The 72,089-nt window shown below is 35.7% G+C and overlaps 3 protein-coding genes and 1 pseudogene across 3 annotated transcripts; 3 read left to right on the forward strand and 1 right to left on the reverse strand.

Annotated features, from left to right (window-relative positions):
• Positions 1–2,061: 2,061 nt before the first annotated feature.
• Positions 2,062–2,790, forward strand: LOC140451053 (uncharacterized). The gene has a single exon (XM_072544772.1). It carries the CDS (start codon positions 2,062–2,064, stop codon positions 2,788–2,790), a length of 729 nt encoding a protein of 242 aa, XP_072400873.1.
• A 201-nt stretch (positions 2,791–2,991) lies between these two features.
• Positions 2,992–16,332, forward strand: LOC140451055 (uncharacterized). Its single transcript, XM_072544773.1, has 5 exons — positions 2,992–3,636; positions 4,414–4,681; positions 5,139–5,879; positions 15,422–15,574; positions 15,899–16,332. The coding sequence occupies exons 1-5, from the start codon at positions 2,992–2,994 to the stop codon at positions 16,330–16,332; spliced, it is 2,241 nt and encodes a 746-aa protein (XP_072400874.1).
• Positions 16,333–17,738: 1,406 nt separating this feature from the next.
• Positions 17,739–34,362, forward strand: LOC140451056 (uncharacterized; annotated as a pseudogene).
• Positions 34,363–58,351: 23,989 nt separating this feature from the next.
• On the reverse strand, positions 58,352–58,792 carry LOC140451057 (matrix metalloproteinase-25-like). The gene has a single exon (XM_072544775.1). The coding sequence runs from the start codon at positions 58,790–58,792 to the stop codon at positions 58,352–58,354; it is 441 nt and encodes a 146-aa protein (XP_072400876.1).
• Positions 58,793–72,089: the final 13,297 nt, after the last annotated feature.

Raw genomic sequence — 72,089 nt, forward strand, 5'->3', positions numbered from 1 at the left:
TGTGTATGTTTTATTTCCATTTTTATTATTCTTTCAGTTTAATATTTCTATATTAAATACACATAGCTATTATAAGGGTATCTCACTATTATGTTCATGTATGATATCGAGAATTAACCATTAAACACAGTTAAACGCAATTATAGTCATCTCAAATTCCTAAGGCAAAACAACAATAAAAAGTGATTATAAACAATTACAATTTCAATATTACATTAACAGCTACTTCTTATTTGCTGTAATAAATATATTGGTTATAATTATAAAAGTTATCGATTTATTCATTGAGCTCTAATAAAGTTGGATCTATTACTATTATATACTAAATAATTATTCTACATAAAAGAATACAGGATGGCCGCTAATTTAAATGAAAAGATACGGAAGCGTGGAGGTATTAAACATAAGCTAACTAAATTTCAAAACTATTTTGAACCATTATATAATCGATTTCTAACAAATCAAGAATTTGATAATAAAGAGATAATAGAATTAAAAATCAGATTAGGTAAAGTAGAATCATTAGAAACGGAATTTGAAGAGATTCAAGCCGTGATTGAGGACATTTGTCCAGACGATGAACTTGAGGCACAACGTGAAGAGGCAGACATATTTTTAAACACTCTAATAGATTGTGTAGCTAGGACACAAGAGGTTGTTAAAAAGATTGAAAGTAATTCAATTCCCCAAACCCTAGGGTCAGTAAATAATAATAGTCAATCTTTTAACGAAAATGCAATTAAATTACCACCCATTAAATGCCCTTCTTTTAATTGTGAATTTAGTAAATGGCTAGAATTCAAAGATACATTTGAAGCACTTTTTCATAACAACCTTACGCTTTCAAAAATTCAAAAATATCACTATTTAAGGTCATGCTTAGGTGAAGAAGCCTTGAAAATTATCCAAAGTTTAGAATTTGCAGCACATAATTACCAGGATGCCTGGGAGTTATTGTGTGACCGATTTGACAATAAAAGATTGTTAGTTAATAATCATTTAAAACATTTATTTGAAATTGAGTCCTTACCCAAAGAATCAGCAGTAGGGTTAAGAGGGCTTATTGATTATGTAAACAAGCATATTAGAGCGTTAAAAACATTGCAACTTCCTACTGAGCATTGGGATGCTATGATTGTTCATATGATTTCTTTAAAGCTAGATAAAAATACAAATCGGGAATGGGAGCAATCACGTACAGATAAGATGTTGCCGAGTTTAGCTAGTTTTTTTGAGTTTTTGAAAAATAGAGCAGATTTTTTGGAAACAATAGAAACAAATAGCACTAGAGAAACTAAAGACACGCGACTAAGCGGTCATAAAAGTAAAACACGTCATCATTCATTTTTAGCTAGCAGTTCAGAAAATACTTGGGAACTAAAATGTAATTATTGCAAACAAAAACATTCTATTTATACTTGTGACCAATTTTTAAAATTGTCAGTAGCTGAAAGATGGCACAAAATAAAACAATTGAAACTGTGTACTAATTGTTTATGTCATGGCCATTTTAATACACACTGCCAGAAAGGAAACTGTAAGTTTTGTAAGGGTAAGCACAATTCATTATTACATCATAAGAAATCTAACTCCTTTAATAACAATTCTGCTGATAATCAAACCAATTCTGAGGATTTTGTTAACTCAGAATCTAAACAAAGTGATCAGTTCAATGGGTCATCCATTATTTGTGGTAATACTGTATTTAATGACAATTATGTTATTTTACCTACTGCAATTGTTGATGTTCAAGATAAGACAGGTAAATTTCATAAAATCCAAGCCATCTTGGATGTGGGTAGTCAGTGTTCATTTATATCTGACAATTTGTGTAAAAAATTAAATTTGAAAACCAATCGCATTGATGTATCAGTATCTGGTATCGCTGGTATTAATTCTAATTTACGGTACAAATGTGAGGTACTAATAAAATCTAATATTCATAACTTTCAAACTGTCCTAAACTGTATCATTGTTGAAAGAATCTCAAGTAATTTACCATCTTGTAACTTCGATATTTCTAATTGGCACATTCCTGAAGGCATTGCACTTGCTAATCCTATGTTTAATTGTCCTAGAAATGTTGATCTATTAATTGGAGCGGATTTGTTTTGGGAGATTGTACTAAATGAAAGAATAAACCTCGGTCGAAATCTACCTCATCTAGTTAATACTGTCTTTGACTATGTAGTATCAGGTCCGATAAATATTCCTATGAAAAAAGAGGTTAATTGCAATTTTTTAATAAATGACGATCTTCAAAAGTTCTGGTTTGTCGAGGAGATTCATCATGAACAGAAACAGATGTCACAGGAAGATTTGTTTTGTGAGGACTATTTCAATAAAACAGTTTCTCGAGATCCTTCTGGAAAATTTATTGTTCGTTTTCCACTAAAATTAGAAGCCACTCAATTAGGGGAATCAAAAAACTTAGCTGTTAAAAGACTGCTGTTTCAAGAGAAAAAATTGGAAAAAAATGATGTTTTAAAAAGCAAATACTCTAAATTTATGGATGAGTATTTAAACTTGCAACATATGAGGCAATTAACACAAAAGGAATCCAGTCAATTTCGATGTTTTTTACCCCATTTTGCTGTTTTCCGTGAAGACAGTCTTACTACTGACGTTAGGATTGTATTTGATGGTTCGGCTAAAACCGATTCTGGGATATCATTAAATGATATCCAATATACTGGGCCAGCCATTCAGAATGATATATTTAAAATTATGTTGAGGTTTAGACAGCACAAGTTTGTTGTAATTGCTGATGTGGAAAAAATGTACCGTTAAATTTTGATACACCCTGAAGAAAGATATTTACAAAACATTCTTTGGCGACAAAATCCTAATGAGGACCTCGCACCATTTGAGTTGCAAACAGTTACTTATGGTACGACTAGTGCTCCCTATTTGGCCATAAAATGCATAAAACAATTAGCTTCTGACTATAAACATGATTACCCAATTGCTAGTGAATTGATTGACCGTGACATGTATGTAGATGATTTAATAACTGGCTTCACCAGTGAAGAACATGGAATAGAAATTTGTAATCAAATTTCGATGATATTAAAATCAGCTTCATTTAAATTAAGAAAATGGGCTTCTAATAGCCAAGATATTTTAAAGGGTTTACAAGATACATCTGATGAGTTTAGTATATTGGAACTAGGAGAGAGTGATAGGCTTAAAACTTTAGGAATTCAATGGATTAGTAATACTGATGTCTTAACATACAATGTTTCAACATCCAGTAATAAACAACCTATTACTAAAAGAAGTTTACTTAGTAATATTGCTAAGATATATGACCTTTTAGGTTTAATAAGTCCATGTATTATTCTAGTTAAGATATTAATTCAACAATTATGGTTGCTTGATTTAGATTGGGATGATGAACTACCACGAGACCTGCTCAATAAATGGGTAACATTTAAATCAAAATTGTCTGTTCTTAATAAAATAAATATTCCCAGGTATATTATGTGTGATAAAATAGTTCACATGGAGCTGCATGCCTTCAGTGATGCTAACAAAGATGCTTATAGTGCAGTTTTATATGTTCGAACGGTTGATGAAAATGGAACAGTGTATGTCAGATTGCTATGTTCCAAAACCAGAGTGTCACCTATAAAAGTATTAACGGTTCCTAGATTAGAGATATTAAGCAACAGCCTAGAAAACATCACGATAGATAACATCAATGTAGAAAAGGTAGAACAATATATATATCTAGGACATGCAATTAAAAACGAAAAGGAAAATCAAACCCTAAAAATTAAAAGAAGGACACAATTATCATGGGCTGCTTTTGGGAAGTTGAGCTTCATTTTAAAAGACAGAAAAATCCCAATACACTTAAAACGAAAAACCTATGACACTTGTATACTACCAGTTACAACTTATGGATTGGAAACTATGGCAATAACAAGAAAAATGGCAGAACAATTAAGAGTAACTCAACGGGCCATGGAGAGGGCCATGTTAAATATAAGCCTCAGAGACAAAATTCCTAACACCGAAATACGTCGAAGAACTAAAGTAACCGACATCATGGAAAAAATAGCGACATTGAGATGGCAATGGGTAGCACATGTAGCAAGACAAGACACCAACAGATGGTCTCATAAAGTGACATTCTGGAGACCTCGAGAAACAAAAAGAAGCGTGGGAAGACCCAAAAAGAGATGGATAGACGATATAACAGCTGTAGCTGGAAAACAGTGGATGGGAATTGCAAAAGATAGGGAAGCGTGGAAACAATTGGAGGAGGCCTATGTCCAACAATGGATGAATGAAGGCTGAAGAAGAAGATTAGAGTTATGTGGTGCTTTAGCACTAGCTCGCTTAGTCAATCAAGTGTCAAACGCACTTACATGTCAATGTAATGTTTTTTATTGGTGCGATTCTCAGATAGTATTGTGGTGGTTGAATACAGAGGCCAATAAACTACAAGTTTTTGTAAGCAATAGAGTCTCAGAAATTCAAACGCTGAGCAATATATCGAATTGGAGCTATGTCAATACTAAAGAAAATCCTGCTGATGTAGCATCTCGTGGCATGTATCCAGATGAACTATCCAATTGCAAGGTATGGTGGAATGGACCCTCATTTTTATATGAAAAACCATTCTGGCCACGATTATTTCAAGCTGGAGATAACAAGGAGTTTCCAGAAATCCGTAAAATTTGTTACACGCTTGTTGTTACCGAACAATTATTATTGTTTCAACGGTTCTCCTCTCTTAATAGATTAAAACGGGTTTTTGCATATTGCTTACGCTTCATTACAAACCTCAAGGAACGTACAAGGACAAAAGGTCCTCTTAGCGTTCTAGAGATGGAAAACAGTATGTTATGTTTAACTAAATTAGAACAAAAGGAAAGTTTTAAAAATGAAATTTCTATTATTAGTCAACAAAAAAATTTGCCTCATAAACATAGGTTATTTTCTCTAAGTCCATTCTTAGATTCAGTAGAGTTTTCTGAGAGTAGGGGGTAGACTTAAAAATTCTTCTTTGTCATTTGATGAAAAGCATCCATATCTCCTAGATGGTAAACATTTATTCACTAAATTAATATTTCACGCCGAACATTTACGATTACAACATGCAGGTCCACAACTTTTATTGTTTTCAGTACGTGAGAAGTTCTGGGCGACTGCTGGCATGTGTCTTGCCAAGAAGGTGGTACGAAATTGCATACAATGTTTTAAAAATAAACCTAGACAAACCGCCTCAATCATGGCTGACCTCCCTAAACATAGGGTTCAAATTTCAAAACCTTTTGCAAATACTGGAATTGATTACGCTGGTCCAGTACTGTTGCGTGATAGAAAGGGCCGACCTTATAAAACTTATAAGGCATATATTTGTTTATTTATATGTTTTGCCACTAAGGGTGTTCACATTGAGCTGGTCACTGAGTTAACGAGTGAAGCATTTCTTGCTACATTTAGAAGGTTTGCCGCTCGACGTGGTACTCCTAATCATTTATATTCCGATAATGGATCTAATTTTGTTGGAGCTTATAAAGAGCTGCAAAAGTTATATAAGTTTTTAGAAAATTCTCAATCTGAGTTTGTTACAATCTGTTCACAGCAAAAAATTTCGTGGCATTTTATTCCACCAAATACTCCACATTTTGGAGGTCTTTGGGAGTCAAATATCAAAAACATTAAACATCATCTCCACAGAGTAATAGGAGAATCTATTTTAACATTTGAGGAGTATTCAACACTATTAACGCAAATTGAGGCAACATTAAACTCTAGACCTTTGTATCCTATGTCCTCAGATCCCAACGATTTAAACCCAATTACCCCTTCTCACTTATTGATTGGACATGCTCTCACATCACCTCCTGACCCACTATATGAAAGTATTACAATTAACCGGCTGTCCAGATTTCAATTATTGCAGCAAATGAATCAAAGCTTTTGGAAAAGATGGTCCTGTTTTTATCTATCTAAACTGCAGAAACGACACAAATGGAAAACTGGGAAACTGGATGTCAATATTGGTGACCTGGTCGTCGTAAAGCATGATAACCTGCCTTCTATTAAATGGATTTTGGGAAGAATTGTTGATGTCCATCCAGGCGATGATGGTGTAGTGCGGGTAGTGACTATAAAAACTTCGCAAAATACTTTTAAACGGGGTGTTTCGAAAATTTGTCCACTCCCTTCTCCTAATGACGATGTGTTTTGATAAGAATTTTTTGAACATGCTGTTCAAAAGGGCGGAGTATGTTAAGATTGTGATTCATTCACTTAAAAACTAAGCCGGTCCTGTGTGTGGCTGAACTCCACTGACGGCAGTGGCGCATTGAAAGAAGTGTGAAAACAACCGCATGCGCAAGAAAAAAGACAGAGGACTTTAGAACATTACATTTTTTGGTTACATTTAAGAAAGACATACATATTTCGTTAGAATTATATTAGTTTTATTAGTACATTCAGTAGTGTTAATAAAATCTCAAATATAGTGCAATCACCAGTTTTTTATTACTACAGTCCATCTATATTGAAGTCAGAATTAACAGCATGTTCCATTGTCAGGTGATTATTTCGGTTTAATTTCTGAAAATTCAATATGTCTTCCTCAAATTTCTGAGAAACTTCACCGTATGGAAGATCTCCAAAACTTACCTCCAATATTCGCTGACATTAGGAAGAAGTTGAAAGCTTCTTACCGTAGAAATCAGCATCAGTATAATTTGAGGAAACGAGATTTGCGATTTTTTGTGGGCGATCGAGTTTTGAAACGGTATAATTTTTTATATATAAGTTTATTTTATTTTTTTTCTCGATTCTTGATTGCACCACAAATCGTTGAAGTATTGGTTAACCTACAGCTAAACAATCAGTCAAGTAAAAGTGATTTTACTGTAAATATAGCTATAGTTAACTGTACATAAGAGGTGGTGTTTTAGTATATAAGCTTTTAAAATAGTTTGTACCTAAGTTTGGTAATTATTAAAGTTGTGGTTAAAATTTAATATTTCAATTAGTACCTATCTTTCATATTTCAGCAATACAAGATATCTCGGAAGAAAACATTTAACTTCCTGGCGCCCAAGCATTCATTAGAGCAACTTTTATTTTTCATCTGTTTATTTCTTGGTGGTTTTCTTGTCATTAGTTCTTATATCTTACGGTCTCTGTAGGGCATGCAAATTGGCCGAATCCTTCTTTGAGTGTCAAGTGGTCATTCTCCTGCATAGTCGCTAGCCAACACTTAATTCTGCTATATTTTAAAATTCATATTTACTCTTTATTTATTTCTTTGACATAATTTATTTCTATCTAATCCCTTCCATCTTCTGTTATTCCACATATTAGTTCGTTGGTGTATCAAGGTACATTTTAGAGTTTACCCTTTTGCTACACTGGATAGAGTCACACAGACTCCCTTAGCAGATTTTTGTTACAAACTAGCGCATAGAAAATAATAAAATTTTGTACCCTGTACTTTATGTTTGTTATCCTTTGTTGTATTGGAACATCTAAAAGTATAGCAATACATTTTAATTGTTGAAAAAAAGAAAAGATAAAAACACTTTTTAGGGTTTTCCACTCAACCTTACACAAAATCGTACACAAATAGTCAAATGCAGACTATATATATTGGGTATGTATTGTGGTCAAATGGTAGTAAAAGTTTCCGATAAATGTTAATTTATGTTAATAAAGATTGACTTATAAATTATTGTAGCTTAAATTCAACTACTCTATGAAACAAATATTGTATGTCACAAACTACAGTAATCGAAAAATTACAAAGATCTCCCTGTTGCACAGAGTTTTCTTTAAGTTTTTGTGGTAACAAAGTTTTATAATCTTACCGAAGGGGCTACTAATTTCAGAAACTGTTACACGATTACTCTATTCGATATACGTACATTTATGTACTAAATGTTTTAGTGCCAATGCATTTTAATAACAAATACTAATTAATAAAAACGGAAATTTCCCGAAAGTTTATAATACACACTGTTTTATGTTTGAAAATATATAAAGCAAGTAATATAAATTACCGCCTTGCTTATTAAAACTAAAAAGTAAAATAAAGGTATATGTCGGTTAACAATTTATCTTTAACTACATAAATTAGCCAAATAGTCCTCAAATTCCTCCATGATTAAATTGATGGATATTTAAATAAATTTCAAGTTCCAGAATGTACCTGCTGTAAAATTTGAAAATCTACTACTAATACAATTATTGGCAACATCGCAGGAGTTTAGAAGTATATGCAAAATCGTAAATACGGATCCCAAAAATGGTTTATACTTTTGTAGAGTCCACTTAATCCTACGTGTTGGTCGGAGTCTACATAAAGCGCTACTCAGATAATAAAATACACGGTGTATATTCTACTGGAGTTAATATAATACCGTTTTAGAACGGAGCTTACATTAACCGCTAAATGTATATATATATATATATATATATATATATATATATATATATATATATATATATAGTTATACTATAAATTCAATAGGATTGTCAGGGCAGACATTTTGTAGTTTGTTAACACTCGGTGGTAAGCGGCTATATATTTATTTCTTTATTAGCACACAAATCCACTTCTCAATTATCATTTTTGACGGTTACATCTGTTGGAAGTCCGAACTAGAAAAGGTACACTCGCCTTGTTGCGAAATTTATTATTTAGTGCCGCTTACAGCTTATCCGTGCCATTGAGGTATACCCAGAATGCCAATAGAGAGGCAGGCGGACACCGTTATTTCTTGTCGAAAGTAATATTCTTAATGCAATACGGCAACATTGTGAAAACTCACCCACAAATAAACATTAAAATCAGGTGGGTAATACGGCAACATTGTGAAAACTCACCCACAAATAAACATTAAAATCAGGTGGGTGGTAGTATTTCATGAGCGTACCGTCGGGTAACATCATGGCATCAAAACCAACGTGCAGTACATCTGTTAATAAACAAAATAAAAAAAAGGTGGTTGTCTGTAAGAGAAAAGCAAATGATAAAATCGGTTTTTGAGGGATTGCGTAGAAGATATCCAGATATGCTTATAGAGGACGTCGCGGCATTTTCTGGAGATTTAACGAAAGTATTGGCTCGTACGGTTTTCCGAATAATTCAAGGTAACAAACCTATCCAAAAACCAATCCATAAAGGACGTGCAAAAATTGTATTGGACGATAATACGAAAAGTATAATCCGAAAAAAGTTCATGGATTTTATTTTAGGAACGAACTGCCCACGTTACTATTCAACGAGAAGTTAATGCAGACGCAGATGATACTTTAAATAAAATATCCATGAGAGTATTACAAAGAACTTTACATGAAATGGACTTTCATGTATGAGGTATGTGAAGAGAAATCGGAAAAGTTTGTTGATCGAGAGAGACGAATTAGTGACATGGCGGAGAAAATATTTGCAAAAAATTCGTGATCTTAGACGACTTGGTAAAAAAATTTATTATACGGACGAAACTTGGTTGAATGAGGGTCATACGAAATCCAAAGTATGGCAAGACTTGAATATTAAAAGTGCGCGACAGGCTTTCATTGAGGGACTTTCAACCGGCTTAAAAGCACCCTCGGGCAAAGGAAGACGTCTCATTATAACGCACATTGGAGGTGATTCAGGTTTTTACAAGATGATTTAAATGTGTTTACCTCAATCAAAACGGGCGATTATCATGAGAATATGAATTCAGATGTGTTTGAAAAGTGGTTTTCGTCTATACTGACTCTTGTAGATCCTGGTTCGGTAATTATAATGGACAATGCACCTTATCACAGCCATCGTATGGAAAAAATACCGACTTCTGCATCTCGAAAGGCAGATATAATAGATTGGTTAAGAAGTAAAAATATAGATTTTGATGAATCCATGATAAAGGTTCAATTACTTGATATAGTGTGCGAACATAAGAGTTCATATATCAGATTTGCAGTAGACGAAATGGCACGCGAGCATGGCATCACCGTATTAAGAACTCCACCGTATCATTGTGAATTGAATCCCATCGAGCTAATATGGGCACAAATAAAAAATGAGGTAGCGCAAAAGAATACAACCTTTAAATTAAAAGATGTCAAATTATTATTAGACCAAGCCATGCAAAATATAACCGCTTCCAACTGGCAGTCATGCATTAAACATACACAGAAAGAAGAAGATAAAATGTGGGACGTAGACACGCGTGTTGATGTTCTTATCGAGCCCATTATCATTACTCCAGGAGAAGACAGTAGTGATAGTGAATTAACAACAGGAAGTGATTCAGAATAAAAATATTTCTTTAAAATAATAACTAATAGGTACAGTTCTAAAGATTTTTTGTTGCTACATTCGGAGACTACCTGCGAGATCCTTCGTCCTACCTGGTTATAATTTTCTAAGTGGGTATGTACCTAATAACTGTATTATTATTATTATGGCAAGTTTGTTTTTCACGATTGTAGTTTACATTAGGTTGCTGGGTCTAGAATTATTATTTTCTGTAAAGAAGTTGGTATTTATATGTTAATATGGATTTTATTTAAAAAAAAATATATTGTACATTCTACCGATCTCAAAGTCGATCACAAAGCGACTAAGTTATTTCGAAACTATCACCTATTCACAAATTCATTCACATTTACTGAAAACTCTCATGTAGAAATTGATTGTAAATAAAAGTTCAAAAGAAAAAACAAGGTTGTTTCGGGAATTCTATTATTTCAATTTTAATCGTATTTAATTGGAAATTTCCAGGTATTATATTTGTGTTTTTGGAAATTGCTCAATTTGAATGCTACGTCGTGTTTAGTTTAAGACGCATATTATGACTAACGAGGGTTTTTCAAAAGGTTTCGGTGGAAAATTTTATAAAAAGCAGTGGAAGATATTCTATAGGGGAAATGCAAGGCGATACAATAGTTATTATTCTTACGTTTACTACTAAAAGTTTCGTTTATATTTTTAAGTTATTTTCTTTCTTGTTTGTTATGAATTTAAGATATTTATAAATGATAGGTTTTGTTTATTACAAATTATTACGAACCAGAAGTATATTTGTGACATTTCATTATTATAAGGGACAAAGTTTTGGATTTAAAATATAATATAATTTAGCACCTCGACACCGTAAGGTACAAAAGGACAGCTTAAGTAAGTAAGTATAATTTAGCATTTGAGATGTTGTAAAATAAACATGTACATATTTCTTAAACTAAAAATAATATAAATGAATGAAAATATTGTGTGTACATCTGGCTTACACAATTAATTGTTAAGACGTAATATTTTGAATATAATATTTTTACATAACATTTTAACAAAATATATTTAACATAAATTAACAATTTTACCGTTGACGCAAAAGTATTTTTATGTGCAAGTTTCCTATTATTTTCCTTATTTTAAAAATATACACGCTACCATTGAACTACACGCGTCTCTCATCTCGGACCCCTCGAGGATCTATCATTTCTAAGCGATAATCTGACAATCCTATCGAATTTCGACTATAGTTTTGTTTTTATAACGGGTGTTTTTTTTAGAGGTATAGAAATAGAAGTTGGCAACACGTTTTTAAGGGGCGGCCATTTTGACAGCTGTCAGGTGATTATTATTTACTTTAGTTTGACATTTGAATATGAATAGACTCTGACGCCTGAACAACGCTTTCAAATTGTGCAAATTTATTTTGAAAATCATAGTTCTGTTCGGAATACGTATCGCGCACTACGTCCATTTTATGGTATAAATAATCGCCCATCAGAGCAATTAATTCGATCAACTGTTGAACGTTTTCGCACCACGTTCACTCTTAATGATAATACGCATCCACAGAGACGTCGTACAGTGCGTACAGAAGATGTTGTTGCTGCTGTTGAGCGTAGTATAGAGGAAGACCCGAATCAGTCTATACGCCATCGTGCACAGTAGTTGGATATGTGTCCATCCACTTTATGGAAGATTTTGCGAAAAGATCTTGGTTTGCGTGCTTACAAAATTCAACTTGTGCAGGAATTGAAGCCACACGATCACCTAGCAAGGCGTAGATTCGGTGAATGGGCCCAAAACGAAATTGCCGTTGATCCCGACTTTCATAAGCGAATTTTGTTTAGCGACGAAGCTCACTTTTGGTTAAATCGCTACGTCAACAAACAAAACTGCCGTATTTGGAGTGAAGATAATCCTCAAGTGTATGTTGAGAAACCACTATATCCAGAAAAATTTACTGTTTGGTGTGCTTTGTGGGCTGGTGGAATCATTGGTCCGTACTTCTTTAAAAACAATGCTGGCCAGAACGTTACAGTCAATGGTGACCGCTATAGAGCCATGATTACTGACTTTTTTATTCCTGAATTGAACAACCATAATGTTCAGGAGCTGTGGTTTCAGCAAGACGGCGCAACATGTCACACAGCTCGTGCCATAATGGATTTATTGAGGGAAACGTTTGGTAACCGCATAATCTCGCGTTTAGGACCCGTGAATTGGCCTCCAAGGTCGTGCGATTTAACACCGTTAGACTATTTTCTGTGGGGTTATGTGAAGTCGCTAGTCTATGCCAATAAGCCTGAAACGATTGACTAACTGGAGGACAACATTCGCCGCGTTATTGCCGATATACGGCCACAAATAGTGGAAAAAATCTTCGAAAATTGGGCCTTCAGATTAGACTACGTCAGAGCGAGCCTTGGTGGTCATATGCCAGAAATCATATTTAAAATATAATGTCAAAAAATTATCTTTCAAATAAAGTTAATTTCCTGTTCATATAAAAAATAATCTTTGTTTTATTCCACTTTAAAGTTCTATACCTCTAAAAAAAACACCCGTTATTTAATACAGTTTTTACTATTTGTAATATTAAATGCATTTGATCCTGTTTCATATATTTTCTGAAGAGGTTTTATTTTTAATTGAAATTGGAAGGCCGTTCCTGTTCCGTTCTAATATGTAATTATGAAATATAGCCACGCAGAACGTGTGAATACATACCGAATGTTTCATTCGAATACATTATTCATCTGATCTCCCTCTATGCCCATTCAAAATTCAAATCGGATATTCGAATAAGGTGATTTTCCGAATACAATATTTGAGTCATTTGAGTGATCTAATAATGCGAGTGATCTTGTTCAAGTTTTCGAGATATCTCGAGTTCTATCGATATCTATCATCACTAGTGTACATCAAAATAGACCTTGAATAACGTTCGCAGCATAGCTTCATTCAAAAAACAAGGGTAAGTACATTTAAATAAATCATTTTATTAATTAAATTCGTTTTATATAGTTAAACACAAGTTGTGTTAACACATTATAATATTACTAGTAAGAAAATAATTTGATATATGTCATAAATATAATATTATATTTTCATTGGGTTGTTAATGACCCGTTGGGTACATGACATCATAATGAGAAAATTTTGTTTTAGTAAGAAACCATTATCTACAGCAGAAATTCTGAAGGAAATAAAAAAAATTTAAAATGGTGGGGATATACCGGATGATATATATTTTGCCTCCAGATAATAATGGCTGGTCGATTCGGATTCTGGAGACGAGGAATGTAATGATCCGAATAGACTAACACCCGGTTTCCGAAATGTTATTAATCTCTGATCATCTAACCGAGCTGTCAGATTTGATCAACTGTTAACCAGCGACCAGTTTCTGAAATGATTATCTGACATACGATTTGGTATCGATATTGTCACAATCGGCTGTCATCCTTCAATATTTCAATTATTCTAACCAAACTTATCTAAAATAATAAATAATATATTAACTTGTAAAAGAATATAGACGCATTGTAGTTAAATAATAAATTAAATAGTAGTTGTAGTAAATAATAATAATAATGAGCAATCCTAGAAAAAATTATACCGAGACAGAGAAATGTTTGCTATTAAGTATAATTGAAAAGTAAGTATAAAACTATAGCAGTTACAGAAAAAATGTTTAATTATATTTTTGTTTTTAGATACAAGCAAATATTAGAGAATAAATGTACTAATGCTTTCTCGACAAGCGAAAAAAATGCATCCTGGGAAAAAGTAATGTTGGAGTTTAACGCCAGCGCTGAATCTCCAAGAACTGCAAAACAGTTAAATACCTATTTAAATTTGAAGAGGTCCACTCGCCAAAATATAGCACAAGAAAATAAAAGTGTAAAAATCTTTCCATTTATGTACAGCTAAATGAATTGATTACATTTTAGATTAAAAAATATACTGACCAGAAGATTTTGGACCAATTAAGGAAGGATGAGATTCAGACAAAGTAGGTGTACTTAAATTTAATATTTTTAACATTATATAAATAAAATTACACTAGTTCTGAGTTTTTATAAAAGTCTTTATAAAAATTTCATGTAGCCCACCTAGTGTAGTAAGTAGATAGTAGTATTTCGAAATCAGTAGTGAACTGTTTTCAGAAAGAAATACATGCAACAGGTGTGGCACATTTAAGCCACGTTTAACAGAGGTAGGTTCACAAATGTTGGGATTAATTGGAAACGAAATCCAAAAATTTGACCAATAGTTGTGACAGTGCATCTGCTTACTTTACACGTGGTGAGTTCTTATTTGATTCAATTATTTAAATAAAAGCAACTAATTCTAAATTAACCCATTAACGACCAAGCAATGAAAAACATTAATTTTTTCAAATTTTCTATTGAAACTTCTTTCAAATATAGCAACCAAGACAGGTTTATAATTTTTTAACTGACAATTAACAATAAAAATATTTTTTTTGTATGAATATAGATAAATACATAGTATGACTTTTGCATAACCTACATTTCTTTTGTGTACTTGTATCATTCCTTCTAATCAAATGACCAGTATTGTCAAATCTTACATCATCAGGCAAACTATCTTTGGATGGACATCCATAATATAAGTGAGCAGACACTTCGTAGTTCACAGTTCCATAACAACGTTTAAATTTCATAAGTGATACTGCAAGTGATCAAAATTATAATTGTGACATTTTACATCATTTGTTTATATTGTAAATCTTCCAGTCATTTACAGGCTTTCCCCGAATGAACTCTTGCATAGGTGACATCCAAAATAAAATACCATTTCGTTATGTTCGAATATACCAAATTGTAAAAATTTTCTACTCGTTATGTCAAAGATAGGAGTAAGTTCGGCAAAATTATTATCTTGGTATAATTGAGTATTATCACACAAACGAATATTTTGTTTGATTGATCGAAATTTATTTCTAGACTGATTTCCCTTATATCGCTTGTTTTCATCTTGTGACAAATATATGTTACATTGTGGCAAAGTATGATAGCACCAGAATATACAGATATTAATAAAATATTTTAATTCAGGGTGCATAGACGCACCTTTAGCTGTTAATGGGTTAAGTAATTCAATTTAAAACTATTTATATTTTTTTTATAGTTGAACAAGATGTTGAAGCAGAGGACAACAACTTTAAAGGAATAGAAAACAGGGATGTGTCTGCAAATCACTGCTCCACTGCAGCACCATCTACATCTGCTGTGGTGCCGAATACATCCAATAAGAAGAGGCTATCTAAAAAAAAAATAGGAAGTGAATCTTTAAAAAGAATGCTCTATAAAAAAAAATTGGAAGGTGCAATTCTAGAAAAACTAACAAAATTAATCAATCATAGGAATGAGTTAAAAAAAACAACATACCCTAGAATTAGAAATGAAAATAAAAACGTTACAATACGAAAATTTATAACATTAAAAATTTTGTTCTGAATTTATTGTCATTGTAATTGAATCGCTATAGGCAGAAACAATACATGTCCATTTTTCCGTAAATCCAGTTTTTGGAAGAATATGTACACACATAATTACATCGCACTACAGCAAAATAACACATGTCCATATTTAACTTATCTTCCAGACCAGGACACGAATTACGAGATCTTCGAAGATTTTCCCACCGAGGACATATACCAAAGGGACTTCAAACGCCCCAAGACTAAGAAAAAGAGCACAAATGACCGCGCGGAGGGAAACCGCGAAAAAGAAATGTATACCACGGACGACGACGTACCCCTCGATAAACGAGCCACAACAAAAAGGATGCGACAAAGGAGCAGTGAGGACGAAAAGTCCGAACTGGCAAAGATGAAGTCGCTATTGAAAGAAAAGGACGCCGAAATAACAGCACTAAAACAAAAAATAGAAGAACTGCAGGATACGATAGTAGCCTCGCAAAGAACAATAATTGGCCACATTGACTCAAAGTTCCAAGAACTTAGCAATGGAAAAGAAAACACAAAACCTAAGAAGGCAACAGAAACGGCCCCAAAAGAGAGCAGCAAAGAAGATTGACGCCCAAAAGGGGTCAAAATCTGAAAAGTCTACGGGAACAATCCCAAAGAGAAAAGCAACCACAGAAAAGTCCACGGGAACAATCTCAAAGACAAAAACGACCACAGAGAAGACAAAAAAGAGAACACAAGAAAAACCCAAAAACAGCAAGAAGAAGGCCGTGAACAAAAACTTCCCTCCGCTAGCGACCCCGAGTGCAACAGCACAAGCACAAGCAATGGAAACCGACGGAGAGCCAACCACAAAACACGATAAACCAACGTGGAAGCCAAAGCCGCCTGTAATTAAATTACAGAGCCTCAGCCAGACAGGAGCAATACTAGACATTGCTCAGAAAAAGAAGGTGATAACGACGAATAGACTATCGAGAACCGGACGAGAAACTTAAATCCAAGCGAAAAGTCCAGAAGATTACAGAACTATGGTGAAAATCATAGAGGACTATAATCAAAAAACACCTATACAATGGATTGCCTTCCCACTAGAGGAAGACATAAAACCATGAATGGTTTTAAGAGGACTATCTCCAAACACAGATGTTACAGAAATGTTCAATACGCTCAAAGAAGAGTATATCGAATGTGAATCGATAAAGAACATGATTTTCAGAAAGAACGACAAAAGAAATCTACCAATGTTTGTGCTGACACTGGAGAAAGAGGACGTGGAAAAAGAGAGGCTCATCACTAATCTGATGCATATGAAGGTCCACATCGAGGATCTCAGAAAAGCAACTGGGTCCACGCAGTGTTTCAACTGTCAGAGAGCATGCTTTAAGAAACCTCGATGCGTACGATAAGAAATTGCCAAATGCCCCGAGAACAGAAGGCAAAATGTGCCAACTGTCAGGGACAACACCCGGCAAACTTCAGAGGATGCCCCAGATGTCCAACCTGGGGAAGAAAACAACCACAAAGACAACAAGCCCCGCAAAAAAGGCTGCAACAAACATCAAGCGGACTTTCCTACGCACAGGCAGCGAAAGCGCAAAATACCGAGAACACCATCTTGATCTAGAAACAACAGCAAGACGGACTATTGAACTCAGTTAAGAATCTGGTCACTAGAAATGTCCACGAGGCGATCGCAGACATAAAGCTAGCACTGAACTAGTGCAAGCAAATAGGGGATACTTGAGGATAGGCTCCTGGAACCCAGGAGGCATAAGGACCAACCAGAATATACTGGACGAACTGGTCAATAGATATGAAATGGATGTCGTAGCAATACAGGAAACAAAGCTCACGAACAACATCAACATCAAGTTTCCGGGCTACGACATATACAAGAACGATAACACAGCAAGATCAGGTGGCACAGCAGTATTAGTGAAAAAAGGCATAGATTATATCAGAATTCTAACACCACAACTAAATACTATGCAAGCAACAACAGTAAGAATACAAATGAGGCAAGGAGAAGTCAGAATTACCTCTGCCAACGTAAGACCACAAGATCTACTGATCGAAGACGACCTAAATACGTTCCTAAACGACGAACCCTCAATTATAATAGGAGACCTAAATGCAAGATCCCCAAACTGAACCGACAGAGCTACGAACAGAAATGGAAGACTACTAAACACATACTTAGAAAACAATGACGACGTTATGGCAATGGGCCCCACAGACCCAACGCATTATCCAGCAAACGGACTTCCTACACAGATAGACATTGTAGTAGCAAGAAACCTAGGACTACAAGCAGAATTACAAACATTAAACGAAGGCACAATGGACCACAACCTCATCCTATTAGAACTAGGAACGTGGGAAGAGGAAAGTACAATCAAAAGAGTTAAAAAGAAAACAAAGTGGACGAACTTCAAAATACTCGTGAGTACTGGAATAAATATAGTTCCAGTGATAGACAACCCACGAGAAATAGAAGACAGAGTCCTAGAGTTGGAAAACAACATCCAACAAGCACTCAGTAACAGCACTACAAAAGAGGAAGTAGAAATGCACACGGGAAGATTTAAGGATATACCGCAAGAAATAAAAGATTTGATAAGGGAAAAGAACAGAGCAAAGCAGACAGCAAGAAGGACAAGGAAAGCCGGGAAAACCACATAAGAGATATGGAGGAACAAGGACCAAATAAGCAAAATATTTGGAGGCTTCAGAGAATACTGAGAAATGACAGAAAGTAAATCCCTCCATTACACGGAGAAAACAAAATAGTCTACACTACAGTGGAAAAAGCAGACGTAATGAGGAGTACTCTCAAGAAAGAGTGTACATTAAATTACCACCCAGACGAGGACATCGACTTCATAGAAGAAGTTGAAAGAAAAAGAGAAAGACCCGAAAATCCAAACGAAATCATCCCTCCTACATCACCGAAGGAGTTAAACGAGCTAATTAAAAACAGCTCGCCGAAAAAGGCACCTGATCCAGATCAAATAACGAACAGGGCTCTAAAATACTTAGCCATAGTATATTTAACCAATATAATCAATGCGATGCTAAGATTTAAGAAATTCCCAAACATATGGAAAGAGGCCTATGTCATAATGTTACCAAAGCCCGAAAAAACAGCACATTCCCGCAAAACTTCAGGCCAATAAGCTTGCTACCTGCAATCAGCAAGATTGTAGAGAGAATAATACTCAGCAGACTCCAAGCTGAAACAAACAGACTAGATATAAGACCCGAAGACCAATTCGGTTTTAGAACAGAACACTCCATTGAGCTACAAGTACTCAGATTAACAGAGTACATAGCAGCTGGATTTAATGATAAACAATACACAGGAGCTGTCTTCCTAGATGTAAGCAAAGCTTTCGACAGAGTCTGGCATAAAGGACTAATCTACAAAATGAGAACATACGGCTACAGCGGAGCAATGACAAGACTAATCTCTTCGTACTTGAGCAATCGTAGTTTCAGAGTTCGAATAGAACAAGTCCTATCTGAACTCGGGAACCCGGAGGCTGGAGTGCCACAGGAAGCGGTACTGTCACCTCTACTGAATACGATATACACAGCAGATATACCCAGAACACCAGGTACATTACTAAGCCTCTAAGCCGACGACACAGCGGTAGCGGCCAAACACAGAAATGTAGACATAGCGGTAAACAACTTACAAACAGCGCTAGGTGACATAGAAGATTGGAGTTTAAAATGGAAAATCGCTATAAACTCCGAAAAGACATAGGCTGCACTTTTCAAAAAGAGGCACCAACAACCAGAAGAACAGGTGACTGTGCAAGACAATCCCATCGAGTGGAAAAGCGAAGCAAAATACCTCGGAGTAATCATGGACAAAGGTTTAACGTTTAGTAAACACGTAGACGCTACAATACAAAAAGCCAACATGGAAAGAGGATCAATAAGAGACCTAGCAGGAAGAAAAAGCAAACTCAGAATAAAAACCAAACTAAAATTAATAGTATAATTCTTCCTATACTAACATATCGTCGTCGTCACGGCAAAACTCACTAAGTCCATTTTTGTCAAAATTGAGTTAAGTGTACTGATCGATTCACAATCTGTAGACAATCTACAAGAGTATCAACTTGATGACAACAGCGACGACGACAAAGATTTTAATCCACTGACTGAAGAGGAAGACTCTAATTCTACAGATGATAACGGTAGTTATATGATTCTTTAGGAAATAAAAGATTCTTAACTTAATTTTGTTGTAGAAGTGCAAGAGACATGCAGGAAAAGAAGTCGATGGAATAAAGGAAATAAATCTCAGTGGAAGCGTCATTTAATAAAAAAACGTAGGAACCTGGGTAAATTGTATGTGACAAAAGAAGGAGAAGTCCCACCAAAAACTCCGAAACCTGTAAACTGTTCTCGTTGTAGATTTCACTGCACAGACTATTTTAGTGACGAAGAAAGAATGCAATTGTGTTAAACGTACTGGAAACTTGAATCGTATAATCGAAAAAAAGAGTTCATTTTACAGAATATAAAAATACATACACCAAAAAGACCACGGCCTCGACAAGAATGTGCTATATCACGAACGATGAGCAAAGCGTTTTATTTTTTTAAAAATGCTGCTCAAATTAGAGAGTGTCAAATTTTTTTTCTTAAGACTCTCTCTATCAGTAATGGTCCTCTAAACAATGCATGTGAAGGCAAGAATAACATAACAGGCTTATTTGAAGCCGATGATAAAAGAGGTAGATATGTACCTGCCAATAAAACAACCGAAGATGATATTAACTCTATTAAAAATCACATCGAAAGTTTTCCACTAAGAGAATCACACTATTGCAGAAAATAAGGAATATAACTTGTCATTCTTTAAATCGCGCAAAGATCAGTGTGCCCTATGCAACAGATATAAATTAGCAACAGGTGAGGACAAAATAAATTTACAGCAAGCCTATGACGAACACAAACAGCGCGAAAAGGATGCCAATGCTGCTAAGGACAGTGATAAGAAAAGAGCAACTGAAAATCCTGATTTTGTCACTGCTACTTTTGACCTTCAAAGTGTGCTGCAAATACCAGATAGTGATGTATCACCCTTATACTACAGTAGAAAATTATCTGCCTTTAATTATTATTACACCCCATCCGGTTGCGACATACACTCATTTTACAAAATATTTAATTTCAAATTAACACGTGGTTTGATTGTTCCCAACACAACATGGTAAAGTCGTTCAGACTAGCAGTATTAATTAAATATAATTCTGTTAATCCTAATAATTAACAAATCTACATTTTCAAATAGAAATATTATATTTTAACTATAAACTGTTTTAAATTTAAAATTGTTAAAGTGTCACAGAAATTATTGTACAAACTCACCATTGTTCGGGTCGGTGTGATGATACTTCTTCATGGTATAGGAAAATTGAAATAAGAATAATTTTACTTTACACCGGTTAAAATAGAGAACCTTTTACCTGTTGATATAACCAATTTCCGGCCCCAACTGTCAGATATTAAAATTACCAACTAATTTTTGAATACTTAATTATTCAGTCAATTTCTTTAATTTTCTTTAATTTATCAATAATTTTATCAACAATGGTTTATTTGCTTATTATTTAAGTTCCATATTAACATATCAGAATTGGAATAAATATTTAAAAATACTTATACACACCATGACAGCTGACTCACACCAACAATTATTTCAAAGAAAGTTTGTAATTTTGTTATACATTATACATTTTCATTACAAATGTACATATTTAATTTAATTAACAAATAATCACTTAAGTTTGTTCTGTAACTTTGACTAAGCTGAGTTTGTTATCATAGAATAAGTATTACAATTATTTATATTGTTACATTGAAATCAATTATTTAAAGTTTGTTAAAGTATGCCAATATTAACACATCAAATAACTTTGATATCTAAAATTAAAAAAATTTTAGATTTTATTAATATCAGCTTATTTCATAAACTGGATAACTTAACTTACAGCATTTAAAATAGAAGAAGAACTGTCACACTTTAACCTACATTTGTCAAGTTTACCTCTAAAATCTGATATACAGCACATAAAAAACTCATTGTCTCCTATTAAGAAATGTAGTTCTTTTGGAAATCCTCTCCTTTTAAATTAAATGTCTGTTTCGTCCCCCGTTTTTTAAGTGTTTTCTGTGTGTTTCTGTGTGTGTAAAAGTGTCTTAATTTAATTTTAACATAAAAATTTTTGGACTTTACAATAATTTGCCAGATATTGCAAAAACTTTATCAAAGAAATTTTGATAACTACAAGATTATACAATTGCACACCCACAAATCTGTACATCCATTGAAGATCATACAATCTGTCTCCTCAAGAACTTCCCCGTTCACTGTTAAATAATTACAATAGTTGACCTGAGTTCTCCAATCAACAATCCAAGATAGTTTGAACCATGTTCTTTCAACCATCAATTAATAGAGTACCGGCATGTAAGTAATGTTTATTTATTGGTTTATTTATAATTCATTACAGTTTAATAGACTATGTTACCAATTTGTGGGTCTTACCTTGTCTGCTTAAACATTTTATTCATTTATAAAACCACAGACATGTAATATTGGCATAATTGCTGTAATTTATATAATTTATATCACCTACCTATGTTTTTATCTTTGTTTTTATCTTTATTAGACAACACCCTAATATGGGATTATTATTTTCAGCATTTTAACTTTGTATCGTGACCTGAAGATGCTTTGCATATTATAGAAAGCGAAACCGGTCGTCCGATTAGTTAAATTAAATTGATTGTGAGTAAGTCTAACTTATTATTTCTTTTACCTTTTGAAGAATATCTATTTGCTATCCGGATTTAATCCATAAATTAAATAATAGAATGCTCTAAAATAATGCTGGTAGCAGCAAAAAAAAGCGGTCTAATAGTCATCATCATCATCATCAATCAGCCCTGAGTTGTCCATTGTTGAACATAGGCCTCCTCTAGACTTTTCCATCTGCTTCTGTTCTGCGCCTCTGCTATCCAATTGGTCACGATTCTTTTGAGGTCGTCGGTCCATCGCTTTGGGGGTCTTCCTCGGCTTCGCTTGTCAGCCCGTGGTCTCCACTCAAGCAATTTTTTTGTCCAACTGTTGTCTTTCATTCTTGCAACATGTCCTGCCCATCTCCATTTTTTTTGTAATATGTTCGATAATGTCTTCCACTCCGGTTCGTCTACAAACTGCCCCGTTTCTTATTCTATTGCTTAAGTTTATTCCAAGCATTGATCTCTCCATCTTTCGTTGTGTCCTTCTCAATTTTTCGGCTGATGTTTTTGTGAGAGTTAAGGTTTCTGCTCCGTATGTGAGGACTGGTAGAACGCACTGGTTAAAAGCTTTTCTTTTTAAATGGATCGGTATATTTGTTTTAAATACGTCTCTCATTTTTCCGAATGCAGCCCAACCCAGACTTATTCTTTTGAGTAGCTCGCATGTTTGGTTATCTCGCGTTAACCTTATTTCGTGACCCAAATACACATATTTTTCCACAAGTTCTATGGGCGACTTTTCGATTTCTATTAGCTCATTGGGGACGAGATTGGTCATCATTTTTGTTTTTTCATAGTTTATTCTTAAACCGACTTTCTGGGTTACTTGCTGTAGTTGTTGTAGCATAACTCTGGCTTCTCCTAAGTTGTCTGTTATGAGAACAATATCATCGGCATATCTGAGATGATTGAATATCTTTCCATCGATTCTAATACCCTTTGATTCAAACTCTAGCCTTTTAAATGCGTACTCCATAACTGTTATCAATAGTTTTGGCGACAAGGTATCTCCCTGCCGCACCCCTCTGCCAATTTTTATCTTCTCAGTGCAATGGAGGTTAACGGTTTTTGTCGCATTTTCGTATATATTTCGAATAATATTTGCATACCTGTGATCTATTCTGCATTCTGATAGTGCTTTTAAGATAGCAACTGTTTCGACTGTGTCAAATGCTTTGTGGAAGTCGACAAAGATAAGAGCAAGGGGTCTGTTATATTCGATAGACTTTTCAACTAGAGTTTTAAGGCATTGCAAATGGTCGTTTGTTCCGTGTCCCGCTCGAAATCCTGCCTGTTCTTCTGATTGATAGAAATCGAGTTTTGCTTCTAATCTGTTTGTCAGTATTCGAGTAAAGAGCTTGTATAGGTAGTTAAGCAAACTAATTGGCCTATAGTTTTCGAGATCTGATTTATCCCCTTTTTTGTGGAGGAGGATTGTAACTGAATTTTTCCATTTACTTGGAATGTTTTCACTATGCAGACATAGATTAAAAAGTGTTTGGATTCGGGACATCAAAAGTGGACCACCTAGTTTAATTGTCTCAATGACTAGACCATCTTCCCCCGGAGCTCTATTATTTTTCATATTTTTGAGGGCATGTTGAACCTGACCTCAGCGACTCCAACAATGTCCCAATTGATTTTATCAAGTTCAGATTCCATTTCTATGAATTTTTCTTCTGATAGCAGGGTTCTTGCATTGAAAGTTGCAATTTTTAGATTAGAGATATATATCTGTTAGATGGTTTTCTAAAATATGTCAGAATTTTGCCCCCCCAGAATCCGTGGGACTGACTGATAGTCTGACTGATAATCTGACTGATGGTCTAATAGTCACTAATGAGAAAATCAAATAAATGTTCTTTAACATACAAAAGAGAGGATCGAGAGTAGGGCATAACGGAACAATAAAGCCATATAATTTTGAAAGATTGCAGCGTCTTAGATGCCGTAGGTAATGTTGTTACATAAAAAATAAAAGGGAATATTTAGGTAGCTAACTGATGTATATATAACCCTCTTTTAAATCCAGAAGTCTAATTCGAATCTCTAAAATCAGGATATATAAAATAGTGATCAAACCAGTGCTAATGTGTGGATACGTGACGAGAACGTATTAATTAGACCAGGATTGCTAGAAAAGCCATCAGAGGTATTTTCCGACTTACAGAGGTCCGAGTACTAACCAATACCGAACAGAGCTAATTCCAAGGTCAAACACATATATAAAGATAGCAACGTCGTACAAGAAACTAAATCTCAGTGCCAAAGTTGCGCTGGCTTTATCCAAAGACTCTATAATAACTGCATTGCCAAGTTAAATTGGGAGGATGCCCCAAGAGAAAAAATGCCTTTAAGCCACAAATGAAGGAGGAGGTAACATATGGTCAGATTTAGGAATAATGAGACTATCTACCGACCCATTATATTTATCAACACCTGCTATCCTACCTACAATCAATACTTATCTGTTGTGGAATATCAAATCAATTACATGTAATCAAACGAACTAGGCTTAAAAAATTATCGAAGGAAAGGCACTTCAGAAATATTGACATAAATTTTAAAAACGTCATTTACCTGGCTGTATTTTCAATAGGAAAGAGAAGACAAAAAGAAGAAAAGGCAATAGAATCTTGTTCCGTTCTGACTATACGATGACGATGATCTTTATATAACATATAGGGAGAAAGAGAGAATAATGTTTATGTTTAATTTAGAAGTCGCTGGTTTTCTCCCTTTTGAATTGGGTATGCATATGTATTACCATAGAAAATAAAAGCAAGAGAACTATAATTATAAAACGAAAAGATTACGAAATGAAAAGATTATATAAATCCCTTATATTTACACAGACTGTTTTACAAAAGGTGACCGAATGAGCATAAAAGGACAGCTGTTTTACAAACTTAATATTGTTAGACGCATTTAGGATCAATTTCACTCAAAATATGATATGCTAAAATATGATCCGACAGGAAAAAGACAATGACTTTTACAGCTGATTGCCACATAAATATATCAATGTAACCCAAGTATGATGATTTTTGCCACAGCAAATTTAAAGTGTTCCATACTTTCGAAGTTGTAGTTGTTGACTTAAATGTTTTTTCTAAATTTATTAAATTGATCTCTTCTGTTGATTCGCTTGTATTCGGTTTTCATTTCGTTGATTTTAAGTGAAACATTTTTCGTGCACTTTGTTAAAGATGTTTGCGGACCGGAGAGAGTTTCTTATGAGATCCATATCATTAGCATATGCCAGGAGTGCTTTGTACCTTGGCCCGTTAATGGATTACATCTTAAATAGACGTTATTTCTATTTTACTAAGCTGTTTATTGATTTTTTGACTATTTGAATCAAGAATTTGTAGTTTATTCGACTGTTGAATAAAACAGACTTTCTTGGTGCATATTTTTATCTCTGGATTTTTGTTTGCCGTCTTCTTATTACAACGATTTTGCTGGATATCGACATAGGGAACCTGGTGGTATGTACATGATGTTTCCATAAGCAACGTTCGAAAATTTGTCTTACTGTAAAGTCATGATGATTTTACTACAAAATATAGTGTTGTTTAATAATAATAAAGTTCAAGCAACAATTACTATATGCATTAACTTGGTACTGATATCTCTACTCTCCGCTAACAGATGGCAGTCCCGAAAACATTAAAACTCATGCTTCCTATTATCCAACGATTAGCCAGTCCAGTACTATACGCCTTATTATGGTACTGATATTGCTGCTGCCCCTCATGAGTGAATAGAATATGCAAGGAAGGGTTTGGCAATTTAATAGGATTTTGTGTGTTAGAATATTATTTTTCCGAGAAAGTGAAGAATATCAATTTGCTATCCGGATTTAATCCATAAATTATTAGAATGCTATAAAATAATGATATTAGCATAAAAAAAACGGTCTAATAGTCAGTAATAAAGCATATAAATGTTCTTTAACATACAAAAGAGATAACGTAGAGTAGGGCATAACGTAACAATAGACCCATATAATTTTAAAGGATTGCAACATTTTAGATATCGTAGATAACGTTGTAACATAAGAAATAAAAGGGAATATTCAGGTAGCTAACTGATGTATATATAACTCTTAAATAATTAATACTTTCAAATTCAGAGGTCTAATACGACTTTCTTAAATCAAGATATATAAAACAGTGATTAAACCAGTGCTAATGTAAGGATATGTGGTCAGAACGCTAACAAAACAATGTACGTAAAACTCAGGTATTAATTAGATCAGGATTGCTAGAAAAGCCATCAGAAGTATTTTCCGACTTACAAAGGTCCGCGTACTAACCAATACCGAACGGAACTAATGCCAAGGCCAAACACATATATAAAGACAACAACGTCGTGTAAGAAGCTAAATCTCAATGCTAAAGTTGCGCTGGCTATATCCAAAGGCTCTATAATAACTACATTGCCAAGTTAAATTGGGAGGATGCCCCAAGAGAAAAAATGCCTTTAGGACTTCCACAAATGAAGGGGGAAGGTAACATGAGGTCAGATTTAGAAATAATGAGACTATCTACTGACCCATCATATTTATCAACACATGCCTGTTCAACTACCTGCTATCCTACCTATAGTCAATACTCATCTGTTAGGGGACTATCAAATCAATTACATGTAATCAAACAAACCAGGCTTAAAAAAAGTTATCTCAGGAAAGGCACTTTTAAAACGTTATTTACGTGACTTATTAAAATTTAAATTTTTAATGAAAAGTAAAAGATTAGCCATTTGTTATGGGGTTCAGAGAAGAACCTTCACGATGTTAATTTTTTGAGATATGATTGGATGTTTTGCATCTACCTTAAGCAATTTATTTTCCTAAACAATATCGTTATAAGAGCTTTCTTTATTCAGTATGTGTTCTTCTTCTATACGGATCTGTAGCGATATGATAATGAGGTTAAAACAATTTTCCTATTATTTTCCTTTCAAATATTCGTAGTTCTTCCTTATCCGTTTTAGTCATTGTCCATGATTGTCATTTATGTATTAAAATAGGTAAAAAGTTTAAATTATGATCTGTATTTCGTTAGTGGCATTATTATTAACCGTGATTATTTATCTAAGATATTTAAAGTGTTCCATATTTACGAAATTGTAGTTGTTAACTTTAATATTTTATCAAGATCTACTAAATTGGTCTCTTCTGTTGATTCGCTTGTATTTCTTCTTAGCTTGACGAATTCTTCTTTTTTCTTTCTGTGAACTACTAGTGGGTTCTTTTTACGGAATTTTTTCATCACGTTTAGGTAGTCATCAACGGTATATAAACGTTGTTGAAATTTTAGGGCATTTTCAAAATCTCCAAAATCACTACCATTGGGTAAAAGCTATGACTAGGAAAGTAATAGCGTAATGTAATTTTTTCAATGGTAGGATGAGTTTCCAAAATCATTTTCAGAATCAAAACTATTTTAATGCTGCGGTTTTGGCCGCCACAAGAGTCTGACCACAAAATTACATGTTTTGCAGAAGTGACATTTTCTTCAATGTGTTTCTTAAGACAAATGCCTACGTCCTGGGCTCCCCGACCAGCTTCACCTTCTATCCAAATATAACAATGACCTTTTTTATCCTTGGCGCTATGGATACCAAGGTTATAAATACATAATTGACGCTTATAATATACAATATTTATTAGAATTCTCGAAAGGGGAAGAGTTTTTCTTTAAATCAAAACAAAAGGTTTCCACTTCTGGTTGACCGTTGCTTATCTTCATGTCTAGCTTTCTTTCTTCTAAGTGCACATTTTTTCTTTTTTTAACGCTTAATTGTTCGTTATCTGCGCAATTTTTAATTTTTAATTCGAAACAATCACATCTACTACAAGTATCTTTTTTCAACTTTTTTCTTTGAAGATTAAATCGTGTTAAAAACATTTTTTTGTAAAACGAAAATTTAACAAGGTCATTGTCTGCTTCTTTAATATACAATTCATACATTTTACTTAATGTTATGTCTTTTGTTAAGTATTCTCTTTCTGTAATGTGACTATTATAGAAAAATTTAAGCAATAACTGAAACTACTTCTTAACCTAAACGCCTCAACAAGTTGCCAACGTCACCATTGTTAACCACGTTTATGTACATATGTTGCCAAATATTCGATTTACAATCATTAAAACGCTCGCAAGAGGCGCTTGGTCCAAAACTAATACACAAAAATTAGTCGCTTGCTCTAGTTATGCAAAATTCAAAATCCAAAATAAAAAGAAAGGTACTTAATCTTTTTAAATATATCTGGTTATCCGTTACTAACAGGTTAATAGGATTTATTACGTAGATAGTTTATGCTTTTTTCTATCTTCTTCTTTAAGTTCCATCTTCTATCGAAGCATGGCTATACGGACTCTGTTGACTGCCGCTCTATAAAGTTCTGCACTACTGCATTCAAACCATTCCCTTAAGTTTTTAAGCCAGAATATTCTTCGTCTTCCCACATTTCGCTTTCCTCGGATTTTGCCTTGCATAATAAGTTGTAATAATGCGTATTTTTGCCCTCTCATCACATGTCCTAAGTACTCCAGTTTTCGTCTTTTGATAGTTAATAATATTTCCGCCCCATTTCCTATCATTCTAGTTACTTCCACGTTTGACATTCTTTGAATCCATAATATTCGTAGGATTCTTCTGTAACACCAAAATTCAAAGGCGGCCAACTTATTCAGATGGACTTGTTTTAGTGTTCACGCTTCCAAGCCATAAAGAAAAGTAGAGAACACGTAACATCGAAGCATTCTCAGGCTCTAACTTTATATCCCGAAAACAAAGAAACTTTTTAAGTTTAAAAAATAATGCACGTGCTATTTCAGTGCGTGTCCTAATTTCTTTTGTTTGGTCTACATCTGATGTTATCCTGTTGTTCCTCTTTTCCACCAGAAAGCGCCATAATCCACAATTTAAGGAAACGGGGCTGGGTCTAGTGATGCATAACGCCGTTCATATAGCAATTTGTTGTCACATGTTTATAGTTTTTCAAAAAATGAACTCCGATTTAAAGATTAAAACGTAAAACAAAATATAAAAACCTACTGAACCTTATTCAGCAAATTTCAGAAAAGAATAACTTTTGTGAAAGATTGTGGGACACAGTCATATTTTAAGATAAAAACTTCAATTCAGAGAGTGGACATTCTTAATAAATGTATATTCTAATATGGAAGCATATTTATGTTTTACAGACTTAGAAAGCACTGAGCACACAAGTATTAATTTTTTTATGTACTAGGTCGTAAAATAAGTATACTCAAAACAAATAAATATTATCTACCAAGTATTCTACTCCACTTTATTATCAATGCATTAGATATATTATAAAGATTTCGTCGTAGTTGTAAATTAATAGGAGATAAAACCAAATGTAGAGCATATAGTGAAATCTGAATATCTTAGAATAACTATATCGAGCGGGAACATTATTGATGAGCAAAAGGGAGACCCATCGTTGAGAAAGTGACAAAGCAATTGGCAAAAGCAAAGGGTACTTTGTACTAAAGTACCCATACTGTAAAGCATAAGCAGGTCTTTTCGTACTCTTTTAGTAAGTGATAGATTCGACCGTTACTTGATGGAAATTCATTTTATCTAACAATTAAACAGGTATGCGTTTACACGTCATATTTTGTAACTGAATAAGTTGAGGAGGGGATAACTGTTTGTCTTAAGTTGGTCATTCAGAATTATGTCTGTATTTTTTAATTTGCTAATTTCCATCGATTCTAATATTCATGGAATCTACAGATAGCTTAAGGCCTTTATTATAAATACACTTTTTTAGTAATAAAAATATATAAATAGAATCTAGAATACGCCTGTAAAATTATGTAACCTTTGATCTCTGGGATAAACCAATCTCCTGAACAATGGTGCCGATATATGTAGGTAAAATTTTCTACACCTATTTTAACCTGTTTATTTCCTCATTATCAATATATATGAGTTGTAACCGATACCACAAACTCATTTACTTATAGAGACTATATAATATTGACTATAGTTATTACTATACAAATTTGATTCGAAATATCGTCTTAAAATAACAGTAACAGAAAAGTGAAAGATTAGTCATTTTTTATGAAGTTTAAAGTAGAAGCGTTCACGAAAATTGAAGTACTAATAAGACCACCGCAATCGGGCGTACCCTGGGTAATGAATAATTAAGTAATCGTTAATTCTTAAATCACCCGTTCAATATGTTTTTTGTCAAATCGGTTCTTTTTAGGACCAACTATTCTAATTATGTGTAAAAATATTTAGAGTATATCTAGAGATAAAGACACTCCACTTTACATATGCGCTAAACAAAATGCAGGAAGCACATAGATGGCCAATCCTATGGTATTTTGTATTAAGCTAATCGCTGAAAATTACATATTAAATGCAGGCAAAGAAGCAAAGAAAAACTTACAATGAGAGAAAACAAAACCAGTCAGCTGAGAGAACCTTTCAACGATGTTGAGCTTGGATCCGCTATCCACGTATATAATGAACAATATACGGCTCCTGGCTGAGGATCTGAGCACAAAACTAACTATAAAATTTGAACTAAAAATACAACAATAGCTAATATCCAAACTCTTTAGACAAGCAAAGCAAAGACAAAGTTGTTGCCTTGCTTAAACCTGGCAAAAACTCCAACGACCACAACAGCTATACAGAATACTTATGTACATGATCCTTAATATAAACCGATAATAGAAGAAAAACTCAAATTAAAAGACAAAAGTGGCTATATATGACAGGTTAGATCCTATATGTCACAAATACTAAATCTTGCCCAACACAGCGAAGAGAAGTACGAAAAATATCAGGTATGAGGAGTGGTATTTGTTAATCTAAATGCCGCTTATAAATAGTTATTTAAATAACTTATAAAATATTTAGTTATAAATTAGTCAGCCAAATTCAGGGAATATTAAGACTCACATCCATACATAAGCTCTACAATATCGTAGCTATCAATCCACCTAATATCCGAAGATAAGTAGCTAGAGAGCAAAAAAAACAAAGTCCAGATTCGTGACATCCACTTCACGAATACCAGCCCATTTTATGACTAGAATCAAGGAAAAACTGGCTATATCAACACATCTGCAAGATATACAAACAAAAATAAGCTGCTCTTCGCCATCTGATCCCTCGAACGGAACTTCCTTATGGTAGTTATCTTCCTTAAATCTGCCAGGAGGACTCTTGCCTGCAAACACCGGTTAACTTGTGTGCATGTGGGGTGGTACAAGACTTATCACACTTTCTTAGTTAACTTTACCGTTCAAATCGCTCTTTTTGAAGGGACAAGGTTTATTTATGTGAACTGAACACGTAAAGTACAGTCAGTAAGCTATTACTTATAAAGATCATTGCAAATTTGACACTAACTCCAGTTATATTGAATACATATTACCCCTAAATACGAGACAAAACATTCAGAAATATGTAATATTGGTGAAGTGGTATAATTCATGTTAGAAAAATTAATCATTCTTCCCTTTTTTGTGCACTACTACCCATTTTAACAAAAAAATATCTACTCGTATTTTAGCACTTAAATATTTATTTTGAGATAACCTTCTATCCAGAATTAAAAAATAGAATAATAAGAAATAGAATCCAGAAAAATATAAAATAATAAAATAGAAGAAATAAAATAATAAAAAAGCTGTATATAAGATATCATGAAACAATGGATGAAATAAAAGAAGTTCTTATTAACCGGATTCTTAAATAAAACGTATAAAGACATACTCACGTTAACAAAATACATTAGGAAATTTTCGCATATGAAAAAACACATCCAACTTGGTAATGAAATCCTTTTGTATCTATAAATCTATTTTTAGAAAAGCACGTACCTACCAAAAACAGGTATTTGGTAGTACACATATCTGTTACATACTGTAATGCGTATGAATGATAACAAAAGTAAGGAGTCTATATGAACCGTTTAGAATATACGCTGGAAATAAACGGCTTAATCCCATAGTTGCCAAACTATCAGAGCTTACTTAAACCGATATACGTATGGTTGCAATATACACGGAACAAGATCTGAACGACCCCTATAATATATACACGTGAACTAAGCGATATACATTCATGATACAGGGGTACTTAGGGGCTCCACAAAATTTTTAAAAATTGTGAAACTATACATGTTGACGAATCGACAGAGCCAATATTATGGAATGGTCAAGTGAGCTCCGTATATCGGTGGCCACTTGACCACGGAGCTCACTTGAACCTGAATTTTAACATGGGCGGAGTCCACTTTATGCCGTAGATATATATATATATATATATATATATATATATATATATATATATATATATATATATATATATATATATATAAGCAGAGTTAGAACTGAAGTTTGTTTAAATGCCTTTACTTCAGTGTTTGCTATTACCATAAATCGAGTTAGAAGACTTAGAGATCTTGCTGTTCTCGGAAGATCTGCGTGGTCTTAATCCAAGTGTCAATAAATTAGGAGAAGTCCAATCCGCCGTTCGCCAGCATGTCGAATCATTTCCAGTTAAAATCAGTCATTATTCCAATCAAGAAATTAAATACCTTGACAGTCAGTGAAATCTTAAAATAATGTTTGACTTATTTAAGAAGAAACATCCTGGGTTAAAAATAAGTTATCCTTATTACACGAGATTTTTTAGAGAAAACTTTTCTCTTAGATTTGGTGGACCACAAATTGATGTCTGTTCAACTTGTGAGACATTGAATAATAAGATAACAGACCCCAATTTAAATGAAACCGCCAAACGAGCAGCAGTGGCGGAACTTATGGTCCATAAGCGTCGGAGTAAAAAATTTTACACCAAATTGAAAAATGAAAGTGATGGTCTCAACAATGGTAACATATTAGCATTAGCATTCGACTTTATGTAGAATATTCAGTTGCCAAAAACGCCTGTAGGGGAGGTCTTTTATTATCAACAATTAACAGTCTCTGTATTCTGTATCCACAATATCAAAGACAATACTGCTAGAATGTTTATTTACCATAAAGGAGAAAGTAAAAAACCGGTAATGAAAATTGTTCGTTTCTTTTGGATTACCTAAACGAAACGAAAATATAAACGAATTTCATTTATATAGTGACAACTGCTGGGGACAACTTAAAAATCACACACTCAGTTAGATGACATTCTTTTCTCCCGTGTGATAGGGATTTTGCAACTGTAAAGAGAAACATGAGAAAATTCGACAGAATTTTTACGGTCCATCAAATAACCGAAATGATTATAACTAGCAGTAACATAAGAAAAAAAATGTCTGTAAAAGAAGTAAAAACAGAAGATCTGATTAATTTTAAAGATTGGTGGCCTACTTTATATAAGAAAAACTGCATATCAGAAGAAACTGTTTCCAGAAGTACAGCACGCAATGCAAAAGTACACTTCAATATCAGCAAATTTTCACAGTTTATTTACGAGAGTGGAAAAAGGGGGGTTTACTGCTTCCGAGTTTATAGATGGCGCCTTCAAACATACATTTCCACTACAACAGCCTGGAAAAATTGGTATCGTTTTACCATCGAAACCTGCCTATCCACTAGGAAAAGTGCCCATCAAATTGAAAAAAAATGGAAGACAACAAAAAATGTTAGTGATTCCATAGTAAATCATGAAGAAAAAACCCGTGATACTATCCTGATATGGTAAGTATTTGGGTTTTTGAGTCAATATCAAACTCTGACTTCATATGTATGTTATTTAAAAACATAAATAATGTACCCTCTATATGTTATAGACTTACTAATAATTGTATTTAATATTTAAATAAACTTGTTTTATGTCCGGTATTATAAACGACAAATAAATCGTCAAATAAGTATCTGTGGGTTAAATTTACTCTGCTACTAAATACTAAATCGGGAAGTTAATTCAATTCCGTATTATAAAATAAAACTACCAAGTAAATAACTAACTGATGAATAAAATGTTTAATGGATCCATTAGAAAACTGTTTGTAGTTTCTAGTATAATTACAGATGGCGCTGTACAGAATATACATAAAAACTAAGAAAAAAACTATATAAATTAGGTTAATTTTATTTCTGTGACTTTCTGAAGTGTCAATACGTGTTTTTTAAAATTTTAAATTTATAAATTATTATTAAAAAATGAATAAGGCTGATAAGAAAGGAGAGCGAGAAAAAAACTACACAGAGCAGGAGAAAGAAAACCTTTTGGAAATAGTAAAGCAATACTTCAATGTAATTGAAAACAAACAAACCGATGGCACAAGTGTAAAATTGAAGAACGAAGCATGGGAGGTTATCACCGAGGAGTTTAATGCAACGGCACAAAGTGGAGTAAGAAATGCAGGCCAGTTAAGACTGCTTTACGAGAGCATTAAAAAGAAAGCAAAAAAAGATAAGGCCAATGAAAAAGTGGAAATTTACAAAACCGGTGGTGGTTCAAATACATTTCAAGAGACAGATTTCGTTGGAGAAAAATACTTATCTATGGCAAGTACTAGTGGAACGCAGCCAATAGTAAATATTTATGACAGTACCGCTCCATTTGATGAACTTCTTCGGAATGAAAGTGAGGTTGCAGAAGTTGATGTACAGGATAAAGGTGGTCTTGAACAATGCATTGAACTTGATGCTGTTAAACTACCGGAAAAGCGCAAAAAACTTCATTATGTATCAGGAGTCCCACATCACAAAAAGAAAAATACGTGTGAAGATTCAGAGAAGAAAAAAATAACATTAAATATTCTTAAAATTAGAAAAGAAAAGGAAGAGTTAAGTAGAGACATTTTAAAATTAGAAAAAGAGAAACTAGAATTGGCAGTTAAAGAAAAGATTCTACAACTGAAACATCAATATGGGGATGAGTTCAAGAATTTAGAAATTTAATACCGTTTGTTTAATTTTATATTATTGTAAATTAGTTATTAAAATAAAAAAACTTTTAGTTGTTATCTTAATATTGAAGAAGTATCATATAAATGACATCATATACTGGTACCCAAGCAATATTTAAGAGGAAAAATTAATTTACAAACCTTGTTGTGTCCTCTGGAAAACGGTAAAATAGTTAAGGAATGCTTATTTCATCTAATATTTCCACAACTTGAATAAGCACACAAATTCCGTTTTGCCATCTTAAAATCAACCACTTGACTCACGAATAATAATAAATACAAAAACTGAACAATGAAACTGAAATATATGTACATACTTTGTTTTTCAAATACTGTAAAATGAAAGGATTATGTATCTACTTGCTAATATCGTCTTAATAATATTGTCTTATTTTTATGACTTCCTTGAAATGACATATCGTCGCCTGAGAATTATACTGTTCTATATCCACTTTTTGGCAGTTTGGAGTTATATACATAGAAATTTTTGTAAAAATTAGCTTGTTCTATATCCATTGAAATGATGATAATATTCAGAACCAATTAAAAGTTTTCAGTAACATTTAGTTCTATATCCCGTATGCCTCAAAATATTTTTAAAATTATTTTGTTCTATATCCTCTTTAACTTTTAGAATAAATACGTTACTAGAATTATAGTGTTCTATATCCATTACGCATAATGTGCTTAATACCGGACTGTACGTGTATGTACATCATGGCATGTTGGTAAATGATCTATTGTTTTTTGTAAAAAGTGAATAGTAAGAAAATGTATTTAAACTAAATAGTAGTGGGTATTCCTGAAACAATTTAAGTAAGTACGTTTAATATTATTGTGTTGATTTAATCATCCTTATTAAACGAATTTGCAATATTACCTAACCTCAAAATTTTCATAGACACGGATATTTTATTGAATAAAATGTAATTAAACCTATTCAAATCAATAAAAAATCTTGATAATTATTATAAAAAGAAATATGTTACACATTATTATGTATTTGTAACTATTAAATTACTAATACGGGTTGTATGTGTTTTTATATGAATAGAGTAGTACAGGGGTGGATTAGCAATGGATTAGCATGAATGTTTCAGAAAGTAATGTGGTCATATTTCAAATTCGTTCCTTTTAATTTTGTAATTTTGATTCGAATTGCATGTGTTTCTTACTACATTGATATTTAAATCAATTTCTTTTTGCAGTTTATAATGAGTGCAAAACTTTCACCGTCGCCAACAAGGCCTTCTTCATGTCCTAGTGACGTTTGGAAGTAAGCTTACATTAAATTTTTTGAGAAATAATACCACTAAATAATATCTTATTTTAGCTCTTTGTGGCATATTATCGAAGAGGATGTCGAAAACGACAAAGAAAACATTAGTAAAGAAACATCTCAAGATAAGCACGGACCTAAAGCGACACCAAATGAAGGAAAAGTTGTTGTTTTACAAATGGTTACTTTAAACACTATGGATACACAAAATTTACAATTTAGCACACTGCAAGAAGTAGACGCATTGGCACAAAACTATGAAGAAAAAGAAAATAATCTTCAATTACAAAAGTTACCTGAGAGTCAAATTGAGATGGCAGAGGAAGAAGAGTATCTTAACGAAGAAGTTAATAAACCTGCGATGATTAGTCGAAAACGAAAAAGAAGACCATCAGATTGAGATGGTTTCTGTGGAAGAACGAGAAAAACTGTTTAAGAAATACTGGGAATTAGGATCATATGATTCCCAAAGAACTTATTTAGGTACACTAATCAGCGAGGAACCAGTCAAGCGTCATTATGGAGTTAGTTCTGGTGATCGGGCGAAACAATTTACTCGAGTATATAAAATAAGTAGTATTAAGGTTTGCCGGGACATGTTTGTTAAAACGCTCCAAATATCAACAAAACGTGTTAATACCGCTCTCGTGAAGATTAAGTCGGACAGTATAGTTGATAAGAGAGGAGCGTATGGTGGTTATAATAAACTTAGCAGTACACGTTTCAACGAAGTTATTGACCACATAAAAAGACTTCCAAAATATAAGTCCCATTACAGACAGGAAGAAATGCAAGATGCTGAGTATTTAGAAAGCCACATAACTATTGAGAAAATGCATTCTTTGTATTCAGAAGAAGTGGAAAATCCAGTCAGCTATCAAAAGTATAAAAAAATTTTTTATTCAAATTTTAATCTACGGCGTAAGCCGTTAAAAAAGGACACCTGTAATCTATGTGACAAACTAAATGCTGCTGTAAAATGTGTTAAGAGTAACGATGCTAAAGAAAAGTTTTTGCAGGAGCATAAAATACTAAAACTAATCAGGAAGAAGCAAGAAACAGAATAAACAAAGACATGCAACAGGCAAAAATCGATGACAGTTTAGAAGTCCTTACGTTTGACATGGAAAAAACATTACCCTTGCCAAAAATTCCCACGAATATAGTTTTCTATAAGAGACAGATATGGTTTTATAATACTGGTATCCATTCATGCAAATTCAATAAAGGATATTGTTATACATGGTTAGAAGGCAAAGCTGGTAGACGAGCTCAGGAGATAGGGTCTTGTTTGCTCAAGCACATTGCGCGACATGTTCCTGAATCCACAAAACATCTCATACGTTGGTCAGATTCTTGTGGTGGCCAAAACCGAAATATAAAAATTGTACTAATGTTAAAGGCTGCATTGGAAAATCATTTGACATTAGAAGATATTTCATTAAGGTTTTTGGTTTCCGGGCATAGTTTTTTAAAAAACGACAGCGATTTTTCAGACATAGAAAAGGCATTAAAGTTACAGCAAAGAATCTACAGTGAAGACGATTACATAAATATCATAAAAAGCTGTCGTAAAAAAAATCCCTTACAGGTTACGAAAATGAAAACGGAACATTTTTTTGGGACCAAAGATACAGAAAAGCTTATCACCAACCGCAAAGTAGATACGTCTGGAGAAAAAATTAATTGGCTTCATTTGAGAGAAATAAAAATTTATAAAGAAAAACCATTTGAATTATTTATGTCAAAAACACACAGGGAAGACTATGTTCAAGTAGACATTTCAAAAAAATCAAAAGGCAGACCTTCTTTAGATAACACAAGGAATATCTTTTCGCCATCGCTAACTCAACTGTGGCCTACGGGCAAACCAATATCGCCCAAAAAGCTTGAAGACATCTCATCTTTACTACATCTTATTCCTGAAGACGTTAAGCACCACTATACTACTCTGACAAGTGATAGTAATATTGAAGATTATCTTGATGGTTACGACGCTAATTTAGATTTTGAATTTGACGGATAATACATGTTGATTTGATAAATAAAATATTTTGCCTTCTAAAGTGTTACTTTTTATCCATATTGAATAAATATCAGAGTGGTTCCAATATTCAAATTTTATAATCCAGGTATTCACATTATGCAAAAAAGAACCAAGCCACATAACAAAAACAAAATAACATTTTTTATAATATGGTCATTAAATTATCTTAGATTTACACCAATAAATTAGTTTTATCCATAAATGAACGCTTAAATAGTTCAAACTGCCCTACTACATTTTTTGCAATTTAAATACATAAAACCTGTCATAGCTCATTTTCATATATTTTGGGTTGGTTCTTTTATGCATAACTACATCCAAATATAGTTGTATCATGCACAGAACCAGGCCATCTACAAATGATATCTTGAATTCTCAGCTGTGCATCACATATAGCTTGTGTATTTAAAGAAAAGTTTCTATTTCTGAACAGTTCTGCTGTTGGGCCTCCAATTGACTGAATTTTTATGTGTGTACAATCAACAGCACCAATTACATTTGGAAAATTAGCCAATGCATAAAAACCAGATTTAACACTTACGCGCTCCTCTGCTTTTGCAGGCATCTTTATAAAAACTGGTCTTAACCTAGCTATAGCAAGAGATATTCTCTTGATGATGCGACATGCTGTTGATTTGTGCACTCTTACATTATCAGCTACAGTCAGTTGGAACCCTCCAATTGCATAAAAGCTGATTGTCAACAATATCTGCTCAATGGCACTAATAGATTTGTTGCGTTTGGTTGTTGGTTCTATATTATCTATTAGTCCTACTAATTCTGTCACAACTCCTTTGGACACTCTGTATCGTTTTTTAAATTCAGTATCATTGTAGTGTATCATAGGATTCATCCTGGTTCTGCGATTAACTATAGGTTCTCCTCCTCGCTCGACAATGAAAAATCAGAAATGTCAGAAGTGTCCATAATCTACAAGTTAAATAAATATTTTAAATATTTTTTTTTCACAAAAGAGTCTTATTTTTATTGAATAATATGACTTACCTTATTTACAGATCTATTTTGTAACAATTTGTTCTGGGTATTTGTTAATTACACTATATTTAATTTTAAAAATCTAAATTATAATTAAATAACTAATAATTATAATTAAAAATTATAATCAAAAAATCAATTTTTTCGAGGGACACCGTACGATGTACCTGTGCGTCTGTGCGTGTACTCCGACCGCCTGCGCAGGTCGCGTCAGTTGTTTTCTAGTGTTTCTCTGGGAAGGTCGTCTTGTGGTTCGCACCGTTTTGTCACACCACTCTCTAATTAACCCTAGAAAATGGTGCCGCCAGTTTCAACTAAAAAAACGCACGAAGAGGTTATCGAAATTAATAGAATTCATTAATGTCTTTGGGAAATCAAAAACAAAAATTACCATAATCGAGATAAAAAAGAAGCTACTTATAAATTGCTAATAGAAAAATTGAGGGAAATTGAGACAGATGCGGACAAAGCAGTAGTTGTGAAAAAGATCAATAATTTGAGAAGCAATGTTAGGAAGAAAAAAAGAAATATACACAATCTTTGAAGTCTGGGGCATCTGCTGATGATGTGTACTGTTCTAAATTGTGGTACTTCGATTTATTTAATTTTATTCATGATCAATGCACTCCCAGGGAATCTTCATCCAATTTAGGTACTGATGATGAAAATAGTTCTGAGGTAAGTAAAATATTTTATACTTCGTAATGTATATTACGAAGTATAAATTACGATATATAGTGTATTTATAAAGTAAAATAATAATTAATGGATAAAATACTTACACTAGAAGGCGCGCCGTGTATTATGTACACAAAACCGTCACATTATTTTTCACACCGTATTTCTAAGAATTCTCACAAAACTCAGCTGCAAAAAAAAATATTACTCAACTATTCGAACGACAGATCTCTACTGGACGAATAGACGCGACGATATCGCCAGATTGACGACACTTCTATTTTTAGACGACTTTTTCTATTGAACGTGTACAAAATACACGGGCGCGCCCGCTCGAAAGTTAAATAATATTCTTCGTAATAATACTTCGTTGGTCTTCACCTTTGTGTGTGCAAAACCGTAGAGACCGCAGGAAGTTAATTTTGACAAAATATATTATTTCATAGTTTGTATGTAAGTACATACCTACATACCTGCTGATAGTAAATCAGAATTATTTTATATACGTTGGTAATTGTTACTTTCAATTTATTGACCATAACAAAATTTATTATCTACTTAGAGTTTATTTTTAATTTACGTTCATAATCTCTTTGGGTCTTGAAAATTCAAAATATAAAATTAGGGATTAGACAAAAACATTGATTAAAAGAATACGAACGAAAACTTAAAAGAATTTACAAGTTTTAGTTTGTAATAGGTACGTTTTCCATCTCTAATCTTTTAACTTAAGAAGACTTCATTTTTTTTTGTCATTCTGAGTATGACAGTATAAATCGTTGAAAAGTTGACTGTAGAATAAAAGTGATTGTCTTTAAGAATTGACTTTCACGTTAAAATAAAATAGAAATTGTTACTTCGTAAGGTTAAAACTATTTATTGTTTAATATTTTAGGGTCAACTAAGTTAATTACTTCCACAGAACAAGAAGATCCTATCTTAGAGACTGAAAATACTGTTTCATCAACTTAAGCTGCTACACTTGTTATTATTTATAGAGCTTGTTTCGGTTAATCCTTTTACTGACTCAGAAACGACTTAGAATAGAAAATCGAAAAATAAGAAATAAAATGTAGCAAATACGAAATAGAAATATTCCTAAGTGTTCCTTGACTTACGGAAGAAACGACTTAGGATAAATAAAGAAATAGAAATTACAACAGAGAAAATAAAATAAAAGAGAACAAAATGTTTTTAACTTACGGAAGAAATATCTTAGATGAAAATCAAAAATAATCAAATAAATGGAACACAAAACTTCCACTTTCCAAAAAGAACACCCAGATACACAAATTAAATAAAATAGTAGACAAAGTATCAATAGAAATATTTCTAAGTGTTCTTTGACTTACCGGAAAGAACAACTTAGACACAGAGTATAAAATCAATATATATATAGAAGATAAATCAATACAAATGCAAATAAAATAAAAGCAAAACCACAGTCTAACTTGAAAAGGTCTGAATATAAGGTAGCGAAATAAAACAATCAGATATAAGTGGAACTAAAAGCACCGACTAGGTCTCTGGTTAGAAGAGGCAAGCTCGTCTGGCCGATGAGAGAAAATCCACTTGCTTTTATGTGAAACAAATCCTGTGTTTCACGTAGCAAAGTGGAATTTCCTCCGCATCGAGCCAATCAGAAATTTGGATTTGGTCAAACTTGGAATTCCCAAGTATTTTGACCAATCTCCAAATTTCTTGATGCGTCCGGCACGGCTGGTACGATATGTGGTCATAACCGGTGTGGTCATTACCGGTGGGTAAAATGAAGGAGGGAGAGCCGAGTAACGGGTCGTGGTCCCTAAAATTGTGAGGGGAGCACGACCGGTGAAACCAAGAACAGTCCCAGCGTCCAGCGACTGTGCACCGGGTTGGCGCCGGATCAAACTTTTTCAGACGGGAATTCCCTATTCACCGGAATTAATTCAAGACGAAAAAATTCAGGCCCACCTCAAGGAGTGGTGGACCTGCCCAGGAACAGCGACGACGTAACGACTCCAAAGAAATTCAATCAGGAAGCGACTTAGTGGATACAATGGCGCAAAACAACATCGAAATTATGGATGAGGAGCCCTTCCAACCAGTGAAGTGCAACAGAAGAAACTCGAACGAGGATATACACGGAGTCAGACAAAGGGCGCCAACAAGCTCCGGAACAGGATCCGGAGTCACTACGAAGAACAGGTATCAGATACTCGAAACAATTAACGTAGAAGAGCCGACAACATCCAGCAAGAAGGAAAGAATCCCACCCATAATTATTTCAGGACAAATAGGCAGTTATTCTGCCTTTATCCGTGAAATAAGAACGTTATTAGGACACAACAATTTTCAGATCGCGCCAGCAGGAAAAGCAGGTAAAAGGGTGTACCTAAAAAATAATCAAGACTACGAGAAATTGAAGCAGGACTTCATATCAACAAGTACGGCGTTCCACACCTATACAAAGAAGTCCGACATTACCAAGAAAATAGTCATGAAGGCGGCCCCAGGAATGGACCTCGACGAAGTCGAGGCCGAGCTACGAGAACAAGGGATAGTTGCTAAAGTAACTGAGATGAAGACAAGACAGGACGGAAAAACAAGCAAGTCATATCTACTACAAGTAGACAAACAACAATACCTAAAAGAAGTTAAGAAGATCAACGGACTTCAAAACATCAGGGTAAGGTGGGACGCTTACTCTAAACCATCAAGAGCGACCCAATGTTTTAACTGCCAGGAGTTCTGACATTCTGCGAGGAATTGTTACAAATCACCAAGGTGCATGAAGTGTGCACTGGGACACCAAACCAGGAACTGTCCCTTGCCCAAAGGAAAGGAAAATAAGGTTAAGTGCTGTAATCGCCAAGAAGAGCACACCTCAAACTATCCAATGTGCAGAAAGCACATTGAATACCTAGACCAACAGGCAGCGAGAAGAAACAGGAATCAGCCTCAGTCGAAAGCTACACCACCACCACCACATCCATCAACTTTCAGGACCACCGTAAGCGGAATGTCTTACGCCCAAACTACCAAAGGAGCACAGTAGCAAACTTCCAAACCAGAGGGAATCAAGAGCGCTTGGGCAGAAATAAACAAGATAGTCAACGTTGAGAAGATGATGTCTCTACTTCAGGATATGAAAAAAGAACTGTTAGCAGCTAAATCATTTGCAAAGCATGCAATGATTTTCTTGAAATATGAAGAGATCTACAATGCCAATTAAGGATACTACAATTCAACATAGCATCAGTACGGCTAAGAATCAACGAACTTCGAGAGACGGTAATAAGACATAACCCAGATGTCATTTGCCTGTCTGAAACACGGATAGGCTACATGACGGAGACTCAGCTACCAAGTATCACAAATTATGATGGATACGGAAGGGGGGACGTGCCCAACGATAGAGGAGTAGCCATATATGTTAAAAATAACAGAATGGAACCAGGTAGTAATGGAAACAAATCATTTTGAAAATTATTATTAATAATAATTATTAATAATTATTAATTATTATTAAAGTAGGTAATACTAACATTTTTTCTATTTACAGGAAGCTGTCAGAAGATCTAGCCATCGAAGAATTAGATGCCATGCTTAACTTAGCACCAACCGTAGTCTTAGCAGGAGATTTCAACGCCAACATACATCATGTTACGGCCAACTTCGAATGCAGTTCGGACCACACACCAGTCACAGGAAGGATGACATCAAGAGTTGATCTACCCACCATAGAATCAGTCGAAAGATGGCGATGGAGAGACGCAAATTCGCCCAACTTCAGAAGACAGCTCAACCGAATCGAGATGAAGAGGGAATTCCATTCAATAGAAGAAGTCGAGAGAAAAATAGAAGATATAACAAGAAGAATTCAACAAGCCATGGAAGACAACATACCGAAATCTATGACGAATAACAGAGGACTGATCATCCCAACAGAACTTCAGGACATCATCAAGGACAGAAACAAGGCCAGAAGAGCATTCCGGAGGACTAGAATACAGGAATTCAAGGAATGCGGAGACACTCTATCCGAAGAAATAAGAGTAAGACTGAGAAGTCTTACTGAAAACCAGTGGCACAACAACATCAGAAAAGCTGAAGAAAACCATGGAAATGTATGGAAAATGCTGAAAGCCAAGAGAAGAGGGAAACAAAAGATGCCACAAATCATTGACAACGAGGGAACACACTACGAAACCCAAGGAAAGGTAGATGCAATCGCAAGGAAAATAGCAGCCACTCACAGACAAAACCAGAACATGTAGGACGCGAGAACAAGAAGAGAAGTCGACTATGAATACAACAGGATCAAAAGAAGAAACGAATTCCAAATAGAAGAAGACCACACCAGCCCTTACGAAGTAGCAAAAATCATCAAGAAACTGAAAGGAAGCAGAGCACCAGGACCAGAAGGAATCCACAACATCACTCTCAAGGAACTCCCAAAGAAGATCATAGTACAACTGTACTATATCTTCAAATACTGCCTGGAGAAAGGACACTTTCCAAACAACTAGAAACACACCAAAATCATACCTCTACTAAAACCTAAGAAGGATGGAAGAAGACCAGAAAGCTATAGGCCTATTTCTCTCCTAGAAACTATGGGAATAATACTGGAAAAAATCATCTACAAGAGACTGATGAAACACACAGAAAGAAGAAGAATTATCCAAGAAGAACAATTCAGATTTAGAAAAGGAAGGAATTGCGAACTTCAATTAGCAAGAATCATCAGCGACACCAAAATAAAGTTCAACAGGAACCAAAGGACAGGATTAGCCATACTGGACGTAGAAAAAGCATATGACACGGTTTGGAAAAAGGCAGTAATCTTCAAGATGGACAAAGCTAGACTTCCTCACTACCTAATCAACATTTGTGATATGTATTTAACTAACAGAACTTTCCAAGTATCAGCTGACCAAAAGATGTCAACAATCCAAGAAATACATGAAGGAATGCCTCAAGGCAGCATTTTATCCCCAATTTTATACAATATTTTTGTTTCAGATCTTCCAACAGATCCAACAACTTCAACAGCTCTATACGCAGATGATACAGCAGTGTATGCATCCGGAAAAGACGAAGGAAGAATCATCAGAAATATGGAAAACCACCTAGAAAAAATCACGAAATACACGGAAAAATGAAAGATAAAAATCAACGCCTAAAAGACACGGTTCATAGTTTTCAGCCAGGGTACGAGAGCACCATAGAACGAAATCAGAGTAGGAGGCAACAGGATCCAGGAAGAAGACTCAGTCAAATACCTAGGAAGCCACCTCGACAGAAGACTCAATTTCCGGGTGCATACACAAAAAACTAAGGTAAAAGCAAATGCAGCTAAAAGACTAATACTCCCTTTCATTTTTAGGACCAGCCCATTATCAAAGGCCAAGAAAATTCAGCTGTACCAGGCCTATTTGAGATCGGTGATACTTTACGCAGTCTCAGTGTAGAGCTCCATCGCAGTCACACTGGAGAAGATTAGAAGCTACCGAAATATCATGTTACCGAATCATCGACGGAACACCATGGGAAAATAGAGTAAATAATGCAACCATCAGAGAAAGGCTCCAGTACACACCACTGAGGGAGGTGGCCGAGAAAAGGACAAGATTCTTCTTCCACCAGGCTACAAGAAGACTCCGAAAGACCAGGGACATCCTCGAGAAAAACAGGATCCAGAGGATGCATAGAAACACCCATAAACTGATCGACCATCTGATCAGGGTCTAGCCGGACGGTTGCCGGAAAACAGCCAAGCAGGGAAGTAGGTACGATGCCGTAATAAGTACATACAGAAAAAGACGAGGAAAACCATCCAAAGAAGTCCAGGATGCCGAAAGGAGAAACAATTAAGAAGCTGGCGGTGCAAGAGCGAGACGTCGAAAGAAGACTAAAATGAATCAAATATTTGAATGGCATGTATATATTATTAGGCAATAAACGTGTTTATTTTTATTATATACGAAAGGCCTATTCGTTTTGAGTCTGACTACTAGACAAGACCTCTGGTTGGGGAATACCTTACCACGTTAAATTACTGGTTTTCTTATACTCTTACCTCTGGAAGGGAATTAGACTTCCCTTCTACATCACTGTTCCAGCTGGTATTATTTTTCTAATATTCTCTCGAATATTATTTTGGTATTATTTGTTTTATTTTACAGGAATATTTCCATTTTATTGTGCTTTATTTCTAACCATTTTATCGTACCAAATTTTTTTACCATTTGCAGGTTACTTTGATACTTTACCTTTGTGTTTATTGATATTGATATTTTAGTTGTATGATATTGTAGTATTATCATTTGACTTATTTTATGTGCATAGATTTCTCTGTCGCAATCACGTTGCTCCTGACATTTGTCTTCTTACATTCTTTCTTTTCCATCATATACCATTTTTCTAACCTTATTTTCTCTTTCAGACAATTTTATTCTCGCTTGTCGCTTTATAACTGTACTGACATATATTTGTGTGTATATTTTCATGATAACTAACTGTTATTCTTTCTTACAGCTCATTTATTATTATTATATTTACTTTTAATTTCAGCTATTTACTATTTTTCACCAACTTCTGTTATTTTCCATATTCTTTCCCCTCTGTTTTAGGTAACTCTCAGGTCCTCCCACGTGGCATGTTTGAGGTTAGTTCGCGCTTCTGCTTCGCCTCACCGGCCCAGCAACAAGCACGCCCTCTCTAAGCTTGAACAGTGAGTTGGATACCATTCTATACGGTTACTAAAGACGGTCTCCGAGATAACTTTATCTCCGAGATTCAAACTTACGTAACACGTTTTGTGAGTGGACAACTCTGAACAAACACGAGGCGTGTATCCAATTACACGCGCCTGTTCACACACGTCATCCAGTGAAGACCTTCGATATACTCTTACGAGTAGGAAAATCCCTGGCGAACTGACCCCGACGCGTCGAATTTTAATAAATAAAGAAAATCATCTTCTGATTTCTTATTTTCCTTCCTTTCCCTCTGTTTCTTTGTTGTAGTTATTATGGAGTCACAGAGGCTACTCCGATCATCCACCTTAGCGGATAGAGCGACTGGTGGTGATCCACAGCCTTCCGTGGATCAACCTCAGCGACATGGCGCCCAACTCACGGGGACAACAGATTCCCAAACACCCACACCGACAGAGCTGCCGACGCTTTTAGCTGCCGACGCTTTAAGCAGCCCTGATGCAAGCCGTAACTGCGCTCACGGTAGCGCAAGCGACGAAGGGTGAACCCGATACCACTCCACTAACACCGACACCACCACAGACCAGATGAAGACCAACGCTGCACAAATTCTCAGGCGGAGAGCCCGGAAGAATTCAGATATGCGGCCAAGGACCACCTCCAAAACATGGGACTGGACAAAAGGCATTGGACGGCGTACATCCTCGAAGAAGGACTGACCGGTGATGCGGCCACGTAGGCCGAAGACCATGCAAACCTTACTAGATCATGGTACGTTTTTCGCCCGTCTTATTCATCACTTTCATTCTTCACAGATCACAGTTAGCCAAGCTGTATGGTCAATGGCAGCGGAAAGAAACAGCAGCCGAGTTTATCTCAAAGAATATGGCCCTACTCCGGAGGGTAGCTCCAGAGGTCTCCGAAGAGAAGCGATGCCGCATAAATGGCGACCAACTCAAACTAGAGATCCGCAAGCACATGCGGATAGCAACTCCGAGGACATAAGAAGACCTCAGACGTGCCGCAGACGAGCTGGAGCTCGACCACGGCCTAGGCGCCAACACACCAACCAACCAGACAACCAACCAACTAGATCCGACAACCCACCACGAGGCCAACAAGCCCCCAGATCATCAGAAACAACTGAAGACTGGCGAAACCGATGCCCCAACAACCGACAACAGAACCGTCCAGTGCCCAGACCCCGTACCCAGGACCAGAACCAGGAAAACGACAACAGGGGCACACTCAACTAACGACCTCAACCGAAGTAGTGCCCCAGCTGAACCCGATGGAACACAGACCCACCTCAGCTTACCTCCCAAAGATTTCCGCAGAAATCAACAGCAGACGGATCAGCGCACTAGTCGACACTGGTGCATCGGCAAGTTTTGTCAGCGTCAACCTGGTCCAGAGGGAGAAGATACGAAGCAGTCCATCAACCGTCCGGCTGGCGTGCGAAGGCCACACGTCCCGTAGTCTAGGGACACCAGGAGTGGACATCCGATTCACCAATAGCTTCAAGTCCAAAGTCAGATGCATAGTAGTCGAGCAACTCCACCACAACACAGTGTTGGGCATGCCGTGGCTCAAACAAGAAGAAGTCCTAGTAGACATACCCCGGAAGTGTCTACACGCTGGGATCCAGAGCCGCCGAACACTATACTGGGAGTCTCCGAAGACAATTAAAAGCAACACCCTGACGCAGAAGCTCCAACCGGATCAAGATCCAGAATTCGCCTTCCACACCATCGAACAGATTATCCAAGACTACAGCGACGTCTTCGATGACAGAATCCGCCAGCCGACAACGAAAGCCGTGACGATGCGGATCGACCTGACTGACGACAGACCCGTGAACGTCAGACCCTAGAAGTATTCACAAGAAGCGGATAATGTTCCAAGAGGTCTAGGAAATGTTATCCGCTGGGGTGATCCGACCCAGTAAAAGCCCCTACAACAGCCCCGTGGTCATCGTGACCAAGAAGGATGGCACGCCAAGGTTCTGCGTCGATTACCGAAAAATCAACGGCATCACCGTGGACGAAGTGTTAAACATGCCTCCAATCCACGACAGTATCAAGGAACTGGGCACGGCCACAATCTTTTCAACCCTCGACCTGAAAAGTGGATTTTGGCAGATACCACTCGACGAAGACTCTAAGCCGAAGACAGCATTCAGCCTTCCGGATGGATCAGCCTTCGAGTTCACGGTTATACCCTTTGGATTGAAGAACGGCCCCGCAGCTTTCCAAAAACTGGTCACGATGGTCCTAGCTGGTTACATCGACGTCTTTGTCAAAGTATACATGGACGACATCATAATCTTCTCCAACAACTGGAAAGAACACCAACGCCACCTACAACTGGTCCTAGAGAGATTAGGAAACCCGTGGCCTTTGGGTTTCGCTGAAAAAATGCAAGTTCGCAGCAGATGAACTCGAATACCTGGGCCATACGATCACGTCCGACAACACCCAACCACTGCACAAACACTGCGAGAAAATCCGAGGATTCTCCACCCCACGAACCTTGAAACAGACCAGAAGTTTCATAGGAACGGCAAGCTGGCTACGTGATTTCATCCCAAACTTCGCCACGATGGTCACCCCATTAACCGACCTGACAGCCGGCAGCAAGAAGTTCAGATGGAACGAACAAGCTGAGAAGGCATTTACAGAAATCAAAAATGCAATCTCTGGAAATTTGGAACTAAAACGGCCAGATGCCAGCCTGTAACGATACGATCGTTAATAATCTAACATTTTGAACGTTAGCAAACCGAATCTCTACATTAACTACTAATTTGCCGCCGTTGGAGTATGAAACCCACAATACGATCTCTAATATTTCATTTTTATGACTTTCGAACATCGATATCGATGATAAGATAATCGATTCTCTTGTCAAAAGGGAAAAAGAATAATGTAATGGCCATTTTGGAACAGAACTTCCTGTTGTTGAGTTTGCGGCAGGCAGAACTTGAAGGGAGAAAAAAGAATTTAAGTTATTTTATTATTTTTTTGGGAAAGGTGAACAATCTTTTTGTTGTTGTTTAAGAAGTATTTTGTGTCTTAAGAAGTTACGTTGGTTTATGCAAAATAAAACTTCCAAATAAGTTCTGCCTGCCGGCTCCAACCTCAAGACTGGAATTTAATTTTATTTGGGAAAGGAGTTTTTTGATTTGGGGAAGAATTACACTTTTATTTGGGGAAAGAAGATTTTTTGATTTGGGGAAGAATTACAACACTTGGTTGATCTGCCAGTCCTTAAATGCTGATACACGGAACATAGGCTGATCCATCTTAGAACCCATCCACTACCTGAACACTGGATAGAAGATTAAGTAACTTCCTTTCCAGCAAAAGGGTTACTAAGAACCATTATATTTTTATCAACTTAATAATTTAAATCTCAATCTTTTTTATAACATATATCTTGGATACTTAGGCCTTCAGTCTAAGTGGGTTACAAAACAGATTTGTGCACAATCCCTGGGTAGTACCCTCAACTTGCTGAATCCTTTTACTTGTCTGAATTTTGTCATTCCCTATTTACTTTGTATTTATTGATTTATTAATATTTTACATAACCCTAATAAGTTGTCAGGATATATTATCCAATTTGATGGTCATTTATATGTACTTTCACATGTCAAATTGATGTAAAACTGTTCCAGTGTCTTAACTGACTATTCACATACTTTTAAACTGCCTTTTTGTAACTTATATAAGTATTTAATTATTTTATAATATTTTAATTATTGTTTACTCCAAGTGAGTTATCCAAACAGTAATCCCAGACCATTGTACCTCATTGCCAGAGGACGGTGTGAATCAATTGTTGTAGATAATCTTTTGGGTCATATTTTTAGGTAACTGTTTTTCTTGTAAATATATTTTGGGGATATATATTTTAATAATTGTTTAGTGTATATAAGTATAGGGTTGAGATAGTACATAAGATTGGAATATAGTGTATAAAGCATTTCTGATTTTTATTTGTTTCCTATCATTTATTTTTCAGTTAGTATATAACTACATATATCCCAAATTGGAGTGATATTCAAAATTCACCCTGGCGCCCATCTCAAGATCATCTTAGGATTAATCTAACCTTAGGTTACTACAGGCAAGTAAACCTCCTCTCTGAGCACTACTCTCATTCTCTTGAGCTAAGCCTATTTTATTGTAGTATTTCAAGTAAATTTTATATTTTCTTTTGTATTGGTTACATTCCCTGTTATTTAACCTTATTAAAATAATAATTAATTAATTTTAAATTTTATTTAACCCTAAATCTTACATAATTTCTAATATTGGCTTCACCATCTCAGGCTTTTCCCTTTTAATTTGCAATAATTAGCTTTTCCCTTTTTGATTCGTAACAAGCCAACCGTTCAGCATACAGACAGATGCTTCTGACATCGGAATGGGAGCGGTACTGTTTCAAGGACCGGTGAACGAGAGAAGAATTGTGGCCTACGGCTCAACTAAACTGAGACCAGCAGAGCGTAGGTATCACATAAATGAGAAAGAATACCTTGCAGTGGTTTGAGCTTTGAAGAAATTCAAGCATTTCCTCCAGGACCAGACGTTCACCCTGTTTACCGATAGCAGAGCCCTCCTATGGTTAGATCGATATAAGTCAGACAAAGCCAAGCTGTCCTGATGGGCCCTCCTGCTACAAGAATTTAACTTCGATGTCGTCCATATACCAGGCAAAGATAACGAGCTACCGGACCAAATATCCCGCAACCCAGTCCAGGACGAGCGACCACACCACGACGCCGAAGTGGAACGACTCGCCTGGTCCCAAATCACAGAGTCCCAAGAAGACGACTTCCCCCTGCTGTGTCTCCTGGATGACGACGAGGAAGGAGCAGCGCACCCCATCCTCGACGACCTGTCAGACATGCCGTTGCAGACCAGGATCCAGAGAGACCACCAAGTACACCCCGGAATGAAGAGATTCATCAAACGATGGCATCGGATCTCCCGACGAGGACCTCGAGACGACATAGAAAGAAGCCTCATCGAGGAGTTCACCGTCGAAAACGAGGCCGCCTTCCACAAGGATCAAGAGAATCTCCGACTTCTAGTCCCCACCGGCTTCCGCCCAGAAATCTTGAAGACATACCACGACAACGACGAGGCAAACCACCCCGGCCAAGAGGAAACCGCTCGAGCCATCAGGGAGGTGTACTACTGGCCGAAGACAACCGAAAGCCCCCATCATCGCACGAAGCCCGACCGCCCCATCGGAACGAGTGTCATTCGATGTCCTCGGACATTACCCTGCAGCCAGAGGCACGAAGAACAGATAAATCCTATTAGCTACCGACTGCCTAAGCAACTGGCTGGAATACAGATGTACCCCCGGCGCAAAAAGCAAGCAAATTATCAATTTCCTACAGGAAGAGATTTGCAACAGATGGGGCAGACCTTCGACAATCATCACAGACAACGCCGTCCAATTCCGAAACTATGCTTGGGAGCGGTTTTTAAGAAAACACAACATCGAAGGTGAGAAGAGCCCCTCTACTATCAGAGAGCAAATCCTGTAGAGCGACGGGTAGAGGAACTGAAGAAAGGTCTGAGGGCAAGAGTAACCTCAAACGAAGATCCACGCTGGGATACATACGTCGCAGACATCGTGTTCAGTCTCCGCACACGGAAGAACAACGCCACGGGCCAGACACCAGCAGAGCTACTTCTTGGATACCGCCCGAGACGATCCCAGGAAACAGAACACGAGGTCCGACAGCAAGAGACCAGAGAGCAGCGAGTAAACCGTGCAGTCCAGAGAGCGACGATCTACGCACGAAACTTGTTCCCAGACAACCCCGATGCCCGCCAACCTCGTACATACCTTCCAGGAGAACAAGCGCTGGTCCGAAACCACATGAAAGGCAACTTCGTACAAACATGGACCGGACCACACACCGTTCTGCGAGCAGCCGGAGACCACACGTACGAGGTGCACAGGGACCAAGATGTCGATCGCCTCATCCACGTGGACGACATCCGACCAGCCCCGCCACCACGAGACGCAGCCAACGAGCCAGCCGACGACGCAGCAGACGAAGCCGACGTCCAAGCATAGTGCTGTGTTTCCTGAAGACAATTCACTACATATACTAAAGACAATTTTTTTTTCTTGTGATAATTTTCTTTAAATATACTTTCTCATTTTTCCCTATTTTGTATACCTTCCTCGACGAAGACAATAAAGGAGACTGACCTCCACATCTCTCGAAGTCAGGAAGGCCCCTTTTTTTCACTACTTTTACTAATTTTGTAACTAAATTCGAAAAATTTTGTTTTTAATAAATAAATAAAAGTATATCCCCAACCAACCGGTCTTGAAAGGGGGGGATGTCGACAGATCTGTCACGTCAACAGCTCGAAACTGACGATCAGATCGCAATCAGATCTGCGCATTCTCACCTCTTAGCCTTCAGATTGGTCCGTTTATCCTATTTTCTAATTGGTGAGTTACGGGTCACGCCCCTTTTTCACACTCACCAAGGTGACGAAAATGGGATAAAAGACGGTGCACCTTTTCGAAAGGCCCATTCCACTTAAGACGTTCACAGCGAAAGGGTCACTGTCAGCATACCGGCTCGCACAGTGTGAACGTGGGTAGGAAATTACGACTCCTAAATAATAAATATAGGAAAATATAACTAATAAAAGTAGTGAATATATATATCCAACCAGCAACCAGGGTGAACGAAAAATACCAATTAGTAAACCTAGAAAAACCATTTGACACCAGGAGGGTTCGACACAGAAGGTAGTGGTCCTCCTAAAGCGGTGAATCCGCTTATTTGGACGTCCCTCGGAGGCGTACCTTGTTTAGCTCGCGAAGGGAACGTAAGTGCCTAGCGAGCACTGAAGCGATTCTTACGAGGAACAGGACTACTTCTTCCAACGAGGTTCTCTCGTTGTTGACGGTGAGTCCGCCGTCGACTAGTAGGAATCGCAGACAAAAAATCCGCTCTTCAATAAATTCTGTCACAATAACGGGCCTGGCCCACGGAGATACTTGGCACCTAAGGTGGAGATACCATCGCCTCAGAGATGCCTTCCCCTCCACAGCCAAGCATGCCATCCAAGAACCTTCCCCCGAGTCATCTAGTGACTTCCTCACTAGACTGACCTCACTCATCGAGGAGGCCTTTACAAGGTATCCCGATGCTGCCTCCAAAATAATAAAAGACTTAAATATCATTAATCCACTTTTAAACCCCAATTATCAAGCTACTGAGGACGAGGATTCCGACAGTAATTATGAGGACTTCTCTCCTCTACCTACTATCACAGAGGAGAACTCAGACTTCGACACTACTGAAATACCCACTCCTCCTACTCCAAGACCTTGGACTCGCTCCAGGTCGAAGAGAACTAGGAGATCCACATCCAAATCAAAAACAACATCCACCAATGTAGCCACCAAGGCTATACCAAAACCTCCGCCACCAAGCCATCTACTCCAGCTACCGCTCCAGCCACCACTACTTCAGCCACAAAACCCAAAAAAGGGTTACAGTCGCCGCTAATGATGAGGTTCCTTCGACCTCACGTGCCAATCATCCCAAAAAAACCATCGATGCACCAACTGCCTCAACCAAAACCGCCAGTCCGGAGGACCAGGTGAAACAACCGCAGCGTTTCACCTACAAGGTCCTTAACATTCCTCCATCCTATGACACCCAATGCAAACTTTTTCAGTTGGTCAACACCCAAGAATTGTTCAAGGCTGTAATGATCAACCTGAAGTTTGTGCCTAAAGATCGTCTGGCATATCTCGAGACGTCAAAGACGTTAAATACTCGAGATGTGTCCAAGACACTAAAAAATAGGACTGGCGATCCCTCCATTACTATTGAGCCTGAAAACTTACGGCGACGATCCAATAAGCCAACCGTCGAAAAGTAGCCACCATTCCACCTTGTCTTCACCGATGTCGACCCGACCATTTCTATCGAGGATTTAGCCATCAGCCTGAGCGAAATGGACTTCCTATTTCAGTCGCTTCACAGAATCATATCCAAAAGATTCAACAAACTTACCAGGCTAGTTCGTCTATTCCTCGACTCTGTGGAGTACTACACAGACGCCTTGATCAATGGCATCTGTATAGATGGGTTGATCAGGCCCTGTGAGGCTCCACGCAATCCCAGTATTATCCGCCCGGCCGCTAAATACTGCAGCAGATGCTGCCAGAGCGGTCATGAAATTTCAGAGTGCCAAAAAAGGCAGGCGACTTGCCCTAACTGCGGTGGTGGTGAGCACAAAAGCTCTGAATGCCCACAAATCAAAAACCCTAAGTGCCCCAATTGCAAAGGCACACATCCGGCTTGGTCGCCACGATGCCCCAAACGGCAGGAGACACCTTCCTCGCATCAAGAGGCCAAACCTCTAATCGCTGAGCGTAGGATTCCTCCTGCGACCCTCACAGCAGACGTCAGGTTGTGGATCCAATTCACAACCACTTTGCTGATGAATATATTGCCAGACAGGAGAGATACCATCGCGAAGTACTCCTCCGACCTGTCGGGCAAAATGTTCGGGCACTCAATAGTGTCCACAGCCAGAAATAACAAGGTCGAAATGACCCTCGTCCCCCTCCAGTAAGCCGTCACGTTCAACTGGGTAATAGGTACAGTCAACTGTGCGGGGATCGGTCGTAAAAGAGCGCTAATTAAACACATCCTTTTCACCCACCAAATACAAGTCCTATCCTACACCTCTTTTCACCTCAACAAAAGCCTGGTCAGTCATGGCAATGGTCTTTTGATCCACCACACTATACCTTCCTCAGCACACATACCTCCTCCCCACATCCTAGACCAGCTCCGTGACGACGATTACCTGGCAGTTGACCTATACCTACCAAACAACACCAAAGTTACGATAATATCCTATTACATATCCAAACAAGCATCCAAACAGACCCCTCTCCTTACCTCTAGTCGAGTACTTCTCCACGCTCGACAAGGCGGTATTAATGGGCGATCTAAACAGCAGGCACACTCAATTCGGTGATATCCACACAAATATTCCAGGCAGACAGCTCTCAGACCATCTTCTAGAGCTGCCCATTTCGAGAATCACCAATAATGATGCAACGTTTTTCAATTACCATTGGAATGTCCGTCGTCGATCATATCTTATGCACGGATAGCCTGCTTGATAGGATCGATGGCGAATGTTTCATTGGTGATTCGATAACCTCCGATCATCTTCCTCTCCTAGTCAAAACTGACTTCAATTTCCTTCCACAGACAAGACCTGCAATCTATAGGACAAATTATCGTAAAGCAAATTGGGAACTATTCCAACAACATATCAATCAGAACCTCCCAGAGTTAAGCGGCAGTTTCACATAGCAGTTCACTGTTATCGCAGCGACTGTTAGGTAGGTGTGGCTTGATTGTCACCCGTTCTTTGGTGTGAATCACACCACTTCGATCGCAGTGGATTGTTATAATAATAGTAGATATACTACCTATTTCCTGGCACATCCCCTAAATTGCAACCCCTAAAATTGCAACCCCTAAAATCGCAACCCCCGGTTGCAAATGCCAAACGGCTTAACGTAGGATGACGTACGAGGGCTCGTTGGAAAGGGGATGAAAAATGGGGTTGAATGCAGTATGTGCCGTGCGCATCGGAGCATGCCAAAAGGTCATTACGTCATATCTTTGTTTCTATTGGTCCGATCGGGGCGTACGAGGGCTCGTTGGAACGGGGAGAAGGCAGGGAGACAAAAAACAAAGATGGCGGCGTTGCCAAATGGGCGCTAAAACGTATCTTCGTTGCTATTGGTCTGATGTTGACGTATGAGGTGTCAAAACGTTGGATGTCACGTGACATTCGACGCAGGACGTGACATGTATGTGACATTTGTCACAGAACGTGAAATGTCAAGTGACATTCGACGCAGGACGTGACATTCGACGCAGAACGTGAATTGACGTGACATTCAACGCAGGACGTGACATTTATGTGACATTTGACGCAGAACGTAAGATGTCATAAATGTCACGTCCTGCGTCAAATGTCACGTGAATTGACGTAACATTCGACGCAAGACGTTGCTTAACATACATACAGAGTAATGGAATTTAAATAAAACAACAACATCATAAACGGAGCATTTTTATTCGTATATAGTTACAATTTTGTTTAACAAAGTTCTTAATTGTTTTAATAGCCCGTCGTTGGAGCAGGGTATCCCAAAAAGTTCCCAGCTAAACGTTCCTGCTGCTACAACTTTACGTGTGTATTCGCTGTACTTATAATGGGTGTTGTTCTGAAAAAAGTAAATAAACCCATCAGTATAGCGGAATGCTGATGTTATTGTATCTGGTAGTCCGGGTAAGAGATAATTCATGGGTCCACGGTTTAAGACATCTCCAGCTTCATTAAATTCAATATAAGAATCATCATTGTATAATAAATACGTTTGACCGCTGTTTGTTTGAAATAATGCATTTATTTTGGTTCTCGCAGGTATAGAAGGAAACATAAAACGTTTTTGAATTTTTAAATTGGGAAAAGATGCAGCGTAATACTGATTATTGCGTATAGTTACCAAGTGTCCCTCGGAATTCTGAAAAACATGTGAAACGTGCGTAGACCTCAACTCTTTAGGGAGATAATCGGTAATTAATTCGGGATGTTTTGGAAGGCGCATCTCATTTAAATCAAACTTCCATATATACGGACCATATCCAACGTACATTCTATAATTTGGAAACTGAGGAGAAGTAGCTAGAAACATAAAATCTGGATACGGAATTAGACATAATATGTTTTGTATTGCAGGTGTGGTTGTTGTTGTTGGCAAAGAGGTCCTGTGTTTGATGGTAGATGTTTTCGACATATGGTTCTTGTTGTGCGAAAGTGGTGTTTGTGCTAGCGTAACTGGTGTTGTTGTTGGTATGTAAGAGGGTGTTGTTTTTGACCCATATAGAATACTCATTGCCTTTTTATCATCATCACCAAAAGGTGGTACATCTTGTTGATACCAAGGATACATAATAGACGAATCAATAGTACTGTGTGCTAGTCCGAGAGAATGACCAATTTCATGCATTAGGACAGCCAAAAAATTGACTTCACCATTGGGAGCGCTGCCATTTCCTACATACCATACCTACATAACATCAAGATGAATTTCGGTACACTCTCCGTGTGCGCTTGGAAAGTATGCGTGAGCCAATACTTTTCCAGGACCATCGAAATTAAATGAACATTTAGAGGTTCCTTGACAACTTGCTCGAAAATTATGAGTATCTGGTACCACAGTTATAGTAATATCAGGCCTCGGAGAAGGTATTATTACTTGTTTAAACTTTAAATTAGATATTGTCTCCCATCTAGCGAAAGCTTCTGCAGCAAGATTTATATAATCGGGATTACTAATAGCCTGAGGGAAATACCAGCGTAAAGTCGTTTTATTCCACTTCGAACGAATGGCATAGTTATTGTCGCCAACAGAACATCGAGGCTTATTCATCATCATATTTATAGTATCATTATTTAATGTTCCAGTCACAGGAAGATTGTATTTTTCCTGAAAGGCAACTAGGGCCATATCTATACTAGAAAGAGCATTATTTGATGTATTTAGATATCCGAAACGTTTAAGAAAAGAACTAGCATACTCCAGAGTGCTATTCTGTGCACACACAGATACAGAGAGCAACAATAAGACATGTAAACAGACCAGCATCTTGATTTATACTAATATCCAAAAATTGGTACTATAGTTATTTATACAAAATTCACAAAAACAGAATTATATACTAAAATATTTAAAATATAATAATATGTTAAAATAGTGCATTTGTTAGCAAACAGGATGAAGCCTCATGATAACATGACCTCGCATGGTTAAAAACACGTAAACAAGTGTGATAACAAATTTTATTTTAATTATTGGAAAAACAAGTACACCGGAAAGAAAACCGCAGTTGCTACATTTTGTAAAATGTATGATGATATCAGCAACCACATCAACAAAATTCTAAATTGATAACAACGATTCGCTTACCGCAATATCTATTTATTGTATACCATAAAAATTAGTTGAAGAAATAAAAATAAATATATAAATATGAGCATTTCTAGAACACAAGGTGTTGCTTATCAATGAAACGAATCAGTTGATGGTACCGTAGGCGCATTAGGTTGACGCAACTTGGGCTCGCGTGGGGCGATATGCTGCTCTGTTCTTTAAAAGACCGAGGAGCGCATACGGTGTCACAGTTCGCATCGCAAACATACAACAACAACAAGTTCGCAGTAGTCAATACGGTGTGCAGTGACTTACATATATCTGATAAAGGTAAGCGGTTTTTGTCTTTTGTATATTTCTATGTGTTTATTATGTCCTTTTTATCATTGTATTTTATGAGAATTGTACATCTCTCTGTTCGTATTTCATGCAGTATTTTATGTAAAATGTATATTTCTATGTATTTATTATGTCCTTTTTATCATTGTATTTTATGAGAATTGTACATCTCTCTGGTCGTATTTCATGCAGTATTTTATGAAAAATGTATACTGTTTTTGTATTTATTATGTCCTTTTTATCTCTTTGGGTGTTGTAAAACATTTCACGTCTGCTATTTTTTATAAGAAGTATTCTCCGCTGTTCGTATTTCGATTTCTTGTAGTATATGGTTCTTCTCTATTGCCGAGTATGTAATGCATCTCTCCATTCACGTTAAGCGGAAAAACTATAGTTTGTTCTATTGTTGTAGATGGATCTATCAAAACTAAATAATTCATCCTTGGTTGCAGAACGTAAGCCAATAAAAAAACTTAAAGATCTGCAAATTGGAGAAAAATTTACCATTCACAGTGCAAAGGTGGTAACAACACAATTTGGGGATACAGTTCTGCTGGATTTGGGCGCTGAAGTTGTTTTCTTACCACAACGGGTAACCAAAGCCTACCAAGCAGCAATAACGGACCTCAACAGCGGAAACTATTCGCTGATATACGAAGGGGAAGTTGATATTGGAAAAGCAGACTCCTAGCATCCTTTAAGATAGTTGAATAAGGTAAGTGATTTTTTCTTATTGTTTGTTTGTGTGAGTAGCCATGCATATAAAACAAGTGATTAAACAGTCTGATGATTTGATGCACATTATTAAAAAGCTTAGTAAAATAATTTTCGATAAATTCACTGAAAGAGATCGTAAAGTTTGGACAAGACGGCTAAATAGTCAAATAGTAAAGTAATTAAAAACAATAGACTATCCGTAGGAACAGTTAGAAAATTGCAAACTTACATAGGACATTTTAAGCATTTTAGGCAAATTATTTTAAATTTCAATAATAAGTACGTTGGGTTGGGGCTTAATTCAAAATTACGCAATAGAGTTATAGTACATCCACTAATAATTTTCCAACATAAACATGTCTCATTCTGGTATCAAAGAGACCGCCTTTCAAATCAAGGTTGTCAGACATATTTCCTAAAATTCCTAAGGTTATATTTAAAAAATATTCTCTATTCTCTATTCGTTATTATTCAATTGCTAGTCAACGAACGACACTCTTAAAAAATAATATGAACATATTCTCAAAAAATATATATATAAATTAATTAACTAGGTACTAATATTTCCATGGATTCTTCACTAATGAATTAAAGCAACCGTGAACTTTGTATATATTACTTATATTCTAAGTAATTTTCGAATATTGGCAACATTGTAGTCTGGAGAGAATTTGAACGTTCGACGTTGCCCTGTTGGTGAATTTAGCGGTAATACTTTTATAGATATAATGATCGACTTTTAAGAAATCAGACAACTTTTAAGAATCCAAGTTCTCAAAAACGGTTTCAAGAATTGTATTATTTTTTTCCAAATTTCATTGATTTTATACCTTACCTGGAAACATGAAAAATTGCAGATATATTAATAATGGTATTAAGGTTATATTCACTAATTTTAAACTCATGCATTATGGCAACAGCGAAGGCGCAAAGCCGTAAATTCTAATGAACACCTGGTTGTCTGGCTATGTGACACCCTAAAATATTTTCTTTTGCAGAGGAGGAGGCTTATTATAAGGTATAAGTAATATAAGTTATAAGTAATATTATATTTTTCTAGGATGGCATTTTTTAAGATGCATAAACTTCTGTGTTATCAATAAATAATGACAATTATGTTAATGACAGCTCCGAATTAAAAAATAAAGATTTGCACGTACAATCCCAAAGAATAGTTTTAAATATGTATGAGTGTTTGAAAAAAGAAAATATTGGGATGGCTGATAATGCAATTGTTTCGAGAATTCATGTATTAAAAAAATCGGGTATAAGACGATATATACAATTATTAAATTAGGCACAGTTACAGATCATTCCTTAAAACGAAAGCGACCAAATAAAAAATTGGGTAGGATTGACACTGCTGCAAAAGACGTTATTCAGCGAACAGTTTACAATTTTTACAAAGAAAATAGAGTGCCTACTTTAGAACTGATTCGTGAAAAATTAAGAGATTTCCCTGAATATAATTATATATTCCGCCGAATTCAGTGATTGTTATGGATAATGCGTCGGATCATTCCCGCATATTAAATAAAATACCTAATAATAACACGAAAAAGGACGAAATTTTAAAATTTATGCAATTTAAAAACATCACTGTTCCTAAAAAGATTCCAGTAAAGAAAGAATTAATTAGAATGATCAAAAGTCGGAATTTTAAAAACGAATACGTTATTGACACCATTTGCAGCAGGCACGGCCATACTCTTTTGCGATTACCCTCATACTATTGCATTTTTAATCCAATTGAAATGGTTTGGGGTACCGGAAAAAAAGGATTGCGAAAATATAATCAGTCACCAACATTAAGCGCAATGGCCATTGAGAATATTCGAGAAATAATTAGTGGCATTAATAGCGATGTGTGGAAAAATTGCGAAGCTCATGTTGTAAAAATAGAAAACGAATATCCTGTTTTACCGGCAATAGCACCAATAGTTATCCAACCTGGGAACGATTCGACTTCAGAAGACTCTGACGATTCTTTTCAGTCCTTCTAATTAATTTCTTTACAGCTATCGCGATGCATCTTGAACACTAGTATTCATTATTATACAGTGTGTCGCATTTAAGATGAAGACACCTCTATATATCAGCTATCAATATACATACAGATTTGACATTTTGCACAGTCATACATGTTGATAGTGCACATTTTTTTAAGATAGTCATCTGAAATTTAAATTTATACGCGGCTTACTGCGAATCCACAAACAGGGTAAATTTTCGATATTTTGCTTCGCGTTAGAGAAATCGGAAAAACTTATTTGGAAAATTTGTTCCACTTATTGTAACCGCACATACCAAATTTCATGACAAAATTCGCAATTTTAGTTTTTCAGTATTATTTGTAATCTCGATCCTAAATCTACAATTGGCTGTCTAAAGATGCATCTCGGGACAGCCAACTGTCCGTTTTAGAATCCTGACTACAATTGAAGAGCTTATTTCCAAAGTGTCTTACATCCATATAATGAAATCCATGAAATTACAGATTTTCATACAAATTTAACATACAAATTATACAATTTTCCAATTTTCATATGCACTTTTAAATGGTAAATAAGAAGTTGTTTTGGTACATATAACTTTATTCTAGACTTGAAGAAATCTATAAAGTTTAAAAAAAGAAAATTAAAAAAATCGAAATTTTGGATTTAAGACACTTTGGAAATAAGCTCTTCAATTAATGAAAAAAGTAAAAGTGCGAATTTTGACATAAAACTTTGTTATGTGGGGTTATAATAATATTTGGAACATCTTTTCCAAATAACTTTTTCAGATATCTCTAACTCGAAGCAAAATATTGAAGATTCACCCTGTTTGTGCATTAACAGTAGGCCGTGTTTAAAAATTAAATTTCAGTTGACTATCTTAATTGCTGGATAGACAATCTTTTAAAATTTTCTGACAGAATGAGCCATTATTTACAGATAATTGTAAAAAAATATTATGGTTTATGTAAAAACTAAATAATAAGTCCAATATTCTTATAAATCACTAAAATTAACAAGCTTTAATTTAAAAGAATTAATTTGTTATTTAATCGATGTTGTGAGCCCGCTCCCATTTGAAGAAAAAACTGATTCTGTGCTTTGAAGAGTCCTATTCAAAAATGCCCCGTTTAAACAAATCGAAGGTTGAAGGGTGCCGGACATTTTTGCCGGAAACAATTCAAATTCAAAAGATCACCTTTTTCTGCTACGGAAAATATTGCTCCGATTTCTCACCAAAATCAATGTTGATACTTTAGTTTAGATACTCTTGAATCTCAAAAATACTCATTTACATATTTTTCAAGCCTCGAAAATGCATATTAGGTATCGCATTTTTCGGATTTTAAATCGCCTATATCTCCAAAACTATTAACTTTTGAGAAAAATTACATAGATCTTATTTAGAGTCACCCAAAAACCTAAAAAATATTTTTTGGAGCACAAAAGGTGATATTTTGAATTTGTTTAAAAAATTGTTTAAACAATTTCTGCCCAAAAATTGAGAAATTTTCCTGAATATAATTATGTAAAAATTAATAAAAATTATATGATTTTTCTTGAAATATGCGTTTGATAACTGATCCCTTTTCTTAATTTCCACGCCAATGATCGGCATTGGCATCAAATAATCTCAAAAGCCGACGCTTGGCAAATTGACGATGGAAAAAGTATAAATGGGAAAATGTCATTTCGTGTTTTGCTAGTCGAATTAAAACTGGAGTTATAGTTAATTTAGTACATAAGGACTTAACACAGTTCCTAAATGATTGTTATATTATTTTTAGTAGAAAAATTAAAATTATTTTAAAAACAAATAGAATTCCTAAAGTCAATACTACATTTTGCGGCGAATTCATTAAAAAATCGAGTGATACCGAAAGTTTAGATTTAAAATATTTTAACACTAAAAATGCTATTATAGACACATCGACCGATTTACATCTTTGGTTTAGTGAAAATGTTAAGGATAAAATTTTTACAAAGCTGTCTGAATTTGCAGAAAAAGATTCGGGTGCTGCTCTGTCTAAAGTAATCTCATTAGAAGTCAATATTAATACAGTAGAAATAGGAAACGGTTCATCGTTCATTGACTTGCCAAAAGAGATTAGCAATAAAAAGGCTTGTATTAATGTGCATAACGTTGATCAGGCTTGTTTTTATTGGTCGATTGTTAGCGCTCTGTATCCAGTTCCTACAAATCCACAACGAGTTTCGAAATATCCACATTATTCTACTGTTTTGCAAACTGACAAATTAGAAAGCCCAATGCCATTAAGCCAAATTTCAAAATTTGAAAAATCAAACGCCATACCTGTCAATGTTTTTGCATTAGAATTAAACGTAGTGAAGGACAAACAATTTTATGAAGTAGTACCTGCCAGACTGACACCGCAAAAGATGGAAAAGCATGTTAATTTGCTCCTAATACAGGATAAATATTTCCCAAAGTTAAACGATTACGATGCTCCTCCAGAAGATGATGATCAGACTGAAATACGCCTTCATTATTGTTGGATAAAAGATTTAGGAGAATTAGTAAAATCGCAATTAAACAAAGACACACGTAAAAAATATATATGTGATAGATGTTTGAACTATTTTAACAGTGAAAGCAAACTAGCAGAGCACGAAGAAATGTGTTCAGATGTGAATAAATGTAAAATGACTGTTCCCAAATATGACCATGTGGCTTTTCGCAATTTTACATACAAACAAACAACTCCGTTTATAGTTTATGCTGATTTTGAATGCCAATTACATAATTTTACAGATTCAAATGTCTCATTGAGTACAACAGCAAAATATCAGAAACATGTACCTTTTAGTGCAGGTTATTATTTGAAATGTGCTTACGATGATAGTTTATCTTATTTTAATAGCTATAGAGGTGAAAATTGCATGGAGTGGTTCGCAAAAGAAATGACTGAAATTTCCAAATTTGTAAATTCCAAAATAAAGACAATTGTACCTATGGTCGAAAAGCCCAACACAAATCGAGCAACTGTTTGTCATATTTGTGAGAAACGCTTTTTGGCTACAGATACAATTGTTGTAGATCACGATCATTTTACGGGACAAGTACGGGGATTTGCGCACCAAGCATGTAATTTGAACTTTAAAAAATTGTTTGTCGTCCCAATCGTATTTCATAATTTTAGTGGCTACGACTCGCATTTTATGATTATAGATCTTTGCAAGCATGGGCACTTGAGCTTACTTCCCATTAATAAAGAAAAATATATTTCATTTACATTACAATCTGACGAACATCAAATTAAATTAAGATTTATTGATTCACTTAGATTTATGGGAGCTTCACTCGATGAATTGGCATCTCTTTTAGACACATCTGAAAAGAAGATTTTAAAAAGAGAATTTAGTCAATTAGATAATGATACATTTGATTTTTTAACTTGTAAAGGAGTATTTTGTTACGATTATATTGATAGTTTGGAAAAATTGGATGAAACTTCTTTACCCACAATTAACCATTTTTATAGTAAGTTAAATAATGAATACCCTAATGAATACCCTAATGAATAGCCCTCCTTTGCATCATCTTTGATGATGCAAAGGAGGGCTATTTTTTCCAAGTTGACTTGGAGTATCCACGCGAATTAAACGACAAACATAAAAATTTTCCATTTGCTGCCGAACACCGCATTCCGCCCGGTTCAAAATTGCCAAAGTTAATACCAACCTTATATCACAAAACCAAATATATTATGCATTATAGAAATCTTAAACAGGCATTAGCCAACGGGTTAATTTTAACAAAGATACATAAAGTTTTGAAATTTAATCAATCTGCGTGGTTGCAACCGTATATCGAGTTAAATACAAATTTACGGGCGGCAGCCACCAACAGTTTTGAGAAAAATCTTTACAAGCTAATGAATAAAGCGGTGTTCGGAAAGACTTTACAGAATCAAAGACGTCATCGTATTGTAAAATTATGTAAAAAGTGGCATGGAAGGTACGGAGCCAAAAATTTGATTGCGAGTAGTCGATTTCACAGTCGTACGATCTTTAGCGAAAATTTGGTAGCTATCGAACTTAAGAAATCAGAAGTATGCTTTAATAAACCCCTGTATATAGGCGCAGCAATCCTAGATATATCAAAAGTATGTATGTATGATTTTCACTACAACTTTATGCTTCCAACGATGGGAGAGGAAAACTGTTCATTGTTGTACATGGACACAGACAGCTTTATTTATGAATTGCAATGTTCAGATGCATATAGAGAGGTTATAAGAGCGCATCCAAATAAATTTGATACCTCCGACTATGCCGAAAACAACTCATACGAAATAGAACGGTTAAATACAAAAATCCCAGGATTAATGAAGGACGAGGCAAATGGGAAAATAATTACACATTTTATTGGATTACGATCAAAAATGTACACATTTAAACTGCAAATAACTGACGACGAGAGGGACAAAGAGAGACAGCGCCTAAAAAGAAAACAACTAAACAAAGAGAGAATTGAATGTGACTTGGGAAATTTGGGAATAACAAAAAAGGCAAAAGGAGTGAAATTTAACGTCGTTCGAAATAAAATTACGTACGAAGACTATGAAAAATGTCTTAAAGATTTTAAAATTCAAACCGCGAGCCAAAGGTGTATTCGGTCGTACCAACATTCTGTATTTAGCATTGAGCAATCCAAAACGGCTCTAAGTCCTTATGACGACAAGCGGTACTTAATACCAAAATCATTTAATACGCTTCCGTGGGGACTATCTTGTTGAATAACATGTATTTGTTGTTGCAGAAAAAAAACAGCAGGATGGTACCAACACTACGCACACAATCTATAAAAACTATTTGTGAAAATATCTTGGACATAACTGACTTTGTTGAAATATCTCCTCTACCGTGGAGTCTTACTTTAGAAATTTGTAATAATTATAGTATTTATCGCTTTCGAAAATTATCTGAATCTGATTATTTGCATCTAATACAAGTATGCAATCAAATGAATTTTGAACAAATAAAACATGAAAGTGAAGCAGAAAGAATTCATCTTTGTGGATCACATTATAAAGAAAGAGAATTTAATATGTATTGTGTCCGTTATTCTGCATTTGTAGCAGATGATATTGGTTTAAACTTTTGTTTTGGTTGTTATGAACGTTTCCGAAACGTACTGAAATCAAAAAAGAAATGCTATGGCTATGAACAGGTTGTTAGTTGGGATGAACATCATGAATATGCCATAAAATATTTGTATGATGTAGCAGATAATTGGTGTCAAAATTCATTTGATCATGTCTTGTTTGATACTACCTGGACCGTTCAATGTACATGCTCTTTGCATACATAATTATCTTCTTTTAGTATATGGCTACTCATAAGAACAAAAAAAAGAAAAGATCACTTATCACAAAGTTTTTGTAAATTGTAGTTTTGTAAATATAAAAAAAGTATTAATTTTATAATGTAAGTTTTAATAATAAATTTGTGTAATCTTACATTTTTTGGTTTTATTTATGTTAGATTACAAATAAAAGACAACATATTTATTAATATTATTTATTCAGTTAAATCATTTACAACTTTAATTTTATAATAATATACAAATTCCTTCAAAGCTAAACTTAGCAAAGTGTTTGGACAAATATTGCAATATGCTGCGAAGGCTTCAACTGGTCCATGTAAAGAGTCTATAGCACAAAAATTGTTCTTGATGAAAGTTGAAATGTTTATATAGTATTCGTGAAATTGTAAACTCTTTAACAGCACCACTCTATGCGACATCATGCTCTGGTCTGCTTCTATAATTTGGTTGACTTCATCTTCCCATAAATAATATGCGACCCCAAATTTCTCGATTGTCAGCAACTTTACATTTTCCATCACCAATTGTCTTAGTTTGCAAAAATCACCACACATAAATTCGATGGGATCATACTCATCCGCATAAGTCGGTAGATCTGCTTGGAAAAAATCACTCATTTTTTCTTTAAACCACTTAATTATGGCTTCCCACTCGAATGTGCTTAAACTGATTCTGTTAAAATTACCATGTTGACCCAGAATGATGGATGGTGAAAAATCTCGAGCTGGAGATAGACCAATTTTTATATGGAGAGAGCTCATTGGATATGTAGTTTCCAATAAACAATATACTTCATTTGTGGCTGCTGCTTCAAATTTTGCCAATACTCGATCTAATTCGGCGTCAGGACTAGGCGGTTGACCATCTTCATCGTAGTCAAATTCTATACTAAATTCACTGCTATCATCATCGAAATTAACAGGCTGACTGTCATAACCACTATCTTGAGAGCTCATCATCTTCTTGTTTCGAATATCGTTGACGAAATGGGTGTAAACTGAACATCGTAGTTTGTCTTAAATTTATACTTTTGTCATTCCCCACTCCTTGTGGTTAATTGTAAGCCTTTTTTAGAAAAGTGTATGTCTACGCGGCAAATCGAAATATAGATCCTCAAACTATATTCGATTTATTTATCCAGCTGTTGTGTTTCTATCCATTCCTAACCATTTCACATACATCTTATTGCCTTTTCGTCTGAGTACTTTTTCGACCAGGTATATGTCAGGGCTTGATGTTTTCTGCAATTCTTCTTCGTAAAAACCGCCACTAATCGGCGCACCTTGCATGTCTTCGAGCAAATACGTTATAGGATTTGTTATCTTAACTTAATTTTAAATAATTCAGTAGTCCAATGTTTTGCCTTTGATACACGTACAATGTCGCCAACTTTAAACTTTCGTGGACCGGCAATCTTTAAATGAGTATAACTTTTGTTTAAAATGGCTTTTTCGTTGGATTTGTTAACCTTAGACGGTTTGTATCCTGTTTTACTGTGTTTTGTGTTGTATTCCTCGGTGATTATGGGTAGAGCATCTAACCATTTGTAAGATCCATGTAAACTGAAATACTTGTACAACTTTGCTTTCAACGTTCTAATAACTCTTTCGCAAATAGCAGCTTTTTTGATCGTGTAGGTGCTGTAATGGTTAATTTCATGTTTTTTCATTAAATTTTGAAATTTTCGGTTGTAAAATTCGGTTCCCTGATCAGATTGTAAGTTTTTTGGGACTCGTCGAGTATGAGCGAGAATATCCGAAAATGCCCGAGTAATTTCCTCACCAGTCTTCGTTTTTAGAGGACGTGTCCACACAAATTTTGAAAAACAATCAATTACAACTAGTATTAGTTTGTAATTTTTATTTTGATGTGCATAAGGACGCATTTCAGCCAAATCCATTTGCCACAAGTCATCGATTCCTTTGATTATTGTTCGACGACGAGGATAGTTTTTTCGTGCTGGTTTATGCAATTCGTTCACCACCTCTTTCTTTTCTTTAGACATTATTTTTTCATCGCACCTTCCACTACCTTAAGACGTTTGTCTATATCCCATGAATGAACGCTATCTACTATGCTTTTTAATTATTGTTCCACTTGTTTTATCCTCTGTTCCATCTTTATATCGTACATCGTATGCTTTGCAACTGTTTCTGCAGCAGATTTTAGATTGTTCTCCATATCCTTTTTCAGTGTATTCAAATCATCTTGGATTATTTTTTTCAACATATTTATACTGTTCTTCGCATCATTTTTTAGTGTATTCTGGCCATCTTTGATTATTTTTTGTAACTTTTGCTCGAGAAGTGGAACTGTAGTTTTATGAAGCTCCTTTCTCACATCGTTTAGTCCGATTGCTAAATCCTGTATGTCATTAGTTTTTTGCTGCAATTTTTGCTCGAGAAGTGGAACTGTAGTTTTATGAAGCTCCTTTCTCACATCGTTTAGTCCGATTGCTAAATCCTGTATCTCATTAGTTTTTTGCTGCAATATCACACCATGTGTTTGAATTAATGGATAGTGCAGGTTACGCAACTCATTGATTTGTTTATCAACGTATTTTTTCGTTGCAGCATCGTCATTGTCTGATGGATCCTTGACATTGCAAATTTTCACATTTTCGGCATTAATATTTCCGTCAGACGTATGTGGAAATGTAACTCGTGCCACCTTTTGGGCATTACTACTACTGTTACGAGAGTGATGACCGAATTTGTCGACACTCATAGTGGAAATGATACTGACATTCCCAGTTACTCTATTATATTAGCTTCTTTTAGTTCATTGATGATTGCTACGATTTCGTTGTCGAGAGATGTGTTGCCGGCGTCTTTCGAAGCCACCAATACTTTAAGACGTTCAACTAACTCATTTGGATCATCCCAATAAATATATTCCATGGGGGCAGTGTTGTATGTTAAACGAGAGTCATCCAATCCCGTTCCTTTGGCCGTAGATGAAGATGATCGTGTTGTTGTTGTTGTTGTTTTCGTTCTGTGTTCGAGTTCTTTTTTGGATCGAGTTGCATGCTTTTTCATTGCTGCATCAGATGGTTTGAATAGAGGTTTAATAATAGAATGGTATTTTTCTCCACTAGAACCTTTAAGACGTCCTAAGGTATCCAGATGAATCTCTGTGTTTTTCAACAGTGTTTTATACTTTTGTAAATCCTCATCATTATACTGTTCAGGGTTGGCATAAAATAAAAGTTGATATAGACCTGGCGTACCACCTAACCTACGTTCTTCTAAATCACGTTCTCGAATTATTATTATGTCTCCATTGCGTTTGTCAAAGTTTATTCGACGTTTTCCCATTATCCAGCCACTAATAGAATCGTAAAATGGACCATAGTTTTTATCAATTTTATCGTCTTTTATTAAATATTCTTTTATGTACTTGTGACTTATTGAAGGATATTGATCGATATATTCGTCTGTGGCATCCATCGGAATCTCGATTGGTTCTTGAATAATGTTTTCATTAGGTACCGCTAGATCGGGTGCATCAAGAAATACATCATCATCAATGCTCAATACGCAACACCGATGGGTTCCGCTTGGTTAGGGACAGAGTACGATCCTCAATACGGAACTCTCTCTGTCCAGAATGGCTCGCAGGTTCACTACACCGGCAAGTCAGGGAGCCTAGAGCGCTAGCTACAAGACTGTCTAATTCCGCTATTCACACGCCCCTTAAATAGCCGTTTGAATCCCACTACGCCGTCAGGTTGTAGAAGTGGATGCGCAAATATTGACACTCCCACGGTTCGAACTGTTAAACGATCAGAGCATCGTTACAACTCGCGAATCTTTTGCTGACCATCACATGCAACATCGTCAAATAAAAACACAGAGTGAGGTTTAGCTTCGCTGGGACTAATAATTTCTTCGTTGTCTTTAAATGGGTAATATCCTACACCTTTAACTTGCGCTATTACATCTTGCAGTAGTTGGTATTTCGATTGAATGAGGGATTTAGAATAAACATAGACATTTTTAAACTTGACGCCATTCGGATTGAATAGAAGAGATAGCATAACATTCGTTTTGCCGCACCCACTTGGACCGCAAATAATCGCTCTGAATGAATTCGGTAGCAATTTACCATGTTTACTGTTGGTTGTTTTTTGGACAATGTCCAAATTATCAATTGGTAGCGTCTGCTCTTGCGAACGACCTTCATCATGTGGCAAGTGTAGTACATAAGTATGGTAATATATATATTATAGATGTCACCACTTGCATGGCATCAGTCCAATGTTGGTTGTTGAAGGAGGAGGTCTCGTGAACTCTCTAATTAATAAACTTCCAGTTGAACTACATATTCCTGGTTATCAGTATTGTGGACCCGGAACAAAACTAAAAAAACCTCTTGCACGTGGAGATCCAGGAATTAATCCATTAGACGCAGCTTGCAAACGACACGATATCGCTTATTCGCAGCATTCATCTCTCGAAGAACGCCACAA

This window comes from Diabrotica undecimpunctata, chromosome 9 (genome assembly GCF_040954645.1).
Source record: "Diabrotica undecimpunctata isolate CICGRU chromosome 9, icDiaUnde3, whole genome shotgun sequence".
Lineage (NCBI taxonomy): Eukaryota > Metazoa > Arthropoda > Insecta > Coleoptera > Chrysomelidae > Diabrotica > Diabrotica undecimpunctata.

What these genes read in the sequence shown, in the direction of transcription:
- LOC140451055 (XM_072544773.1), top strand. Translation starts at nt 2,992, where the DNA reads ATGTATGTAGATGATTTAATAACTGGCTTCACCAGTGAAGAACATGGA. An exon ending in CAAGGAGTTTCCAGAAATCC is followed by an intron (nt 4,682 to 5,138) that starts GTAAAATTTGTT and finishes TATTGTTTTCAG; the next exon opens with TACGTGAGAAGTTCTGGGCG. An exon ending in TCCTGACCCACTATATGAAA is followed by an intron (nt 5,880 to 15,421) that starts GTATTACAATTA and finishes TTTTTTTTATAG; the next exon opens with TTGAACAAGATGTTGAAGCA.
- LOC140451053 (XM_072544772.1), top strand. Translation starts at nt 2,062, where the DNA reads ATGTTTAATTGTCCTAGAAATGTTGATCTATTAATTGGAGCGGATTTG.
- LOC140451057 (XM_072544775.1), bottom strand. Translation starts at nt 58,792, where the DNA reads ATGGCCCTAGTTGCCTTTCAGGAAAAATACAATCTTCCTGTGACTGGA.